This window comes from Tachyglossus aculeatus, chromosome X4 (genome assembly GCF_015852505.1).
Source record: "Tachyglossus aculeatus isolate mTacAcu1 chromosome X4, mTacAcu1.pri, whole genome shotgun sequence".
NCBI lineage: Eukaryota > Metazoa > Chordata > Mammalia > Monotremata > Tachyglossidae > Tachyglossus > Tachyglossus aculeatus.
The window spans coordinates 48,901,759-48,973,552 of record NC_052098.1 but is presented as its reverse complement, the minus strand read 5'-3'; the positions used below and the strand labels follow the sequence as shown (position 1 = coordinate 48,973,552).

At 52.0% G+C, this 71,794-nt stretch overlaps 1 long non-coding RNA gene across 1 annotated transcript; it reads left to right on the top strand.

The window, feature by feature from the left end:
• Positions 1-41,223: 41,223 nt before the first annotated feature.
• LOC119948217 lies at positions 41,224-46,194 on the top strand. The gene is made up of 3 exons (XR_005456631.1): positions 41,224-41,309; positions 41,810-41,881; positions 45,828-46,194. It is a non-coding gene; the product is annotated as an uncharacterized LOC119948217 (long non-coding RNA).
• Positions 46,195-71,794: the final 25,600 nt, after the last annotated feature.

Sequence of the window (71,794 nt, the reverse complement as noted above, 5' to 3'; positions counted from 1 at the left end):
CCTGGTCTCCCGCCTGCCTCTTGGCCTTTGTTCGCCTCTGCCTTTTGGCCCTGGTATCCCTGTCTCCCAGCCTAGGTACCCATCTGCTTCCTGGCACTGGTCCCCCTCTGCCTCTAGGCCCTGGTCCCCTTCTCCCTCCCGGACCTGGTCTCTTATTGTGTCCAGGCCCTGGTCTCCTTCTACCTCCATGCCCTGGTCCATCTGTGCATCCTGGACTTGGGTTCCCTCTACCTCCCGGCACTGGTCCCCCTGTCTTCCAGCCCAAGTACCACTTTGCCTCCCGGTGCCGGTCCCCCTCTGCCACCCTGCCCTGGACCTCCTCTACCTCCCGGCCCTCGGCCCTCTGTGCCTCCCGGCCCTGTTCTCCTTCTACCCCCAGGTTCTTGGGTCTCTCTCCGTCCCAGCCCTGGGTCCCCTCTACATTCCGGCCCTGGTCCCCCTGTCTCCCAGCCCAGGAACCCCTCTGCCTCCCCGCCTTGGTCCCCCTCTGACTCCCTGCCCTAGTCCTCCTATGTCTCCCTGCCCCGGTCCCCACTGCGTCTCAGTCCTGACCCATCAATCAATCAATCAATCGTATTTATTGAGCGCTTACTGTGTGCAGAACACTGAACTAAGCGCTTGGGAAGCACAAGTTGGCAACATATTGAGACAGTCCCTACCCAACAGTGGGCTCACAGTCTTAAAGATCCCCCTCTGCCTCCCAGCCCTGGTCCTCCTATGCCTCCCTGTCCCGGTCCCCACTGCGTCTCGGTCCTGATCCCCCTCTGCCTCCCAGCCCTGGTCCTCCTATGCCTCCCTGCCCCTGTCCCCACGGCCTCTCGGCCCTGGTCCCCCTCTGTCTCCCGGCCCAGGTGCCCCTATTCCTCCTGGCCCTGGACCCCTCTGCCTCCTGGTCCAGGTCCCCATCTCCCAGCCCAGGTGCTCCTCTGCTTTCCTGCCCTGGTCCCCCTCTCTCCCGGCCCAGATACCCCACTGCCTTCTGGCCCTGTTGCCCCTCTGTCATTTGGCCCTGGGACCCCTCTGCCTCCCTGCCCTGGTCCCCCTGTATCCCGGCCCAGGTACCCCTCTGCCTCCTGGCCCTGGTCCCCCTCTGCCTACCTGCCTTGGTCCTGCCCTCTGCCTCCAGGCCCTGGTCCCCCTCTGCCTCCCTGCCCTGATCCCCCACCGCCTCTCGGCATTGGTCCCCACTCTGCCTCCCGGCCCAGATACCCCTCTGCCTCCCGGCCCTGGTCGCCCATCCCCCGGCCCAGGTACCCCTCTTCTTCCCTACCCTGGTCCGCCTGTCTCCCGGACCAGGTAGCCCTCTGCCTCCGGCCCTGGTACCTCTCCGCCTCCCGCCTTTGTCCCCCTTTGCCTCCTGGCCCTGTTCCCCCCCCCCACCCCGAATCTCGGCCCTGGTCCCCCGTCTCCCGACCCAGTAACCCCTCTGCCTCCCAGCCCTGGTCCCCCTCTGCCTCCCATCTTTGGTCACATGTGCCTCCCTGCCCTGGTCTCCCCCTCTTCTCGGCCCTGGTCATTCATTCATTCATTCAATTGTATTTATTGAACGCTTACTGTGTGCAGAGCAGTAGCGCTCAGTACAGTGCTCTGCACACAGTAAGCGCTCAATCAATATGACTGAATGAATGAATGATTTTGTTAATTATATCTGTAATCGTATTTTTTGAATTGATGCCTTTTTACTTATATTAGTATCTGTCTCCTCCTCTAGACTGGAAGCTAGTTGTGGGCAGGGATCGTCTCTCTTTTTTGTTGTACTGTACTTTCCCAGGCTCTTAGTACAGTTCTCTGCTCACAGTAAGCGCTCTATGGCTTAGTGGAAAGAGCACAGGCTTGGATGTCAGAGGACGTGAGTTCTAATCCTGGCTCTGCCACTTGTAAGCTGTGTGACCTTAACTTTTTTAAAGCCACTTAACTTCTCTGTGCTCGGTTACCTCATCTGAAAAATGGGGATTGAGACTGTGAGCCCCTGGTGGGAGTACCTGATGACCATGTATCTACCCATTGTTTAGAACAGTGCTTGGCACATAGTAAGCACTTAACAAATAACATTATTATTACTATTGTTATATGTACGATTGAATGGATGAATGAAGTGTAGGTTGAACCAAAATTTGCTAGCCTCTCATACACACACCCATAAATACACACACGAGCGCGCGCGCGCGCGCACACACACACACACACACACACACAAACCTTTGGAGGACTGTGCCACCCAAGACTCCATCTTGACAGCAGGGCATGCCTGGGCGTTGACCTCTGTCCACATTAGAAAGATGCGCCTCAAGGCTGGAGAGACGCATTGAGCCGTTTTTCTTAAAATCAGTAGTAGCTAGATTCTCCCCTCGGCCATCCTGCCCTGAGCTGTGTGCTTCCAGGCGATTTTGGCTGGAGGGCTTTGAGCAGCCCGGACATGCTATTGCGGGAAGGTGGACCTCGGGACTCACTCAGTCCTCCGCTGGGCATGGGCAGAGGAACCTCGGTCTCATCGGAGTGAAGTGGCACTGGAGCGTTTCCTCTGGTCCCAGCCCGTGGACACGTCGAGTTCTGAACCCTGGTCTCGAGACACCTAAACCGGTGATCCTAAGCGTCTGGCCGGGACCACATCTGTTGAAAGGAAAACCAGTGCTCAAAGTTGGGTGTGGAAAGGGGAGGTGGGGAGGCAGGAAAAGGTGGCGGGGGGAAGCACAGACAACCTAGTTTTGCCAACACTTTTGACCACTCTCCCTGCCCTCTCCCGGCCCAACATGGTTAAGTGGATCTGCAGCTACGCTGACTGCCACACTCTGCACTACAAACACTTACCCATCCCTTCCTCACATCCTTAGAAGGGGCTTGTTCTCCATACACTGGAGGGACAGAACTACACACTATATAGAATTCCATTTCTAGAAAAGAAAACCTGCTTTGTCCTCCCACCTGCACCCCCAGTTCTGTTACTCTAGGAACTCCAGTCCCCCCCGATAATGTAAGCGCTTAGAACAGTGCCAGGGCCTAGAACAGTGCTTGGCACATAGTAGGCACTTAACAAATACCAACATTATCATTAATATTAATCTTATTGTGGGGAGGGAATGTGTCTGTCATACTGTACTCTCCCAAGGGCTTAGTTCAGTGCTCTGCACACAGCAAGAGCTCCATCAACCCAACTGATCGATAAAAGGTGCAGAAGCGCACAGTAAATAGAGTGCAATTTCTAGTACAATACCTGCCTTTTGTCCTCCCCGCCCACACCCCTGCTTCCTTGACCTCAGGTAGGAGTCCGCACACTTTGCTTCTCAGAGAAAAACAGGATAGAGACCCTGATAGACACTCTGTCCTCCTCCTGACACTGGATCCCTCAAGTTTCTGTGTTATGCCCAGAAATGTCCTTTCTCCGGGGACTGAGACTTTGCAGTGACCCCGAAGAAGGACTAGAGACACAGCAAACTTGCCCCGTCTATAGAATTAAGGGCCCTGGCTCTTCTCGGTCCCAATCGAGTCAGACAGAACTAGTTTCCTGCACAGAGCCCCAGACCCTGTTCTCCCATGAGTGGCAGCTGCTTCATTACTCACCTTCCCCCCGATTACTCTCACACACACACACACACACACACACACACACACACACACACACACAAACACACACGCACACGCACGCGCACACACACACGCAAGCACGCACACTCCCTGTGGGGTAGCAATACAGGTCAATTAGTAATGGGGCAAATCTGGGGGTGGAATGTGCCCACGGTGTAATAGGCAGAGGAAAAGCACTGAGCAGCTGCTCTGGAGAGATGCCCCTGGAACCACAACCATTCTCTGGTCGAAGCGCAGCAGCCTGCCCCCTGGTGGCACCATTCGTTATTCTGGGAGGCTGCAACTCTCTATCTCCCCATGGTGGCAGCAGTGGGCTTGTTCAGGGGCGCTGCGCTTGGTGGCAGTACAATACACTATAACGATAAAAGTAATAATAATAATTGTACTTAATAATAATAATAATAATGGCACTTGTTAAGCGCTTACTATGCGCAAAGCACTGTTCTAAGCACTGGGGTATAAAAGGTGATCAGGGTATTCCACGTGGGGTTCACAGTCTGAATCCCCATTTTACAGATGAGGTAACTGAGGCACAGAGAAATTAAGTGACTTGCCCAAACTCACACAGCTGACAATTGGCGGAGCCGGGATTTGAACCCGTGACTTATGACTCCAAAGCCCAGGATCTTTCCACTGAGCCATGCTGCTTCTCCATTGTTAAGAAATTACTATGTGCCAAGCACTGTTTTTTATGGCATTTATTAAGGACTTACTATGTGCAAAGCACTGCTCTAAGCACTAGGGAAGTTACAAGGTGATCCGGTTTTCTCACGGGGGGCTCACAGTCTTAATCCCCATTATACAGATGAGGTACCTGAGGCACAGAGAAGTTAAGGGACTTGCCCAAAGTCACACAGCTGACAATTGGCAGAGCCAGGATTTGAACCCATGACCTCTGACTCCAAAGTCTGTGCTCTTTCCACTGAGCCACACTGCTTCTCTGTTCTAAGCACGCTGCACTGTTCTGAGCCCTGGGGTAGATACAAGGTAATCGGGTTGCCCCACATGGGGCTCACGGTCTTAATCCCCATTTTACATTCATTCATTCATTCAATCGTTTTTATTGAGCGCTTACTGTGTGTAGAGCACTGTACTAAGCGCCTGGGAAGAACAAGTTGGCAACATACACAGACGGTCCCTACCCAACAACGGGCTCACGGTCTAGGTAACTAAGGCACACAGAAGTTAAGTGACTTGCCCAAGGTCACACAGCAGACAAGTGACAGAGCTAGAATTAGAACTCATGAAGTCTGACTCCCAAGCCCGTGCTCTTTCCACTAAGCCAGCGTGGCTTTGTGGCTTAGTGGATAGGATGGGCCTGGGGGTCAGAAGGTCCTGTGTACTAATCCCGGTTCTGCCACATGCTTGCTGTGTGACCTCGGGAAGTTACCTCAGTTACCTCACCTGTAAAATGGGGATTAAGACTAATATGGGCCTCATAGGCCCATAAGGGACAGGGACTGTGTCCAACCTGATTAACCTGGATCTTCCCTAGCTCTTACAACAGTGCTTGGCACAAAGTAAGCACATAAAATGTACCATTATTATTATTATTATACAGCAGTAAGCTTGTTCTGGGATGTTGCTCTTCTCTACCGCCCCGTAGTGCTACTAGGCAGTATTCTGTGAAGCTGCACCTCTCAATCACCCCCTCACAGCATCAGGTGTCGTTCTGGGAGGCACGGGCCTGGAAATCCGAGGACCTGGGCTCCAATACCAGCTCCTCCACATGTCTTCTCTGTGACCATGGGTATGTCACTTCACTTCTCTGAGGCTCAGTTAAATCATCCATAAAATGGGGATGAAGACTGTGAGTCCCATGTGAGACATGGACTGCGTCCGATCTGATTACCCTGTATCTACCCCAGGACTTAGAACAGTGTTAGGCACGCAGTAAGTGCTTAACAAATACCATCATAATAACTATGATGATGATTATTATGATTTTACTATTATTATTCTAAGTTTAGATAACTGAGGCATAGAAGACTGAAATGACTTGTCCAAGGTCACTCAGCAGACACATAGCAGGGCCTGGATTAGATGTCAGGTCTGACCCCCCAGGCTCTACCCACTAGGCGGCGATGCTTCTCTCCCACACCGCACCTCTCTATCGCCACCTGGTGGTACTTTGCTCTTCCAGCGCCGGCTTACTCCATGGGCCTCCATCTCTTCTATCTGGCCTGCGCCTCCTTTTCCAAGTCCCTTCTCTGGTCTGGAACTCCCTCTCCCTCCCTTCACGTGTGCCGGACCATCATTATCCCCCTCTCCAAAGCATTAAGGTCACAACTCCGCCAAGAGACCTTCTCTGATTAAACCCTCCTTCCTCTGGCTCCTTCTCCCTTCTGTATTGTCTACACCCTGGAATCTGTGAAATTTGAACAATTGCTTTTGGCCCTGCATCATTTGTACGCACATCCGAGCAATCGAACAGAAAGAGTCGAGGCCTTAGAAACACTGAAAAAATGACTGAAATTAAGAAATGAAAAAAAGTCAGGTGGCAAGAGAAACGAGAAGAGCACTTACGCTGATCAATCCGCCAAAGACTGACCAAATCCAACTTCCCAGATAATAATAACAACAACTGTGGTCTTTGTTAAGCACTTAGTATCTGCCCCTCTCGTCCCCCACAACCTACCGGCCCTGGCCCCTTTGTTTCCCGGTCCAGGTACTCCTCTGCCTCCTGGCCCTGGTTACCCTCTGCCTCCTGACCTAGGTCCCCCTCTGCTTCCCATTCCTGGTCCCCCTCTGCGTCCCTGCCCTGGTCTCTCCCGCCTCTCAGCCCTAGTCCCCCTCTGCCTCTCGGCCATGTTCCCCCTCTGTCACTCGGCCCTGGTCCCTCTGTCTACGGGCCCAGGTACCCCTCTACATCCCGGCCCTCGTCACCCTGTCGCCCGGCCTTGGTCCGCCTGACTGCTGGCCCAGGTACACTTCTGCTTCCTGGCCCTGGTCCCCCTCTGCCTCACTGCCCCGGTGCCCATCAACCTCCTGGGCCTGGTCTCGCTCCTTCACTGCCCTGGTGCCCCTCTACCAACCGGCTGTGGTCCCCATGACCTCCGGCCCAGGTACCCCACTACCTCCCGGCCCTGGTCCCTTTGTTTCCCGGTCCAGGTACCCGTCTGCCTCCTGGCCCTGGTCACCCTCTGCCACCTGACCTAGGTCCCCCTCTGCTTCCCATTCCTGGTCCCCCTCTGCGTCCCTGCCCTGGTCCCTCCCGCCTCTCAGCTCTGGTCCTCCTCTGCGTCCCGGCCCATATACCCCACTGAATCCTGGCCCTGCTCCCCCTCTGCCTCCCAGCCCTGAACCATGTCTCGCAGCCCAGGTGCCCCTCTGCCTCCCAGACCTGGTCCCCCCGCCCCCACCGTGTCCTCTCCGCCCTGGGACCCCTGCGCCTCTAATTCACTCACTCATTCATTCATTCATTCATTCATTCATTCATTCATTCATAAATTCATTCATTCGTATTTGTTGAGCATTTATTGTGTTCAGAGCACTGTACTAAGCGCTTGGGAAGTACAAGTTGGCAGCATATAGAGACAGTCCCTACCAAATCACGGGTTCACAGCCTAGAAGAACTCCTGGCCCTGGTCTCGCTCTACCTCCAGGCCCTTGGGTCTCTCCCCGTCCCAGCACTGGGTCCCCTCTACCTCTCGACCCAAGTCCCCCTCTCACAGCCCGGGTACCTCTCTACTTCCCGTCCCTGGTACCAATGTCTCTCGGCCCAGGTACCGCTCTGCCTCCCAGCTCTGATGCCCCTCTGCCTTTCAGCCCTGGTCCCACTTTACTTTCTGGCCCTGGTCTCCCCCAACCTTCCGGCCCTTGTCCCCTTCTCCCTCCAGCCCTAGTTTACCCGCTACCACCCTGCCTTGTTCCCCATCTTTCGCCCGGACCCGGTTCCTGTCTTCCTACTGGCCCAGGCCACCCTGTGTCTGCCAGCCCTCGTCTCCCTCTACCTCCTGGCCCTGGCCTTTCCCTCCGTCCAGGCCCTGGGTCCTCTCTACATTCAGGCCCTGGCCCCCTGTCTCCGGACCCAGGTACCCCTCTACCCCTTGGCCCGGGTAACCCTCTGCCTCCCCGCCCTTGTCACCCTCTGCCTCCCGGCCCTGGTCCCTCCCTGTGTCTCGGACCTGGTCTCCCTCTACCTCCAGGCCCTGGTCCCTCTCTCGTTCCCGGTCCTGGGTCTCCTATACCTTCCGGTCATGGTCTCCCTGTCTCCCGGCCCGGGTACAACTCTACCTCCTGGCCTTGGTCCCCCTGTTTCCCGGTGCAGGTATACCTCTGCCTCCTGGCCCTGGTCCACCCCCTGCCTCTCTGCCATGGTCCCCATCTGACTCTTGGCCCTGGCCTCCTTGTCCCCTGGCCCAGGTACCCCTCTGCCTCCCTGCCCTGGCACAACTGTCTCCCAGCCCAGGTACCCCTCTGCCTCCTGGCCCTGGTTCTCCTCTGCCTCCAGGCCCTGGTCCCCATCTGCCTCCCAGCACTGGACCCTCTGTGCCTCCTGGTCCTGTTCTCCGTCTACCTGCAGGCCCTTGGGTCTCTCTCCATCCTGGCCCTGGGTACCCTCTACCTCACGGCCCTGGTCCCCCTGTCTCCCCGCCCAGGTACTCCTCTGCCTCCCGGCCCTAGTCTTCTTCTACCTCCAGGCACTTGGGTCTCTCTCCGTTCGGCCCTGGCTCCCCTCTACCTCCCGGTCCTGGTCCCCTTGTCTCCAGACCCACGTACCCTTCTGCCTCCTGGCCCTTTTCACCCTCTACCTCCAGGCCCTGGTCCCTCTCTCTGTCCCAGCCCTGGTCCCCCTGTCTCCTAGCCCAGGCACCCTTCTATCTCCCGGCACTGGTGACACTGGTCCCCCTCTGCCTCTAGACCCCGGTCCCCTTCTGCCTCCCGGACCTGGCCCCTTTATGTGTCCAGGCACTGGTCTCCTTTTACGTCAGGGGTTCGAATCCCGCTCCACTGCTTGTCACCTGTGTAACCTTGGGCAAGTTACTTCACTTCTCTTGCCGTCAGTTACTTCCTCTGTAAAATGGGTATTAAGACCGTGAGCCCCACGGGGGACAACGTGATCACCTTGTAAATTCCCCAGCGCTTAGTACAGTGCTTTGCACATAGTAAGCGCTTAATATATGCCATCATTATTATTATTACGAGTTGGCAACATACTAAGCTTCGTATATGGTGACGCGAGCGCGGTCCGACTGCGCATGCGCCACGCTCACCCGGGCCTGCCCCCTTTTTCCCCTCCCACCCGGGCTCCGTCCGCGCATGTGCCGTGATCTCCAGGACGGGCCTCCCTCCTCCCCCCAACCCCGTGGTGCACTCCAACTACGCATGCTCCGCCCTCTCCGGAGCGGGGGGCCCCCTCGTCCATTTGCCGAGGCTCCGAATGCGCTTGCGACCCGCTTCTCCCCCTAACTAGCTCCACACGCGCATGCGCAGAGCTCCCTCCCTGCTCCCCAAAACCCGGACTTCGACTGCGCATGCGCCTCGATCTATAGGGCTGAGGATATAGCGTTGGGGACTGTATCGTTCATTCATTCAATCATATTTATTTATTGAGCGCTTGCAGTGTGTAGAGTACTGTACTAAGCGCTTGGGAATAGGATAGTATATAGTATATTACAGTATAGTACCGTTCAGTATAGAGAAGCAGTGTGGTTCAGTGGCAAGAGCCCGGGCTTTGGAGTCAGAGGTCAGGGTTTCAAATCCCGCCTCCACCGCTTGTCAGCTGTGTGACCTTGGGCAAGTCACTTCACGCCTCTGGGCCTCATTCCATCTATAAAATTGGGATGAAGACTGTGAGCCCCGAAGAGGGCAACCTGATCACCTTGTAATCCCCCCCAGCGCTTAGAACAGTGCTTTGCACATAGTAAGCGCTTAATAAATGCCATCTTTATTATTATTATTACCTCCAGGCCCTGGTCCATCTCTGCGTCCTGGACTAGGGTTCCCTCAACCTCCCGGCACTGGTCCCCCTGTCTTCCGGGCCAGGTACCACTTTGCCTCCCGGTCCGGGTACCCCCTATTCCCCTGGCCCTAGTCCCCCTCTTTCTCCCGGTCCTGGCCTCTCTCTGCCTCCCTGACCTTGTCACACCGCTTCTCGGCCCTGGTCCCCCTTTTCCTCCCGGCGCTGGTTCCCCTCTGCTTCCCGGCCCTGGTCCCCCGTCTACCGGCCCGGGTACTCCTCTGCCTCCTGGCCCTGGTCCCCCGCTGACTCCAAGCCCTCGACCCCCTCTGCCTCCCTGCCCTGGTCCCCAAGGCCTCTCAGCTCTGGTTCCCCTCTGCCTCAGGCCAAGGTACCACACCGCCACCTGGACGAAATCCCCTTCAGCTTCCTAGCCCTGGCCCCCATCTACCAGCCCAGGTACCCCTTGGCCTCCCGGCTCTGGTCCCCCTGTATCCCTTCGCAGGAACCCCTCTGTCTCCTGGCCCTGGTCCCCCTCGGCCTCCTGACCCTGGTCCGCCTCTGCATCCTGCCCTGGTCCTGTACCTCCAGGCCCTGGTCTCCTTCTACCTCCAGCCCTTGGGTCTCTCTCCGTGCCAGCCCTGGGTCCCCTCTACCTCCCGGCCTTGATCACTTTGTCTCCCGGACCAAGTACCATTCTGCCTCCTGGTCCTGGCCCCCCTCTCTCCCGGCCCAGGTACCCCTCAGGCTCCCGACCCTGGTCACCCTCTCTCCCGGCCCAAGTACCCGTCTGCCTCCTGGCCCTGGTCCCCGCCTGCCACGGTCCACCTCTGCCTCCCAGCCCTTGTCGCCTTCTACCTCCAAGCCTTGGGTCTCTCTCCGTCCCGGCCCTGGGTCCTCTCTGCCTCCCAGCCCAGGTCCCCCTGTATCCTGGCCCAGGTAACCCTCTACTTCTTGGCCGGGATCACCCCTGCCTTGCCACCCTGGTCCCCTTCTGCCTCCCTACCCTGGTCCCCAGCCTCCCTCTTGGCCTTTGTCCTCCCCTGCCCTTTGGCCCTGGTATCCCTGTCACCCAGCCTAGGTACCCATCTGCTTCCTGGCACTGGTCCCCCTCTGCCTCTAGGCCCCGGTCCCCTTCTGCCTCCCGGACCTGGCCACTTTATGTGTCCAGGCCCGGGTCTCCTTTTACGTCAGGGGTTCGAATCCCGCTCCACCGCTTGTCACCTGTGTGACCTTGGGCAAGTCACTTCATTTCTCTGGGCCTCAGTTACCTCCACTGCAAAATGGGGATTAAGACCGTGAGCCCCACGTGGGACAACCTGATCACCTTGTACATTCCCCAGCGCTTTGTACGGTGCTTTGCAGATAGTAAGCGCTTAATAAATGCCATTATTATTATTATTATTATTATTACAACTTGGCAATATAGTAAGCTTCGTACATAGTGAGCGCGGGCGCGGTCCGACTGCGCATGCTCCGGGGTCTCCCGGGCGTGCCCTCTTTTTCCCCTCCAGCCCGGGCTCTGACTGCGCAAGCGCTATGCTCTCCAGGGCGGGGGCTCCCTCCTCCCGACCCGCCGTGGCGCATTGCGACTGCGCATGCTCCGAAGTCTCCGGGGCGGGGTCCCTCCTCCCCTCGCCTAGGCTCCGGCTGCGCATGCGCCCGGCTCCTCCCTTCCCTCCGGGCTCCGAACGCGCATGTGCCGTGCTCCCTCCCTTATCCGCCCCTTTCCGGGGCTTCGACTGCGCATGCGCTGCGCCTTCTATGGCTGAAGATATAGCTTTGGGGACTATATCGTTCATTCATTCATTCAATCGTATTTCTTTATTGAGCGCTTACAGTGTGTAGAGCACTGTACTAAGCCCTTAGGATTAGGAAAGTATGTCGTATATTACAGTATAGTAATATAGTACAGTATGGAGAAGCAGTGTGGTTCAGTGGCAAGAGCCCGGGCTTTGGAGTCAGAGGTCAGGCGTTCAAATCCCGAATCCACCGCTTGTCAGCTGTGTGACCTTGTGCAAGTCACTTCATTTCTCCGGGCCTCAGGTCCATCTGTAAAATGGGGATGAAGACTGTGATCCCCGCGGGGGGCAACCTGATCACCTTGTAACACCCCAGCGCTTAGAACAGTGCTCTGCACATAGTAAGCGCTTAATAAATGCTATTATTATTATTATTATTATTATTATTATTATTATTATTACCTCCAGGCCCTGGTCCATCTCTGCGTCCTGGACTTGGGTTCCCTCAACCTCCCGGCACTGGTCCCCCTGTCTTCCAGCCCAGGTACCACTTTGCCTCTCCATCCGTGTCCCTCTGTTCCCCTGGCCCTGGTCCCACTCTGCCTCCCGGCCCTGGTCCCCATCTCCCGGTCCGGGTCCCCCTGTTCCCCTGGCCCTGGTCTCGCTCTGCCTCCCGGCCCTGGTCCCCATCTCCCGGCCCAGGCACTCCTCTGCTTCCCTGCCCTGATCCCCCTGTCACCCAGCCCAGGTACCCCTTTGCCATTCAGCCCGGAGATCCCTCTGCCTGCCTGCGCGGGTCCCCCTGTCTCCTTGCCCAGGTACCCCTGTCTCCTGGACCTGGTCCCCCTCTGCTTCCCTGCCTTGGTACTGCCGTCTGCATCCACGCCCTGGTCCCCCTCTGCCTCCTTGTCCTGATCCCCCACCGCCTCTCGGCCTTAGTCCTCCTCTGCCTCCCGGCCCAGGTACCCAACTGTCTCCCGGCCCAGAGTGCCCCATCTGCAGGCCGGGCCCGCGAGCTGCAGATAAATCCCTTGCGCCAACCTCTTCGTGCCCCACGAAATGGGATGTGGGCAGGGAGGTAATGCGAGGGCGCCCTCAGTTGTCCGAACCGAGGAGATGCAGGATGGTCCCTGGCTCCAGCAGATCCCTATGCTCCACTCAGTTGAAGAGAGGGGGGAAATGGTAAGAGCTGCCAGGGCGTCCTCTGCTGGCCGAGGTCGTGAGCTGCAGGGGAATCCTCGACCCCAACCAATTCCCAAGCACCAGTTGATTGGGGGGAACGGGATGAGCTGCTAGGGCGCCCTCTGCTGGCCCACACAGAGCACTGCATGTCGGGCCACGGCCCCAGCCAATCCCCGCACTCCACTGACTATCATGTTGGCCGTGAGGAGCTGCGAGGGCGCCCTCTACTGGCCGAGCCCAAGAGCTGCAAGAATGTCCCCGGCTCCAACCGATCCCCACTCTCCACTCATTTAAGGAGAGGGGGGAAACGGGAAGAGCTGCGAGGGAGTCCTCTGTTGGCCGAGCTCACGAGCTGCCGGAGAATCACTGACCCCAGCCAATCCACAAGCCCCAGTTTACTGGAGTGAAAGGGTGGAGCTACGAGGGCGTCCCCTGCTGGCCGGCCTCGCGAGCTGCAGGTGTATCCCCAACCCCAGGGAATCCCCAAGCTCCAGATGCTTGGGGGAAACGGGAGGAGATGTTAATGCGCCCCCAGCTGGCCGACATCTCGAAGTTCAGGAGAGTTCACACCCTCACCCGTCCCCAAGCACAGTTTGATTTGAAGGGGCAGCGAGAAGGTGAGAAAGCACCCTCTGATGACCGAGTCTTAGAGCTGAAGGGGAATTCCCGGTCCCCTCGCTACACTAATTTGGGGGCGATGGATTCACTGTGAGGGCGACATTCTCTGTCCGGGCTCGCGAGCTGCCGAGAAATCCCTTGCCCCAACCAATCCGCGCCCCACTGAATGAGGGGTGGGCCGGGAGGGGATGCGCGGGCACCCTACGTTGGCCGAGCCCAGGAGCTGCAGGACGGTCTCCGGTTCCAGCAGATCCCTAGGCTCCACTCAGTTGAGTAGAAGGGGGAAACCGTAAGACCTGCGAGGGCGTCCCCTGCTGGCCGACCTCGCGAGCTGCAGGAGTATCCCCGACCAACGACAATCCCCAAACACCAGTTGCTTAGGTGGAACGGGAGGAGGTTTTAGTGCACCTCGCTGCTGGCCTAACTCACTAACGTCATTGGAAACCCCAACCTCAGCTGCTCCCCAAGCACCGGTTGATTTGGAGGGTTCAGGAGATCCAGAGAGGGCGCCCTCTGCTGACCGAGTCTAAGACCCGTAGGGGCATACCCAGTCCTAGCCAATCCCTGCACTACACTAATTTGGGGGCGACGGGATTAACTGCGAGGGCGCCATCTGCTGGCCGGGCCCGAGAGCTGCAGTTAAATCCCTTCCCCAACCACTCCGTGCCCCACGAAATGGGGTGTGTGCCGGGAGGTGATGCGAGGGCGCCCTCTGTTGTCCGAACCGAGTAGCTGCAGTACGGTCCCTGGCTCCAGCAGTTCCCAACACTCCATGCAATTGAGGAGAGGGGGGGAAATGGTAAGAGCTGCGAGGGCGTCCTCTGCTGGCCGAGTTCGTGAGCTTCAGGGGAATCCTCGACCCCAGCCAGTTCCCAAGCACCAGTTGATTGGGGGGAACGGGAGGAGCTGCGAGGGCGCCCTCTGCTGGTCCACGCAGAGCACTGCATGTGGGGCCACGGCCCCAGCCAATCCCCGCACTCCACTGAATTTCGTGTTGGCCGTGAGGAGATGCGAGGGCACCCTCTGCTGGCTGAGCCCAAGAGCTGCAAGAATGTCCCCGGCTACAGCCGATCCCCACTCTCCACTCACTTAAGGAGGGGGGGGGAAACGGAAAGAGCTGCGAGGGCATCCTCTGCTGCCCGAGTTCGCGAGCTGCAGGGGAATTCTCGACCCCAGCCAATTCCCAAGCACCAGTTGATTGGGGGGAACGGGAGGAGCTGCGAGGGCGCCCTCTGCTGGCCCACACAGAGCACAGCATGTCGGTCCACGGCCCCAGCCAATCCCCGCACTCCACTCCATATCGTGTTGGCCGTGAGGAGCTGCGAGTGCGCCCTCTGCTGGCCGAGCCCAAGAGCTGCAAAAATGTCCCCAGCTCCAGCCGATCCCCACTCTCCACTCTTTTAAGGAGCGGTGGGGAAACGGGAAGAGCTTCAAGGCAGTCCTCTGCTGAGCGATCTCGCGAGCTGCCGGAGAATCCCTGACCCCAACCAATCCACAAGCCCCAGTTTAATGGAGTGAAAGGGTGGGGCTGCGAGGGCACCCTCTTCTGGCTGACCTCGCCAGCTGCAGGTTTATCCCCGACCCCAGGCAGTCCCCAACACCAGTTGCTTTGGGGAAACGGGAGGAGATTTTAGTGCGCCCCCAGCTGGCCGACATCTCGAACTTCAGGAGAATCCACACCCTCACCCGTCCCCAAGCACCGTTTGATTTGAAGGGGGAGCAAGACGATGAGAAGGCGCCCTCTGCTGACCGAGTCTAAGAGCTGAAGGGAATACCCTGTCCCCTCAATGCACTAATTTAGGGGCGACTGATTCACTGTGAGGGCGACATTCTCTGTCCGGGCGCGCGAGCTGCCGAGAAATCCCTTGCCCCAACCAATCCGCGACCCACTGAATGAGGGGTGGGCCGGGAGGGGATGTGCGGGCACCCTACGTTGGCCGAGCCCAGGGGCTGCAGGACGGTCTCCGGCTCCAGCAGATCCCTAGGCTCCACTAAGTTGAGGAGAGGGGGAGACCGTAAGACTTGCGAGGGCGCCCCCTGCTGGCCGACCTCACGACCTGCAGGAGTATCCCCGACCAACGACAATCCCCAAGCACCAGTTGCTTAGGTGGAACGGGAGGAAGCTTTAGTGCGCCCCTGCTGGCCGACTTTGCGAACTTCAGGGGAATCCCCAAACGCAGCCAATTCTCAAGCACCGTATGATTTGCAGTGGTCTTGAAAACCTGAGAGGGCGAACTCTGCTGATCGAGTCTAAGAGCTGCAGGGAAATACCCGGTTCGCTCCAATCCCCGGACTTCACTAATTTGGGGCGACGGGATTACCGGCGAGGGTGCCATCAGATGGCCGAGCGTGCGATCAGCAGAGAAATCCCTTGCCCCAACTAATCCGCGCCCCAGTGAATTGGGCGTTGGCCGGGAGATGATGCGAGGAGATGTTGGCCGATCCCAGGAGCTGCAGGACGGTCCCCGGCTCCAGCAGATCCCTCCGCTCCACTCAATTGAGGAGAGGGGGGGAAATGGTAAGAGCTGCGCGGGCGTCCTCTGCTGGCCGAGCTCGCGAGATGCAGGAGAATCCCCGACCCCAGCCAGTCCACAAGTACTAGTTGATTGGGGGAAAGGGAGGAGCGGCGAGGGCGCCCTCTGCTGGCCCAAACAGAGCACTGCAGGTCGGGCCAGGGACCCAGCCAATCCCCGCACTCCACTGAATGGCGTGTGGGCCGTGAGGACCTGCGAGGGCGCCCTCTGTTGGCCGATCCCAGGAGCTGCAGGAATGTCCCCGCCTCCAGCCGATCCCCACGACCCACTCATTTAAGGAGAGGGGGAGAAACGGGAAGAGCTGCGAGGGCTTCCTCTGCTGGCCGAGCTCGCGAGCGGCAGGAAAATCCCCGACCCCAGCAAATCCCCAAGCCTTAGTTTCTTGGAGGGAACAGCAGGGCTTCGAGGGCGCCTCCTCCTGGCCGACCTCGAGAGCTTCAGGAGAAAACCCCACCTCAGCAGATCCCCAAGCACCGGTTGGTTTGAAGGGGTCGGGAGAAGCTGAGAGGGCGCCCTCTGCTGACCGAGTCTACGGGCTGCAGGTGAATTCCCGGTCGCAGCCAATCCCGGCACTACACTAATTTGAGGGCCTCCTTGGGCACTCTCAGATGACGGGGATCCTCGAGAGAGTCGGCCTCAGGGGAGGGTGAGGCCCATGGGAGAATGACAAGGGGAGGGTCAAATGTGGGGAGAGACAGTTGGGGGAGGGTTAGACAAGGGGAGTGTCCGACAAGGAAGAGTTAGACAGGGGAGAATGCAAGGGGGAGAGTAACGGTGGCGAGAGTCAACTGGGGAGAGCTCTAGAAGTGAGAGTCACATCGAGGAGATTCAGGCTAAGAGAGAGTAAGAGTTGGGTAAGTCAGTCAAGGGGAAGGTCAGATGAGGGGTGAGTCAGATGGGGGAGCGTGACAAGGGAGAGTCAGATGGGTGAGTCATTGGGAGGTCAGCCGTAGGGGAGGTCAAAACGAGTGGAGAGTGAGATGGGGAATTCAGAAGCGGGAGGGACAGACATGGGAAGAGGCAGATGTGAGAGTCCTGGGGGCGAGTCAGACACCAGGTGCCCAGGCCATAATGCCCAGCTGAAATCCCGTGCTCCTGCCCTTGCCCAACCGCCTCAGGGAGCCCGGCCCTACCCTCTCTCCGGGGATCCGGCCTCCCCTAATGTAACCTCCACCAATCACGTTTGCAACGCTGCTCTCCTGTAAAATCAGCGGGCCACATCCACATCACTCCAGTCCCTGAATACCTGCCAGCCACATCCAGATCGCTCCAGTCCATTGATGTCAGCTGGCCACATCCACATCGCCCCCATCCTTCAAGGTGAGCCCCAAAATTCCACATTTCCCCTGCCATCAACACTAGTAGGCATTGTCCCCATCGCTCCCATTGTTTAACACCTGCCAGCCTTGTCCACCTCGATCCTGGCTTTTCACATCAGCCAGAAATGTCCACATGACCCCGGTCCTTTAATATCTGCCGGCCAAGTCCTCATTGTCCGCATGTTTTATTGTCTTCTGGCCTTGTCCGGATGGCCCGTCCCCACGCCGTTTTTCAGCTTCTGCTGGCCACGTCTGCATCTGTCCCTGTTTTAACGTCAGCTGGCCATGTCCTCATCGGCCCTGCCATTTAGCATTGGCCGACCACATTCGGATCGCCCCCTACATTTAATGTCTGCTGGGCACGTCCTCATTGCTCCTTATATTGAATTTCCGACAACAACGTCCTCATTGCCCCCATCTTCATTGTCCGCCAGCCAAATCTGCATCGCCCCGTTCCTTGACCCTCTGTTGGCAAGGTCTGCATTATCCTCGTCCTTGAAGTTCTGCTGGCCACGGCCTCATCACTTCCTTGAATGTCTGCTGGTCACGTATGGACTGCCCCCATACTTTAAAGTCTGCCGGTTGCGTTTGTATCTCCCCGTTCCTTTAGCGTTTTCCGGCCAGGTATGCTTTGTTCCCATCCTCTAAGGTCTGTTGGCCACAACCTCATCACTCCGTTGAACATCTGCGGGCCGCGTCTGGATTGCCCCCAGCCCTAAATGTCCTCTGGCCACATCCACATCACCCCACACTTTGACGGTTTGCCAACCACGTCTTCATTGCCTCGTCTTTTAACATCTACCGGCCACATTCGCATTGTCCCCGTTCTTCAATGTTTGTCAGCCATGTCCGTATCCCTCCTGCCCTCACTGAGGGACCCTGATGGCCCTCCGAATGATGGCCCCAGTCTGACTTCATCACCAGTCTCAACACACCCTGAGCCTGCCGTTCTCATCACCCAGGCTCCTATTAACCTCTGATGAGGACCCCTCCTGTGCCTCTCCCCCATCGCAGTCTCTCAGGGGGCTTGCCCCCTTGCCTGCCCCATACCCCTAAATGCTCCTTGCAGCCACGAACCTTAAATGCTCCCCAAAGGGACAAATCCTAAAGGTTCCATGAGCCATGAGCTCTAAATGGGTTGGACACAGTCTCTGTCCTGCCTAGGGCTCATAGTCCTCATTCCCATTTTACAGATGAGGTAACTAAGGCCCAGAGAAGTGAAGTGGTTTGCCCAAGGCTACATAGCAGACAAGTGCCAGAGCCAGGATTATTGGCTTGTGACCAGGTCCAACTAGCCTACACATGCTGCACAACTCTAAATCCTGCTACCCCGTTCCCAAATTAGGATGAGGGAACGCCCCATGACGATGAGGCTGATGTTAATCTCGAAGTAAGACCACACTCAGATTTACAGCACCAGCCTGTAAGAGAAGCAGCGTGGCTCAATGGAAAGACGCCGGGCTTTGGAGTCAGGGGTCATTGGTTCAAATCCCGCCTCTGCGACTTGTCAGCTGTGTGACTTTGGGCAAATCACTTCACTTCTCTGGGCTTCAGTTCCCTCATTTGTAAAATGGGGGTGAAGACTGTGAGCCCCCTGTGGAACAACCTGATCACCTTGTAACTTCCCCAGCGCTTAGAACAGTGCTTTGCAGATAGTAAGCGCCTAATAAATTCCATTATTCATTAAATAATTAATCGAAACCCAGACCTCTTGTTGTTTTCAGATGGCTCTTGCCTTCGGGGAGACAGAGGGCAGCTCACATAAGGCTATGTGGTTGTCTCTGAATCTACTATTCAGAAATTCCTGTTCTTGCCTTTCCATCACTTAGCAAAATAGGATGAGTTAGTTGCTCTTACTCGTGCCTGCATTCTGGCCTCCAGACAGAGCACAGCAATCTGCACTGACTCCCGGAACGCCTTGGGGTTGTGCATGATTTTGGTTCCCTCTGGTGACAACGAGGTTTCTCACAGCTGCGGGAACCTGTGTCTGAAATAGGCCCCTTGTTGCATCTTTGGCAGAGATCTCAGGTTGAGTGGCTCAGCTCAAGGTGTTTGGAGTGGTAGCCCGGCAGAGGTGTCTGAGCAGCTTGTGTGGTGACCCGTGGAGGTGTGGAGATGGGTGGCGGTGTTGGTCCCGTGGTCGTGTCTGGGCAAGTGACAGTGATGTCGGATCGTATCGGAGGAGTTGGGTCGGCAAATGCAGTAGCCCAGAAGAGCTGTTGGGGTGGGTTACAGAGGATATCCAGTGGAGGTGTCAGGGAAGCTGGACTGGTGGCCCGATGGAAGTGCTGGAGCGAGCAATGTGGTGCCCCAGCAGAGGTATAAGGACGGTTGTTGTGTTGGCTCAGCAGAGGTATTGGGGCAGGTAATGTTGATGGCCCAGCGGAGATGGGTTGGCTGGTGTGGTGGGCCAGCTGAGGTGTCTGTCAGGGTGGCTGGGGTGGTGGGCCAGCTGAGGTGTCAGGTTGGCTGGTGTGGTGGCCATGCAGAGGGGTCAGTGTATGTGGTGGTAGTTGCCCACCTGAGGTGTGGGGGAATCTGATCAGGTGGCCCAGCGTATGTGTTGGTGTGGGTGGTACCGATGGGCCAGCAGAAGTTTCAGGGAGGGTGGTGGCCCAGCAGAGGTGGTGGAGTGATTGGTCTGGTGGCCCGGCGCAGATGTTGAGACAGGTGGCTGTGGTGGCCCAGGAGAGGTGTCAGGGTGGGTGGCGGTGGTGGCTCAGCTGAGGTGTAGGGTTGGGTGGTGTGGTAGCCAGGCGGAGGTGTCAGTGTGGGTTGTGTGCTGGCCCAGCAGAGGTGTCGCGCACAGTCAGTGGGGTGACCCGGCAGAAGTGCCCAAATGTTTGGTGGCCTTGGCTTAGTGGACGTGTCGGGAAATCTGGTTTGGTAACCCTTGGAGAATCCCAGAAGAGGTGTCTTGGAGAGTGGCACAGAGACTGTGCCAGCGGCCGGCCAGGAGGAGGTGTCGGGGTGGATGTCACGGTGACCGTCCCAGGGGCCAGGAGGAGGTTTCTGGGAGGTTGGCACGGTGACTGTCCCGGAGGCCTGGTGAGGGTGTCAGGGGGTGGTGGAAAGAAGACTGTGCCAGCAGTCAGGAGGAGGTGTTGGGAGGGTAGTATAGTTACTGTTCTGGCAAGCAGAAGGAGATGCCAGGGAGGGTAGCATTGCGACGGTGCCAGTGGAACGGTGGTGATGTCGGGACAACCGGCACGGTGTCTCCCCAACAGTCCTCTGAGATCAGTGGGAAGCCTAGTTGCCAGACCCAGGGGAAGGCTCTCCTACCTGCGACAGTTAGCCCATCAATTCGGATCAGAGGAGGATCGGCCAGATCTCTGCGGGGCAGCGGGGCTCTTGGTGCTGGTCACGTGGGAGCCCCTGCTACCGTGGGACACCACTTCCACTGCCCTGACCTGATGGGGAGAAGGACCCTCAATTTCGCTGCTTCTAACCATTTTACATGGTGGTCCGTCCTTCTCCCCCTTCTCAGGAGCCACCAGGGAGTGGAGCCTCTGCCTGATTTGGGGAGGAACGGGTGGCACGAGCACTGGCACCGGCACTGGGATTGGTACTGTCACGGCCTGGGGCGACAGACCACCTGTGAGGCTCTGTAGCATTGGTAGGCCCTGATGAGCCAGGCAACAAAAGAGGCCCTGCGTCCTTGCGCGGTCATTCTCACCGGGTCTAGCCGCAGCTAAAGGAATCTCTTGAGCTTTCTGCATGGCAGCCCATTCTCCTCTCCCTCCTTTAAATTCACCAAGCCATGGGGTCGCTTCCTGGGTCGGGAAGGGGTGGGAGGCACTGGCACTGATGCTTGTACTGGTACTGGTATTTGCCCTGCCACTGGCACTGACAGTGCTATGGATTGGGGGTGTTGGGCAACCTGATAGGCTCTATAACATCGGTATCCCCTGATGAGCTGGGTAACAAAAGAGGCCCTGCGCCCATATGTGGTCATCTTTGCCGGCTCGATCTGCCGCTTAAGAAACCTCTTGATCTTTTTTGCATGGCGGCCCATTCTCCTCTCCCTTCTTTAAATTCACCATGCCATGGGGCCGCTTCCTGGGTCTGGGAGGGGTGGGTGGCACTGGCACCGGTACTGGCAGTGGCACTGGCACTGACACTGCTATGCACTGGGGGTGCTGGACTACCTGTGAGGCTCTGTAGCAGCGGTAGTCCCTGATGAGTCGGGTAACAAAAGAGGCCCTGCATCCACCTGCGGCCATCTTTGCTGGCTCAAAGCTGCTTTGGGGTGATCTTCAACTTTTTTTGAGTGGACCCATCCTCCTCTCCCTTCTCCACCTTCACCCTGACCATGGGACCCCTTTCTGCTTTGGGGAGGGAAGGGACTGAAAAATGGGAAGGCTGGGCCTGCGGAGCATCTCCGTAGCAGCGATATGCACCAAGGAGGGTGTAAGTCTCCCCTTGCCACTGGAGTCCCTGCTCCCCTCCTCGGTGGAACAAGATCGGGAATTGCCCGCTGTGAGGAGCTTGAGGTCCTACAGAGAAAACAGAAGCAGTCACCCTCGGCTACCCCCTAGTCAGCTTGGCACGTAGACAACTGAATGCCCCCGATCTACACCGAGCCCTAGCTAGAACTAGACTGGCTGCATATGAGCGAAGGGGTTGTGTGTGTGTGTGTGTGTGTGTGTGTGTGTGTGTGTGTGTGTGTGTGTGTGTGTGTGTGTGTGTGTGTGTGTGCGTGTGTGTGTGTGTGTGTGTTCGTAGCCAGAAAGTATCCCCGATGGAGTTGAACTGTGCAGTGAGTGAGGGCCCAGGGGTGTTTAGCAATGAGTGGCCGACCCCCTCCACTACACCAACTCTTGAACTCCTCAGCGATGGGGACATTTCCTGCTTTACCAGGTGGTAAGGGACCTACGGGAGGTTCTCTTTTTGACAGGAAAATATATCCATCCATGTGGGGACCATCTAGCTAGAGACACAAACCCCAATAGCTAGTAGAGAGACCCTACCTGCCAGATGGCTGTGTTTAGTACCAGAAGGATCCTTCAGCGTGGACCCGAACAGAGATCTGTTCATGTTGATTGCTTTCTCTGATTTCTCTCAGAGAAATGAGCGGTAGCTCTGGGCTTTGTCCGTTGGAGGGTTTGTGAGGTGGTCAGGGTTCCGTGAAGTCACGGGCTGGACTTGAGGTCATGAGTGCTGTAGACATCACTATTGTTGACAGCACTACCATACTTCCCGTCTCACACTCCCGCAACCTTGGTGTCATACTCGACTCCGCTCTCTCGTTCACCCCTTACATCCAAGCCGTCACCAAAACCTGCCGGTCTCAGGTCCGCAACATTGCCAAGATCTGCCCTTTCCTCTCCATCCAAACCGCTGCCCTGCTCGTTCAAGCTCTCATCCTAATCCGTCTGGACTACTATATCAGCCTCCTCTCCGATCTCCCATCCTCTTGTCTCTCCCCACTTCAATCCATACTTCACGCTGCTGCCCGGATTGTCTTTGTCCAGAAACACTCTGCGCATGTTACTCCCATTCTCAAAAATCTCCAATGGCTACCAATCCACCTACGCATCAGGCAGAAACTCCTCACCCTCGGCTTCAAGGCTCTCCATCACCTCGCCCCCTCCAACCTCACCTCCCTTCTCTACTTTTACAGCTCAGCCCGCACCCTCCGCTCCTCTGCCGCTAATCCCCTCACCGTGCCTCGTTCTCGCCTGTCCCGCCGTCGGCCCCCGGCCCACGTCATCCTCCTGGCCTGGAATGCCCTCCCTCCCCACATCCGCCAAGACAGCTCTCTTCCTTCCTTCAAGGCCCTACTGAGAGCTCACCTCCTCCAGGAGGCCTTCCCAGACTGAGCTCCCTCCTTCTTCTCCCCCTCCTCCCCATCTCCATACCCCCAACCTTACCTCCTTTCCTACCCCACAGCAGCTGTATATATGTAAATATGTTTGTACGTATTTATTACTTTATTTATTTATTTATTTTACTTGTACATATCTATTGTATTTATTGTATTTTGTTAATATGTTTTGTTTTGTTCTCTGTATCCCCCTTCTAGACTGTGAGCGCACAGTTGGGTAGGGACCGTCTCTATATGTTGCCAACTTGCACTTCCCAAGCGCTTAGTACAGTGCTCTGCACACAGTAAGCGCTCAATAAATACGATTGATTGATTGGTTGATTGAGAGGGGTGGGGTGGGGCAGGGCCCTGAGCTCAAAGGGCAGGCCCAGGACCTTCCCATAGGTAGTGGAGCACCGGGAGGTTTCAAGTGACAATGGGGGAGGAGCCCAGCAAACAGTGACTGACCTTCAAAACTACTACTTCTACTACTACTACTACTACTACTACTACTACTACTACTACTACTACTACTAGTACTACTACTACCACTACTTGTACTAATAACTCAATCAATCAGTCGTATTTATGGAATACATTCTGTGTGTAGAGCACCATATTAAACGTTTGGGAGAGTACAAGATAACAGAGTTAGTAGACACGTTCCATGATAATGATGGATCACGATAGAGTTCTTTATTGGGGGGCGGCTAGTTCAGTCACTGGGGCGATCTTTAGATATCCTGTTAGTTTGGATGCAAATGTGATCTCAGATGTCAAACCTCAGATCGTTAATACGACAATAAGTGCTCAGTAAATACGATTGACTGAAAGAATAAACAACCCTGAACATTATATCAATATGAAACATTTATTGTTTGGTATTTGTTAAGTGCTTACTTTGTGCAGGGCACTATTTTAAATGCTGGGATAGGTACAAGGTAATCAGTCCTTCACTCAGTCAGTTGCATTTATTGAGCATTTACTGCATGCAGAGCACTGTACTAAATGCTTGGGAGGGTGCAATGTAACAACAAACTCTTTCCCTGCCCACAGCTAGTTTATAGCCTAGATGGGGAGACGGATATGCAAATGACATATAAGTATATAAGTGCTATGGGGCTGGAAGGGAGGATGAGTAAAGGGAGGAAGTCACAGAAAAACAGAAGGGCATGGAAGAAGAGGAAAGGAGGACTTAGGGAAGGCCTCTTAGAGGAAATGTGCCTTCAATAAATCTTTGAAGCAGAGGGGTGGGCAGGGTAATTGTCTATGGGGTATGAGGCAGGAGGGCATTCCAGGCCAGAGGTAGGACATGGGCAAGAGGTCGGAAGAGAGATGGATGAGATCGAGGCACAATGAGAAGGTTGGCATTAGCAGAGCGATGGGTGTGAGCAAGATTATAGGAGGAGAGTAACGAGGTGAGATAAGAGTGGGCAAAGTGATTGAGTTTTTTAAAGCCAATGGTGAGTAGTTGCTGTTTGATGCGGAGGTAGATGGGCAACTCCTGGAGTTTCTTGAGGAGTGGAAAGATATGGCCTGAAGACTTTTGTAGAAAAATGATCCGGGCAGCAGAGGGAAGTGTGAACTGAAGTGGGGTGAGGCAGGAGGCTGGGTGGTCATCAAGGAAAGTGATACAGTAATCCAGTCGGGAGAGGATAAGTGATTGGATTAACGTGGTAGCAGTTTGGATAGAGAGGAAAGGCCAAATTTTAGCGTTCCTATAAAGGTCGAAGCACCAGGATTTAGCAGTGGGTTGAATGAGAGAGAGGAGTCGAGGATAACGCCAACGTTATGGGCTTGTGAGACAGGAAGGATGATGGGGTCGCTTCTATTGATGGGAAAGGGAGTGGCTCGATAAATACGCTCAATAAATACGATCAATAAAAGCGCTCAATAAATACTATTGAATGAATGAATGAATGAAAACAAAGCAAAGGAAACAGATATCAATAGCATCAATATAAATACATGGAATTATAAGTATATAAACATCATTAATAAAATTAATAGGAGCGAGGAGGTGGGTAGAACAGAGGGAGGGAATCTGGGCGGTGGGGAGGGGAAGAGGAGCTAAGGAAAAGGGGGCTGGGATGCCGAGGTGATGGAGAGAGGTTGGATGGTAGTGCCAACAGGGACGGATGGAGCTGGGGCTGGAGCTGGGGCTGGGGCTCCTTTGGTCCTCTCCTCTGGGTTACCCGCCACGCCCGCAGATCTCCGGGGCTCTCTGTCCCCCCACATAAACGCCGCACCACGTGGCCTCCCCAGCTGGTGGTTACAGCTGACCACGCTCGCCCGAAACTGCTTTCCCGTCCCCTCATCCCTCTCAGGGAGGAGTAAAGACTTCGCCACATGTCTGCTGTGAGTTCTTGGATATGCCACTTCACTTTTCCGTGCCTCAGTTGCCAAACCTGTAAAATAGGGATAAGAATTTGAGCGCTATATGGAACCAGGACTGTTTACAACCTGATTAACTTTTATCTACCCCAGGCCTTAGAATAATGCTCGGCACAAAATTACAGCTTAACAAGTACTTTTATTATGCTCCTTATTATTATAAACAGTGAAATAATAATGATAATGATAATATAATAATAATAAGCATAATGATAAAAGCTGCTGCACCGCGGCCCCTCCCCCGTCCGAGGCTCCAACGCTTTCCTCTGCACGCGGCTAGCGGCACGCGGCGAGTCCCGTGGTGCGCAGGCGTGAGGAGCCAGACGGGTGCGCGCCTCGAGGCGTCGAGGACGAGGAACCGAGCGAGCGCGCACAAGTCAAGGAAAGAGCGAAGAGAGGGCACATGCGCGCCTCAGGTGGGGCGATGACAAGACCGAGGAGCGGAGCCTGCGCGCATGGCAGAGAGCGAAGGGAGTGTGCCCTTATGGCGTGTCGGGTCGTGTCGGGTCGGGGGCATGGCTCACTGCATCCCCTGGCTGCGGAGGTTGGAGCTGCAGCCAGAGCAGCGTCCACAGAGGCCGCCGCAGAGCCTTCTTCTCCTGCTATGCCTGTTGCTGCTATTGTTGCTGCTGCCGCCGTGTCCTCCAGCGCCCCAGGGGGTTTGGGTCCAAGTCCGGCCGGCCCGAGCCCCGGACCCCCCGGCTTCTGCCACCCTCGGGCCCGAGCCCCCTGCGTAGTTTGGGGGTCCGGGGGCGGGCTCCCGCGGGGGCTGGGCTGGGGTGCGCGCTCCGGGCGGAGGAGGAGGTGACGGGGGGCGGAGCAGGGGGGTGGAGCGCCCGCTGCGGGAGGAAGGGGAGGGCGTGGCCCGACGGAGAAGCTGCTCCTGCTCGGGGAGGACGGACGGGGACCCGGGGGGCGGGGGAGGCGGGGGAGGAATTCCCCTCCCCCTTCCCCAAGACCTCCGGGCCGCACGGCTGGAATTTCCAGAGCGAAAACCCGGAATCGCCGGAGACAAACGGTTCTTCCCATCGACTCCGCTGGGATTCAAGGGCAGCAGGGCGGGGCCGGGCAGTTTGTGAACGGGAGAAGCCCCGCCCCTTCCGATCCCACCTCCCGGGCACCCGAACTCAATCATTCCCGACCCCATCCCCCATCTCTATCAAACTATCGTATTGATTGAGCGTTCACTATATGCAGAGCACTGTACTAAGCAATTGGGAGAGTACCGTACAGCACAATTAGCAGACATGTTGCTTTCCCCTAATGAGCTTACAGGCCTTCCCCTTTCGCATTACCCTGTCCTCCACTCTGCCCCCTCTCTCCCTCCCCTTTGAAGCCCTCCGCCCATTCTACTACACTCAGTGGTTATATGTTTCAAATAAATGTGAGTTAGTGGACTGGGATGACACCACTGTTGCTATCGAGACTCACCCTGACTGCGTCAGAACTAACAGCTTGGAAGAGCCACACGGTATCGATCTTTCCCTGTCAATCTGAGACAACAAAGCACTAGCCCGCCTGTAATACAATCAGTAGTTTTATTGAACCCTGCTTCCTTCACCTTTTTGTCAGTAATTAAATGACAGACGAGCGGGGGAATATCTGTTTGGTGTCACGACAGCTTTCCCTACCAGCTCAAATAAGTGCACTTAAAGTATGTGCCTGCCATTTTGGGTGGAGCAAAATCAAGAAATCATGTGTTGAATTCTCTTTAGACTACTACAAGAGATGGAAAGAACTATTCAGTTAAGACGTCATCCTTTCTTTCCTGGATAGTCAAAAAAAGGAAGCAGTGTTGCCTACTAGAAATATCAGAAGACTAGGAGTAAGAAGACTTGGGCAGCAACGCACATAGTAAGTACTTAATGAGTACTATTATAATTACTGTTATTAATCATAATAATCCCCATTTAACAGTTAAGGAAACTGAGGCACAAAGAAATTAAGTGACTTGTCCGAGGTCTTACAGCAATCAATCGATAGGCCTAGGGTTGGAACACAGATCCTCTGATTTCCATGCCCATGATCTTTTTACTTGGCCATGCTGCTTCTCACATGCATGTGAGTATAGCTCTCCTTTGTTTTTGAAGATAATGTCATTGAGGGTGAAATTCCATCTGCAAGAGAAGACTATCAATCAATCAATCAATCAATCGTATTTATTGAGCGCTTACTATGTGCAGAGCACTGTACTAAGCGCTTGGGAAGTACAAATTGGCAACATATAGAGACAGTCCCTACCCAACAGTGGGCTCACAGTCTAAAAGGTGGGCTCACAGTCTAAAAGACTATCATAGTACACTATCATAGTATACTATGGAAGGAATAATTTCAACAAACTTGTTCTTGAATAAGCAGTGAATGTTAGGACCCACGTAGACGTTTGTCATATGCCTCTGTATTAATAGCAACATTCCAGGAATAAATTGAGGCCATTCAGAGCTATAAAACAAGCATTTAGATGACAGAGAATGAATTTTTATCAAATTTGGGGCTTTCGTAATAAAGCAAAATTCACAGTGAACAATCTACAAATGAAATACATGAAATTGAATGTCCTTAGGCCATGTATTGGGAAGCTGTGTGGCTTAGTGGAAAGAGCACGGGCTTGGGAGCCAGAAGACTTGGGTTCTAATCCCTGCGTCACCACATGCCTGCTGTGTGATCTTGGGCAAGCCCCTTAACTTCTCTGGTCCTCAGTTACTTACTTCATCTGTAAAATGGGCCATAAGACTGTGAGCCCCCAGGTGAGACAATTTGATTACCTTGTATCTATCCCAGTGTTTAAAACTGTACTTGGCACATAGTAAGCGCTAAACATATATCATTATTTCTGTCTTTCTGATTAGATGTTTATAAACCCATTTGCTTGTCAGTATATTAAGTGAACGTTTTTCAATCGTTATGAAACTCCAGAAGGCTATAAACTCCAAGTTAAACTTAAACGCAAGGCAATTAAGGTTAGATTAGCATTCTGAGACGTACCCTCTGAACCCAAACTGCATAGCCCTACTTTCTAAAAGGGTGGCTGCTATGCTAAGTGGTCTTATCAAATTGAAAGCTTTATTCGTGAAGCTTATCGACAATGTTAGGTAAACCATATCCATTCGATGTAACATTAATTATTGATGGTATCTAATCAATTCCAGTGGGAAAGGGTTACTAAAGCAGAACAGAAAGAATCTTTTCTTTTCCCAATACATTACTTTGTGATATTCTGACTCTTTCTAGTAGCTCTTCGTGACCTTGAAGATGATTTGATATATATCCCAATGATACTGTTGAAGGAAAAAGAAGATTTGGATGAATTCTTACCCTAGGACTCCATTGTCCTGGAAGGTTTAGTATTTCTTAAGTAGAAAATATTTTACTTAATATAGTAATAATAATAATGACGATGATGGTGATGATGGTGTTTGTTAAGCGCCTATTATGTGTCTAGCACTGTTCTAAGCCCCGGGGTAGATACAAGTGAAGTGAAGGGCTCACAGTCTTAATCTTCATTTTACAGATGAAGTGCCTGAGGCCCAGAGAAATGAAGTGACTTGCCCAGGTTCACACAGCAAACAAGTGGAGGAACCAGGATTAGAACCCAGGTGATTCTGACTCCCAGGTCCGGGCTCAAACTGCCATGCCACGCTACTCTCAATCCACTAAACCACGCTACTTCTCAGTATGTGAACTTATTCACTCATTCATTCAATCGCATTTATTGAGCGCTTACTGTGTGCAGAGCACTGTACTAAGTGCTTGGGCAGTACAATTTGGCAACAGATAGAGAAAGTCCCTACTCACTAACGGACTCACAGACTAGGAGGAGGAGACAGGCAAGAAAACAAAAGAAGTAGACAGGTGTCAATACAATCAAAGTAGATACATAGAATTATAGCTCTATACTATCATTACTAAAATAGAGTAATAAATATGTACAATTATACCCAAGTGCTGTGGGCAAGGAAGGGGAAAGGGCCGAGGGAGGGAGTGGGGGAGGTGGGGAGAAGAGGAGGAGCAGAGGAAAAAGGGGGGCTCAGTCTGGTAAGGCCTCCTGGAGAAGATGAGCTCTCAGTAGGGCTTTGAACGGAGGAAGAGAACTAGTTTGGCAAATGTGTGGAGGGAGGGAGGGCCTTCGAGGCCAGGGGTAGGTGTGGGCAAAGCACTTGGGAGAATACAATGCAGCAGAGTGGGTAGGCACACCCCCTACCCACAAGGACTTTACAGTCTGGAGAGGGAGACAGACATTAAAATAAATTACGGATCGGTACCTACGTCCTGGTACATGCTTATGCACATCTACATAATTATGTTTAGAATATTTGTAGGTGCATAAGTCTTTTGGTGGCTGAAAATAGCCAAGTGTTTTAGAATTATTTGTGACTACCTCTTCCAGGAAATTTCTCAGTTGAGGAAAACACAAAAACAAAGGTAGGATTATTTTATCTAGGCTGAATGGGATGAACAGAGAAGCCACAGTGTTTAAAAGACACATCTTGTCAAATTTAAACAATTAGTGATATTTATTGAGCACGTAGTGAAAGCAGAGTACTCTACGAGGTGCTGGAGAGAATATAATGCAGTAGAGTTGGTAGACACGATCCCTGCCTTCACAGAGCTTGCAGTCAAGCATGCACATAGGTAAATGCTTAACAAATAATTTAATTCTTGAGGGCACTGGACTTTCTCTCTGGAGTGCATTGCTGCTTTCTGGCTGCTCTGTGTGATAGCCTCAGATAAAATGTTATTATTAATTCTATTCATAATAATAACAACAGCAATAACAATGCCATTTATGTACCAAGCCCAGTGCTATGCCAAGATAGATTAAAGATATTTAATACAGCCTTTCACTACAAGGGCTTTCCTGACTAATTTCTAATCTCCCTACCTAACATCCCTCGGAACGCCACTTCAGCTCTTGTTTGTCACCTAAGCCCTCGTGTCCTCACATAGAAGAGGGTCTTTTTCATAGTAACTGTTAAGTACTTTCTATGTGCCAAGCACTGTTTAGAGCACTGTGGTGGATACAAATTAATCAGGCCAGATGCTATCCTGGTCTCACATCTCTAATTAGGAAGGAGAACAGATACTGAATCCCAGTTTTGCATTTGAGGTACCTGAGGCATGGATAAATTAGGTGACTGGCCCAAGGTCACACAGCAGGAATTGGTGGGGCAAGGATTAGAATCCAGGTTCTGTGACTCTCAGGTTCTCTTTCCTCTAGGCACCACTGATTCTTGATCTTCCTGTTACAGAGCTCCATCTTCCACCCAGCCTCCAGGAATTGTGAGGGTCCCCAAACACCCCACACCCGGGCCTTCAACCTTCTGCCCCTTGGGCCAAATGTGAAGTTGGCTTTGGAATTCAAGAAGTGCCGAGACCAGGCTGGGTACGTAAGTGGGAGAGATGGGGGCTTCAGTGCAGCTATATTTTTTGAGCACTCTCTTGTGTGCACAGTCCTCTATTATGTGCTTGGGAGAGTACAATACAACAAGAAACGTCATTACGGGCAGGAAATATGCTTACTAACTCTTTTGTATTCTACTCTCCCAAGCATTTACTACAGTGCTGTGCACAAAGTGCTCCATAAATACCATTGATGATGATTTCCTCTTTTTGAATAACCAATCACTGACTACCAAAACCGTCTTTTTTAAATTTTGCAATTTCTAGGTTCACATAAGGTCAGTTTCCAGAAACGTTCGCTGAACGAGGTAAAAACGCAGCCCAATTTACAAGGCTTGTCTCAGGCTTTTTTTTTTTTACAAATTCATGACCTATGTCATGAAGTAATGGGAAAAATCTAATTTTGTTTGCAGTTTTCCCCATCCCTTTGAAAGCCTAAAATATAGCTTCATCAATTTACTGACTGCTTTCTCTGTGTGTCTGTGTGTGTGTGTGTGTGTGTGTGTGTGTGTGCGTGTGTGTGTGTGTGTAACACTGTGCTAGCCACTTGGGAAAGTGCAATACAGCCAAGTAGGTGGACGCAATCCCTGCCCACAGGGAGCTTACTGTCTATAGGGGAAGACAGACATCAAAATAGATTTCCCCATCGGGGAAATAGTAGAGTATAAGCATACTTACCTAAGGGCTGTGGAACCAGAGTGAGTATCAAAGAGCTTAAGGACTACACAGACAAGTATGAAATTGATGCAGAGGGAGTGACAGAGAGGGGCTTAGGATACAAACGTAGATTTGGTAATCAACTGTGTGAGATGGTAGTTGAAGGAGTGGGAGTGAATGTCCTTAAGGCGTTTGCTGTGTTGCAGGAGGACTGCACATTAGAGAAGGATCTAATTGAAATTGGAAACCAAATTGTAAGCTCTTTGAGGGCAAGAATCACATCTATTAACTCTATTGTACTTTCTCTAGGGCTTAGTTCAGGGCCCTGAGTTACTGAATGGTTGGAAAAGCAGTCTTCTCATCCAAATATTTCCTCTAACGAATTGTGGTGTAGCAGGAAGAGACCGTTGTGCATCCGTCAACAAGACTGATTGAAATATAGGCAGAGCCAGGTCTAGTCTGCCGAGAGACACGAAGAAAAGAATGCCACGATCCCGGGCCTCCTCCACTTCTAAGCTGTCTTTATAACTGTAATAACTGTATTAACATAATATAATTGTATTAATTTATTAGAAAAGTGCTCTGCACCTAGTAAGAGCTTCATTAATACCATTGACTTATTGATTGATTGATTGGCCCCTGCCCTTACAATCTAGTCAGGTTGCCGCCTTTCTTCCAAATCCTCTCCTCTATCTACCTTTTCTGTCACAGAAAAGCAGCGTGGCTTAGTGGAAAGAGCGTGGGCTGGCAGTCAGAGGACCTGGGATATAATCCCAGCTCTACCTTTTACGTGCTGTGTGACCATGGGCAAGTCACTTTTGTAACAGCTTTCCCCACCCTCCTGCTGGACCTAGCATGGAGTGCTAGTGCCCAGGAACAGCTCCGGCGTTGATTACCCCCGTCCACCATGCTGGTCTCTCAGAAGGGGAAATCTTCTGGGAGTGCACATTGCTCGTTTCCATGCAACCTTGCCCTGCAGGGGGGTGACTGGATACATGCATTAGAGCAAGGGAACTCTAAAACCTGCCTCCCCCGAATCCTCTAGGGAAGCCTCTCCCTTAGTCACTCAGTAACTCAATCAATCAGTCAATCAATCAACAGTATGTTTTGAACACTTTGTGCAGAGCACTTACTGATCTCTTGGTAGAGTATCTTAGAGTTAGTACACTTAAAAGACACAAGCCCTGTCATACAATGTATTGGGAGTGACAGACACTAGTATAATGAGCAGGTTGGGAGAAGCAACAGAGTTTAAATGTGTGTATGTGTATAGATATATTTGCATACACACAAACACACATAGGTACACCCGCTGGAGGAGCAGCATGGCCCAATGGAAAGGGCACAGGCCTGGGAGACAGATGACCTGGGTTCTAATCCCGGCTCTGCCACTTGTCTGCTGCATTAAGGCAAGAGTCCCGCAGGTAAGAAAAATGTTTCAAACTTTCTCTCGCATCTCAGATAATTTTCCAAAAAAACTACTCATTTTACAATGAATTCATACAGTGAATTCCCATCTGGATTTAGAAGTCTCCCCCTGACCCTATGCAGAAAACACCCTCCCCTTTCGACAGTGAAATTTGAAGGGCAGAAATCCTGTTGGGGAGACAGATTTGAAGCAGCCATGCAGCCATGGCCTTGACCGCTTTGGGTATAGTTAAGTGTTTCTGCGTGGAAACGGGTTGCCCTCTGGCGGTCGTCATTGGTAAAGCACTTTGCCTCGCAGCCTCAATCTCCTCACGTATTCACTCAATCGTAATTAATGAGAGCTTACTGTGTGCAGAGCACTGTAATAAGCACTTGGAAAGTAAAATTCGGCCATAGATAGAGACAATCCCTTCCCAACAAAGGGCTCACATTCTAGAAGGGAGAGACAGACAACAGAAAGAAACAAGTAGACAGGCAACAAGAGCATCAAAATGGATAAATAGAGATTATAGTTATATACACATCATGAAAAAAATAAATATGTACAAATATGCACAGGTGCTGGGGGGTGCGGAAGAGGTTAGAGCAGACGGAGGGAGGAGGGGCGATGGGGAAGGGGGTAGGAGCAGAAGAAAGGGGGGCTCATTCTGGGAATTCCTCCTGGAGGTACGCTGTCAGTTGGGCTTTGAAACAGGTGAAGAGAGCTGGTTTCGCGGATGTGGGGAGGGAGGCCATTCCAGGACAGAGGTAGGATGTGGGCCATTAGTCGACGGCAGGACAGGTGAGAACGAGGCCCAGTGAGGAGGTTAGCAGCAGAGGAGCAGAGTTTGCGTGCTGGGTTGTTGAAAGAGAGAAGGGAGGTGAGGTAGGAGGGGGCAAGGTGAGGGAGACCTTTGATGCCAAAAGTGAGGAGTTTCTGCTTCATGAGAAGGCTGATAGGCAACCACTGGAGATTTTTAAGGGGGGGGGGGGGTTAATATGCCCAAAGCTTTTCTGTAGAAAAATAATCCGGGCAGTGCAGTGAAGTATAGACTGATAACAATAATGATCAGTTATTAATAATAACTCTCTTACTCTATCGTAATCCTCCTCGATCTCCAGCTGCCTTTGACACTGTTGACCACCCCCTTCTCCTCAACACGCTATCCAACCTTGGCTTCACAGACTCCGTCCTCTCCTGGTTCTCCACTTATCTCTCCGGCCATTTATTCTCAGTCTCCTTTGCGGGCTCCTCCTCCCCCTCCCATCCCCTTACTATAGGGGTTCCTCAAGGGTCAGATCTTGGTTCCCGTCTCTTCTCTATCTACAATCACTCCCTTGGTGAACTCATTCGCTCCCACGTCTTCAACTATCATCTCTACGCTGATGACACCGAAATCTACATCTCTACGCCTGCTCTCTCTCCCTCCTTTCAGGCTCTGGTCTCCTCCTGCCTTCAAGACATCTCCAGCTGGATGTCTGCCCGCCATCTAGAGCTCAATAGGTCCAAGACTCAACTCCTTATCTTCCCTCCAAAACCCTGCCCTCTCCCTGACTTTCCTGTCACTGTAGACGGCACTACTATCCTTCCCGTCTCACAAGCCCGGAACCGCGGTGTCATTCTCGACTCCGCTCTCGCGTTCACCCCGCACATCCAGTCCGTCACCAAAACCTGCCGGTCTCACCTCTGCAACATCGCCAAGATCCACCCTTGCCTCTCCATCCAAACTGCTACCTTGCTGGTTCCATCTCTCATCCTATCCCGACTGGATTACTGCATCAGCCTCCTCTCTGATCTCCCATTCTCCTGTCTCTCCCAACTTCAGTCTATACTTCACGTTGCTGCTCGGATCATCTTTGTGCAGCAACGCTCTGGGCATGTTACTCCCCTCCTCAAAAATCTCCAGTGGCTACCAGTCAATCTACGCATCAAGCAAAAACTCCTCACTCTCAGCTTCAAGGCTTTCCATCACCTCGACCCCTCCTACCTCACCTCCCTTCTCTCCTTCTACAGCCCAGCCCGCACCCTCCGCTCCTCTGCCGCTAACCTCCTCACTGTACCTCGTTCTCGCCTGTCCCGCCGTCGACCTCCGGCCCACGTCCTCCCCCTGGCTTGGAATGTCCTCCCTCCTCAAATCAGCCAAGCTAGCTCTGTTTTTCCCTTCAAAGCCCTACTGAGAGCTCACCTCCTCCAGGAGACCTTCCCAGACTGAGCCCCCTTTTTCCTCTCCTCCACCCCATTCCCCCGCCCTACCTCCTCCCCCCCACTGCACCTGTGCATATGTTATTACTCAATGTATTTTACTAGTACATATTTACTATTCTATTTATTTTGTTAATGATGTGCATCTGGCTTTATTTCTATTTCTTCTGGTGACTTGACACCTGTCCACGTGTTGTGTTTTGTTGTCTCTCTCCCCCTTCTAGACTGTGAGCCCGTTGATGGGTAGGGACAGTCTCTATATGCTGCCAGCTTGTACTTCCCGAGCACGTAGTACAGTGCTCCGCACACTGTAAGCGCTCAATAAATGCGATTGAGTAAATGAATTAATGAATAAATGTTATTGTTCTCCTTGCCTGTTTTATGGTATTTGTTTTGTATTTGCTATGTGTCAGACACCGTAGATAAGTACTGGGGCAGAGTACAAGTTTATCAGTTTGGCAACAGTCCATGTCCAGCATGGGGCTCACAGTCATAATCCCGATTTTACAGATGAGGCATCTGAGGTGCACATAAATTATGCAACTTGCCTAAGATCATGCAGCCGGCAAGAGGCAGAACATGGATTACAACCCAGGTCCTATGACTCCCAGGCCTTTGATCTTTCCACTAGGCAAGACTGCTTCTCAGTTGGGATCCTTCTCAGTTGAGCCCGGGCTTAGGAGTCAGAGGTCATGGGTTCAAATCCCGGCTCCGCCAATTGTCAGCTGTGTGACTTTGGGCAAGTCACTTCACTTCTCTGTGCCTCAGTTACCTCATCTGTAAAATGGGGACTGAGACTGTGAGCCCCGTGAGGGACAACCTGAAAATCTTGTAGCCTCCCCAGCGCTTAGAACAATGCTTTGCACATAGTAAGCGCTTAATAAATGCCATTATTATTATTATTATTATTATTATTATTATTATTATCCTCATGTTGGACAGGGACTGTGGCTTTTTAATCATCCTAAATCTTCCCTAGAGTTTGGCACTTAGTAGGCACGTAATAAACATCATTATGACCTTATCGATAACTCTTGAAAATGGCATTTAATGCAATCCTATTGTCTGAAGACAACTAACATGGGGATATGAGTGTTGAAGGTTCTGGGGCTGTATATCAGATTGAAGTTGTTCAAAGCAATAGACTGCCAACATGGCCTTATTTAAGGGCTGAGAACATTTAGTGGAGTTTAATTTACCTGTTTCTTTTTCTGCCTCCTCACGAGATCTTTTTTCATAATCTTTTTCCTAGCTAGTTGTGTATGTGTAAATGTATCACATCAACTGGTGCTCGTTAGTACAACTAACTCTACCCAAAACATGACACATTCCGTTAGGTTGAGCACTTAATATTTGTAGAGCACTGTACTAGGCACTTGGAAGAGTAGAATACAATAGAAATAGGGGACTCGTTCCCTTCTTATAATGACGTTACAGTACAGAAAGGGAGACAGAAATCAACATGAATAGCCATTAGTAATTGGATATGTCACATAATAGTAATAATGATCGTAATAGTGTTATTTGTTAAGTTCCAAGTGCTATACTAAGCACTGGGGTAGATAACAGAAACTCAGGTCTGGCTCAAGTTCCTGTCCGACATGGGACTTACATTCTGAGGGAGAACAGATATTTGATCCCCATATTACAGCTGAAGAAACAGAGGCATATCAATTTGAGACAATTATGTAAGTATATGTAGATGTAAATCCCCTCCTCAAACCTGTGCATTTAAAAGATGATGACGTATTTTATTCCATGCCTAATCAAAAATAGATTTGATTAAAAACATTAAAAAACATTTTAAAAAACCCAGAATGAGAAATCAGACATGGTAGTCTCAGTGGAAAGAACACATGACCTTCTGCCTCCCAGGTCTTCGTTCTATCTACTAGACCAAGCTGTTTCCCATAGATAGAATGGATGTAGTAATAGCTGCATTACTAGGGAGAGTGAAAGACGATTTCTTGGAGTCAAATTTAAGGTCTAATATGCAAGCTGAGATTCAATAGCCTGCAAAGGAGAAGCGACAACCAGGACCACACTGACTCCAGGGCCACCTGGAGACCAAATACAGGAAAACGCTCTCCTTTCAGAGAGGCTTGTGGTGCCGGATTACAAGGAGATCAGCCTGGGCATTTCCCATCCCAAACAGGTTTATCCTGCTGGCTCACTGCAGAGGGAGAGGGCTCACACCCCGGGAGGAGTTTTATGCTGGAGAGAAGCAAATATCCGGAAAGCAGGGGAGCGTGCAGATTTAAAGTTCCCGGAGGCTCTGCACAATGTGAGCGCTCAATAAACACAATTGAGTGAATGAATGAATGAATGGAGGCACACACTAACACTCGTGACACGTGTCTACCTCTGGGCTGGGTAGAGGGCCCAGAGCGGGGGTAGCCTGCTGGCCTGGCCAGGAGGAGAGAGGCCGGAGTCCCAGAGGCCGGGGCGGGCATCCTCTTCTTCCTCCGGGCAGAGCCTCCCGAGTCACAGGGAGATGCCCCTGCCCCCGGCCATGTCTTGGGCATCCCTCTGTTCCTCCCTTCAAAGCCCTACTGAGAGCTCACCTCCTCAAGGAGGCCTTCCCAGACTGAGCCCCCCTCCTTCCTCTCCCCTCCTTCCCCTCCCCACAGCACCTGTATATGCGTATATATGTTAGTACATATTTATTACTCTATTTTACTTGTACATATTTACTATTCTATTTATTTTATTTTGTTAATATGTTTTCTTTTGTTGTCTGTCTCCCCCTTCAAGACTGTGAACCCGCTGTTGGGTAGGCACCGTCTCTATACGTTTCCAATTTGTACTTCCCAAGAGCTTAGTACAGTGCTCTGCACACAGTAAGCGCTCAATAAATACGATTGAATGAATGAAAGGGCAGAAAATCTCTGCTCAGCCCTGTAGGATTCAGGTGCCACTGTGACCCCTGGCCCGAAGGATGACCTGTGTCTCACATATGAGAGGTGTGAGCTCCCTCCATCAGTGAATGTTCAGCGCTCCTTTACTCCTTGGCCACTACCACGGTGTTTTTGCTCTAGGACAAGAAGCCTCCCTGCATTTGCACCCGCGGTTCTCAGACCCAAGTCCATCATCCCTAGTTGGTTTGGCAGGATAAAAATATAATGATAGTGATTCTAAAATAAAGATGATAACATTTAGTAAGTGCTTTCTAGGTCCTCAGACTTAAGTGGGACAGGGAGTCTGTCCTACCTGTGGGCAGGGACTCTGTCCTACCTGATTAGCTTGGAACTAGCCCAGTGCTTAGAAAGGTGTCAATAAGGAAGGAGTGGGTTTTAATCCACCTTTGACAGATGAGGTATCAGAGGCGTCGAGAAGTTAGGTGATTTGCTGAAGGTCATAAGGACTGGTGGCAGTCCTTGGTGATTCATTCATTCGTTCAATCATATTTATTGAGTGCTTACTGTGTTCAGAGCCCTGGATTTAGCGCTTAGAAAGTATAATTCAGCAACAAATAGAGACGCTTCCTCCCCAAGAACGGGCTCAGAGCCTATGGCTACAGTATGCACACATGGCTACCCACTTTCACATTCCAAATCCTGGAACCTGGACCGAGATTAAGCTCCCATTGCACTCATTTGTCTATTCCAGCCTTTATTTCGATAAAGAGATTAACAGCCACATAGACACACAGGCCAAGAAAATACTCAGAAACTTGAAATCTTTCATTAGAAAACACAAAACCAGGAGAGATAGAAGTCAAGAATAATTGAGTCACCATATCTGCATGAAGCGGTGCATTTGTTAATGGTTATTGTCTCTATGTTTCCACTTGTTAGGGAACCAATATGATCGAAACCCCAGAGGGAGGGCGAAGGAAATGCTCACGTGCTGGGTAAAGATAACCCTTGACGAAGTAACGGCCAACAGAACTCCCCAAAGAGGCATGCTCAAAATCACTTCAGAGTTATCATCTCTGCTTATCTTTGATAGGAAATCCATCCATCCATCAATCAATCAATCTTATTTATTGAGCGCTTACTGTGTGCAGAGCACTGTATAAGCGCTTGGGAAGTACAAGTTGGCAAATCCATGGAGAAGCACCACTCCTGAATGGAGATAGCCTGGGCCTGGGAATCAGAGGATCCAGGTTCTAATTTCGGCTCTGCCAGTTCCCTGCTCTGTGACCTTGGAAAACTCACTTCTCTTCCTCTGTTTCCCAGTTTCCTAGATTGTAAAAGGAGGATAGGTGTTCTCCCTTCTTCTCAGACTGTGAGCCGCAGGCAAGACAGGGACTGTGTCCGACCTAATCAGGTTTGACCGATGGCAGCGCTTAGAACCTAGTTTGCCACATAGTAAGCGCTTAGTAAATGTGCGCTTAGTAATAGCGCTTACTGTGCACCTACAGTGTGGGCAGCCCTGTGCCAGAACGAATGCCATTTCCTTATGGAGCATGTAGAATTTCCAGGATGTTTCATTTCCAAATTCCATGTTTCCCAGAGTTTCAAAAAACAACAACCCCGATTCCTGGATCTCCATAAAGCCAGGATTAGAGACATGACCTTCTGCCTCCCAGGTCCTTGTTCTATCGTCTAGACCATGCTGTTTCCCATAGATAGAATGGATGTAGTAATAGCTGCATTTCTAGGGACAGTGAAAGACGATTTCCTGGAGTCAAATTTAAGGTCTACTCTGCAAGCTCAGATTCAACAGCCTGCAAAGGAAAAGCGAAAACCAGGACCACACTCACTCCAGGGGCACCTGGAGACCAAGTACAGGAAAACGCCCTCCTTTTAGAGAGCCCTGTGGTGCTGGATTACAAGGAGATCAGCCTGGGCATTTCCGATCTCAAACAGGTTTATCCTGCTGGCTCAGTGCAGAGGGAGAGGGCTCACAATGCGGGAGGTGTTTTAGGCCCGAGAGAAACAAATATCCGGAAAGCAGGGGAGCGAGTGTATTTAAAGATCCCGGAGGTACACACCAACAACACTCGTGACACATGTTCAACACTTACTACTTACCCTGTTGTACTTTCCCATTCACGTGGTCCCGTGCTTAGCACACAGTTGGCTCTGGGCGCCATTAGTGCAGGGTTCCTATCATCTACCACTATCGGACTCTGAAATGATCCCTGAACATGGCTTGCCACAAAGGAAGTGATCCATCGACTAGCGTGTGCCAAGTACCAGGAGAGCACAGCGTCCATGAAACCAAGGATGAATTAGGATTCCTGGGGAAGGAGGTGGTCCACAGTGTGAAACGTAGCTGAGTGGTTGAGGAGGATTTGGATGGAGTCGAGGCCTGCGGAATTGGCAAGAAGGAGTTCCTTGGTGACCAGGTGTGAACTCCCTAAAATCTGCCCTGCTCCTTCCTGGTTCCTTGCTTCTCTTGCCCCTTCGTCAACTCTCCCATATTTCCCAGCGGTATCTCAAAAAGTTATCTCCCTTCTCCTCTCGAAAGCCAACCCCTCCACCTGCAACTTATCCCATCCCTCAGAAGCTTGTCGAAACCCTTGCCCCTCCCTCCTTCCCTCCCTGACCACTATCTCCAGCTGTATGCTTTCCAGTGGCTTCTTCTCTACTGCTTTCAAATATGCTGATGTCTCCCCTAACCTAAAAAAACCCCTCGCTTGACTCCAGGGCTCCCTCCACTTATCGTCCCATCTCCATTCTACCATTCCTTTCCAACCTCCTTGAGCAAGTTGTCTACACCCACTCTCTCAAATTCCTATCCACCAATTCTTTCCTTGGCCCCATCTAATCTGGCTCCTTCCCCCTTCACAGAAACGACCTTCTCAAAGGCCTCCAATGATCCCTGACTTGCCAGATCCAGCAGCCTCTACTCCCGCCTAATCCACCTCGATTCTCAGCTGCCTTAAGCACTGTGGACCACCTCCTACTCCTAGAAACATTACCCAACCTCGACTTAGCTGAAATTGTCTTTACCTGATTCCCCTCTCATCTCTCCGGCAGCTTATTCCCATTCATTCATGGAAGCTGCCACCCCCGCCGCCTTCACTTCCTCTCCTCCAATTCCCTCCTTGACCCCCTCCAATCCGGCTTCCATCCTCTTCATTCCACAGAAACTGCCCCCTCCCAAGTCACCAACGATCTCCTTCTTGCCAAATGCAATAGCTTCTGATCCTGATCCTGCGCCAACAGTCAGACGACTTCGACACAGTGGACAACCCCCTTTTCTTGGAAACAACATGAAATTAATCATCTCCACAAAGACTCTGAGCAGGAGATGCTCGCCGCACCGCCTCTGGACACACTAGCTCGTAGCCCCTGAGCCCAATTGACTCTGGCCACATGTCTGAGCCTAAGGTCAGGTGATCCCCCGCCTACTCGGAACAAGCCCCGCCCCCTTCAGAATATCTCCTCCACGTGCCGCCTCTTCCACGTCAAGACCTTCCCTTAATAATGGTGGCCATGGCGACGGCCCCCCCCTCCCCCGCCAACTGCCGGGCCCTGCTTAACTGACAGAGCTGAACAGGGAAGATTTGCACCTACTAGGCTCTAGTCGGGACCCATTTGATTCGGGGAAACCTACATGAACTGACTTCTCGGAATCTTGCACAGAGTCTGTGATCTAACCCGACACTGGTGAGAAGAGTCAATGAGTTTGGGGCCGGTGGGTTCCCCTCGGCGGCGGGGGGGGGGGGAGCTTTTTAATGGGGACCACAAGTCCAGGGCGGGATCCAGGGGCTGGCTGTTTGGGGAAGGATCTCGCTCCAGGCCTTTCTGGGGCCCGTTACCCAAAGGCCAGTGCTCCCTATGCAGGAGCGGCCGGGCGCGGGAGGGTATCGATGGAGCGCTTCCTGTGGGCATAGCGCTGTACTGAGCACTGGCAGAGCACTCCCCGTTGGGATTCAGGCCCAGTCCTCGCCCCTTGGTTAGGTCTTCTGATCTAACAGTGTCACCGGGGGGGTGGGGTCGGGGCCTGGGGCAGACCCATCGCGAGCGACGAAACGATAAAGCAGGACACAGTGTCGGGCCCGGCGGGGACCGATACTTCATGGAGAGAGAGAAAAGTGGCGGAGAGCGGGGTGCTACTGCCCGTCCCTTCTGACGGCAACTTTTCCCACCGGTCTCTTTCTTTCCAGAGCCACCATGGCGTAGCGGGCCTGGCAAGTCCGGAGGCAGAAGGGATTCTGCACGACCTGGTTGAGAAGGTGGTGAGTTGGAGGGGGAAGAAAATGTTCCCGGTTGGACAGGGATTGTGTCCATTGTGTTTACAGTGATCTAACTCCGTGCTCTGTACGGTGGTTGGCACTTGGGCATCTTGTCTGCTGAGTGACCTTGTACATGTCACTTTGCTTCTCAGGGCTTCCGTTACCTCTTCTGTAAAATGGGGATCAACTCTCTGAGCTCCGTGTGGGATATGGACTGTGTCTAACCTAATTGATTTGAATCTGCTCCAGGGCATAGTACCGGGGCGGGCATAAAGTAAGAGCTTAATAAATAACATATGAAAAAAAAAGGAGGAAGGAAGGGAGAATCCACGTGAGGGAGGCGGCCCAGCTTGCCGATTCTGGCCTTTAACCGATCCAGCCCGCTCTTTCTTGAGTGTTTACTGAGAGAAGATTGTACCGAGAGTTTTCCGTCCCCTTCGGCACACTCATATGACAAGGATACTGGAGGAAGTCAGCCTGAGGGGAGAGTCAGGCCCAGACGAGAGGATGACGAGGGGAGAGGCAGACAGGGGGTGAGTCAGGTCGGGGAGGCCCAGATACGGGTCGGTGAGAGGGGGACAGACAGACAGGGAAGAGTCAGACTAGGGGAGAATCAGAAGGGGGAGGTTCCGACTGGGGAGAGTCGGATGGGAGAGGGTCAGGTAGCCCCCTCTCCTCCTAACGGCATTCACTGAGCAGAGCGGGTAGGAGGCCTCTATTTGACCGTTGAAGATGGCGTCAGTCCCAGCTGCGCCGCTTCTTCAAGGAGCCGCCGGTTCTTTCCAGGGCAGGATGTGGGGGTGGGCTGCCACCTCCCCCACCGTCAGTCCTCGGGAGGGGGCGGGGCCAGCTCACACACACCCGTCAATCAGCGGGCGAGAGAGAAACTGCCTGGCCCAGGCGGGAAGGGGCGGAGCGAGCTAGCAATGGCGGGCCATCAGCGAGCGAGAGAGGAGCGGCCGGGCCCAAGGTGGGCGGGGACAGAGTGAGCACACAAAGAGCAGCCAGTCAGCGAGGGAGCGGGGTAGGAGGAAGGGGGACGCGAAAAGCAGCCAATTGTGGTGGCTCCCCGACGCCCCTCCCCCGTGTCCCCCCGGCCCCGCCCTCCCTGGAGCAGAACTAATCGAGCTCGTCTTGGGCGGGGCAGGCCGGGGCTGAGGGGCCGAGAGCAGCAACGCCATTTCTCTTTGAGGGCGCCGCCTGATAGGCCTCCCTGCCTGGATGAGGTGGCTGGGTTGAAAGGCGTGGGGCTGCCCCACAGTGGGGAGTCTCTATGACTGGGTTGGGGAGGGAAGGGAAGACGGGGGCCGTATGCAACTGCCACTCTCTTCCTGGCCAGCCTGCCCAGCCTCCCCTTCCCCCTCTTTGTCTAGCGCTGTCTCGTCTGGGACGTCACCCAGGGTCACGTGACGGGGGCAAATCCCATGCCCCCCGCGGAACGGTACAGTTCGTTTAGGACCCACGATGTCTTCTCGGGCGCCTTGCCCATCGGACATGGGCCGGGGACCTGGAGGGCATCAGGGCCGGAAGACCGTTCTCCTGGGGGCCACAGGCTTTCTCCCTCCTGTTCCCCGCAGAGGGTGATAATCGCAATAATAATAAAATAATAATAATAATGATAGTAATGATTATAATAGTGCTAATAAGAAGGACGGTAATAATAGTGATAATTAAGGTGAGCAAGAGTGAATCCATCTTGTGACGTAGAAACAGTCAGATGGGTACCTGTATATGTATATGAACATACACACATATGTGTGTGTTTGTGTTTGTACACGTGAAGGTATATGCATGTATTTACTCCTCTTGAATGGATTAAGCATGGAATAAAACCTTTCCGCTGTATACAGTGCTGGTTTACAAGTTCACTTTGAACTTGTCAGCGAGTGACCGACGCAGTGGGTGCTCCCAGTTAATAAGGGCTGCCCGGGGTGGGGGAGGTGAATCCACAGATCTCGCCCCAGGTGATCAGGAATCTGAGGGACGTGAATCCACGGATCTCGTCCAAGGGCAGCAGCAATTTTTGGGTGAGGTGAATTCTTTAGTAGGCTGGGGAGTACAGGCAGGGCAAACATCTCCGTCGGTGTTCCTGACAATACTAATAATATTCATAATAGTAGTGGTAATAATATTAATAATAATGATAATAATGACAATGGTATTTGTAATTTACTGATTATGTGACAACCCTCTACTAAGCGCTGGGGTAGATACAGGGTAATCAGGCTGGACACAGTCCCTGTCCCACGTGGCTACCCGAGGGGACTTATGCCCTCAGAAGAAGACACTTAACACTGTGCCTCAGTTACCTCAACTGTAAAAGTGGGGATTAAGATAGTGAGCACCATCTGCGACAGGGTCTGTGTCCAACCTCACTCGCTTGTACCTACCCAGCGATTACTACAGTGCTTGGCACGTTGTAAATGCTTAGAAAATGCCACAATTATTGTTATGATATATACATATTAGAAAAAAACCACCCGTATGCCTGGCTCAAAGGAAGAAGTTAACAAATAACAAGCAAATCCAAGTCTACCTAGGTCCTATTTTCAGAACAAAAGGTAATGTCCGAGGGATCGGAAAGGTTTCAAAGCTTGTATTTGCAATAACTCATACGACAACCCAGAAGAAAACAGAAACGTGTCATGCATAGGTTGGAAGAAACACTTTTATAATAATGATCAATCAATCAATCAATCGTATTTATGGAGCGCTTACTGTGTGCAGAGCAGTGTACTAAGCGGTTGGGAAGTACAATGATAATGTACAATGATAACCAGAAGCGTTTGTTAAGCGCTTACCATGCGCCAAGCCCTGTTCTAATTGTATCAGTTTTGTGGTTTATCCAGTCTATGCTGCTTTTTCATTTCATTTTGGAAAGGCACAGAACAGATATGTACACCTCCGGGCTCAGTGGAAAGAGCACGGGCTTGGGACTCAGAGGTCATGGGTTCTAATCCAAGCTCCACAACTTGTCAGCTGCACGACTTTGGGCAAGTCACTTAACTTCTCTGTGCCCCAGTTCCCTCGTCTGTAAAATGGGGATTAAGACGGTGAGAACCACGTGAGACAACCTTGATTACCTTGTATCCCCCCATCGCTTAGAACAGTGCTTGGCACGTAGTAAGCGCTTAAAAATGCCAACATTATTATTATTATTATTATTATTGCTATTGTTATCATTATTATTATTATTATTTAATGTTACTCAGTTTGCGCTAAAGAGAAACCTCTGTCAGTTTTCAGAAATACGGAAGAACATCAACCCTATTACTACTACGAACCAATCAATCAATCATTTCCACTTATTACATGTTATTGTGTTCCAGGAACTGTAAAGCGCTTGGGAAGGTGCAGCTTAACAGAATTAATTGGGAGATGTGATCCATGGCCATAAGGAGGTTATGGTCTACTGCGTGCAGAGCACTGCACTGAGTACTTGGGAGAGGAAAATAGAGGCAGTAGATAAGATCCTGCCCTCAGGGAGCGTAGAGTCTATTGTGTGAGGACGACACGTGTCATTGTCACGAGACTTGACTGAGATATTAGTCCTCCCTGGCCTCCCCTAGGCTGCGAAAGATCTATCTCTCCTGATTCCTGTTCCCCTTGGATGAGATCCTTGGATGCCATTCACCCAGATTTCTGATCCACTGGGGCAAGATCCCTAGATTCGCCTCCCCTGCTGGGCAGCCCGCATTAACCGGGAACTTCTACTGTGTCAGCCACCCGTTGACAAGTTCAAAGTGAAACCAAACCACCAACGTATACAGAGGAAAGCGCTATTCCATAGTTAGTCAAATTGAAAAGAAGGGGTGAAAGGGTATACACAGCGCTATTCCATTGTTAGTCAAATTAAAAAGGGGTGAAAGTCTACACACACACACACACACACACACTCACATACACAAATTATGACAAATGTAGATATCCATCTCATTGTTTTCCCCAGGTTCCTGCAGATGGATCCACGTAGGAGTTCGAGGAATCCGGCTGCCCGCAGCACATTGTCGTGGCTCAAGTCTTAGGCGCTTTAGCTGCGGCCTAAGGGACCAGTTCTTTTCCCACTTTGTTGGTTGTTTGGCGCGGAGGGTGTGGGGGGGCTGCAGTCGGGGGTCCTGATTCGCTGCTCTGATTGCCTGCTGTTCTTAAACCCATTACCGGGTAAAACCAGGGGAAGCCGTTAACCCGCCCCGCCCCGCCTCCCCTGCGGGCTCATCTAGCATTCTTTCTACCGCCTGACAGCAGGGCAATTCACCACCTCCTCAGACTCCTTTGGAAAACAATTCTGTTTCTCCTCAAATTCTTCCTCATTAAAATTCTCAGACAAATTAATTTCTTCTCTAATGCCTTCTTTGGTATTATTGCTTATCGGGTAAAATAAACCCAACAACTACAGTGTTTTAGGAAATGGCTTCTGTGTTACAAGACGGATTCGTTCTTCCTCACCAGACATGTGTCCCTTATCCTAAAAAAACTCTCCCTTGACCCCAAGGCTCCCTCCAGTAATCACACCATCTCACTCCCACCAGTTCTCTCCACACTCCTTCAGCGAGTTGGCTACACCCGCTGTCTCCACTTTGTCCCCTCCAATTCTCTCGCTGACCACCTCCAATCTGGCTGCAGCCATATTCATTCTACTGACACCATCCTCTCTAAGGTCACAAATCGTTTCGTTCTTACCACATCCAACAACCTCTACCCCAACCTAATCCTCCTTGACCTGTCAGCTGTCGTCGACACTGTCGACTGCTCTCTTCTCCTGGAAACATTTTCCAACCTTTACTTCCCTGACTCTCCTGGTTCTCCTCCTATTTCTCTGGCTCCTCTTTCTCAGTCTCATTCTCAGGCTCCTCCTCTGTCTCCTACCCATAACAGTGGGTGTCTCTCGAGGCTCAGTTCTGAATCCTCTTCCATTCCCCATCTATACCCTCTCCCTTGGAGAACTCATTTACTCCTATGGGTTCAAATCCCAGCTCTCTATGGACGATTCCCAAAACTCTCTCTCCAGCCCTGATCACTTTCCCTCTCTGCAGTCTCGAATTTCCTCCTGTCTTCAAGGCTTCTCTCCTTGGATGTCCTGCCATCCTTCAAAGAGCTCAGTAAGTGAGAAGAAGCATGGTTCAGTGGATAGAGCACAGGTCTGGGAGTCAGAAGATTGTGGGTTCTAATCCCTGCTCCACCACTTGTCTGCTGTGTGATCTTAGGTAAGTCACTTCACTTCTCTGTGCCTCAGATCTCTCCTCCATAAAATGGGGATTGAGAGGATTGAGACTGTGAGCCCCATGTGGGACAGGGCCTGTGCCTAACGTGATATGCTGATTTCCAGCCCAGTGCCTGTCACACAGTAAGTGCTTAACAAATACCACTATAATCATTACTATTATTTATAAATAGGACTGATGTATTGATTGATTGATCGAGTTGAGTCTCACTCATATTTCTATCTGAAAGGCATCCACTGGTTTGAGGGTCTACACATCCCACTTGATCTTGGGTTCGCCCATAAATCCCTCTGAGAGTGAGAGAACCTTCGTCCCTACTGGGACGAAAGAGGAATCATCAATGGCAAGAAGAAATCATCCACAGTGCCCACTTTACTGTATTTCTGAGTCAACATGGTGAACTGTGACTCCTCTAATCCTGACTCGGCCACTTCTCTGCTGTATCATCTTGGGCATGAAACCTTACTTCTCTGGGCCTCAGTTCCCTCATCGGAAAAACGGGGATTCAATCCCTGTTCTCCCTCCTACTTGGAATGTGAGTCTCTTGTGGGCCCTGGGCATGTAATATGTGCTTGACCACTACTACAGTAATCATCATCATTATTATGAATAGAAAGGTATTTTCGTTCGCACTATTTTTTTCTGAAATTTAAAACCTTTGTCTTCTTAGAATGTGTACGTTACAATGTTGGTTGTTTTTTCACAGCCTTGACTCATTCGTTCGCTCTTGATGGGTGTTTTCAGGGAACCAGGGCTCTATAAGAAATTCTTCATTTCCAGAGCTGGGCTTTTATCTTTCTCACCAATGAGAAGTTTAGAGCAGGGCCTAGTGGAAATAGAGCCTGGGCCTGGGAGTCAGTAGCTGGTGGATCCAGGCTCCCCTGGGGAAGGCAGCCTAGTGGGCTAGGAGTGCCTGGGTTCTGTGAGGAGAGGTGGTGTCCAGGGTTTGAAGAGCTGGCCAGGAGCCCGGGACTTGAACCGATTCTCTCTAGGTCGGGTGTGCGGGCAGCACGCTGCCCCACACAGCAGCATTTGGGGGCACAGGGCCTCATGGCTGCAGGGAACATTCAGGGATCGTGGCTGTAGGGAGCATTTAGGGTTCGTGGCTCATTCATTCATTCATTCAATAGCATTTATTCAGCGCTTACTGTGTGCAGAGCACTGTACTAAGAGCTTGGGAAGTACAGGTTAGCAACAAATAGAGACGGTCCCTACCCAACAGTGGGCTAACAGTTTAGAAGGGGGAGACAGAGAACAAAACAAAACATATTAACAAAATAAAATAAATAGAATAAATATGTACAAATAAAATAAATAGAGTCATAAATATGTACAAACATATATACATATATACAGGTGCTGTGGGGGGAAGGAGGTAAGGCAGTGGGGATGGAGGAGGGGGAGGAGGGGGAGAGGGAGGAGGGCGCTCGGTCTGGTAAGGCCTCCTGGAGGAGGTGAGCTCTCAGTAGGGCCTTACTCCAGGAGCATTTAGGGTTCACGGCTGCAGGGAGCGTTTATGGTTCTCAGCTGTAGAGCATTTAGAGGTTCAGGGTTGTGAGACACGCAGCTGGTCAGGCTCCCTGAGGACGGGGTGGGGGATTTACGAGGGATACCCAACAGGGTGCAATTGAAGCCAGGTTTATGAGAACAGCAGTCTCAGGGTTGGGGTGGGGGCGGGGAGGCTGGTAATATGACCCCGGGGTTGGGTCATCCTGGAGTCATTGTTTGTGTGCCATCAGGGTTACTCACATCAGTGAGAACAGGAGCGATGAAGAGGTGACTGGCAAATGTTGAAGGACTGGAAAGATGCAGACTTGGCCATCAGACTTTAAAGGAGTGGGGCGATGCAGATGTGGCTGGTGGATGTTGTAGGACGGTGGCGATGGGGACGTAGTATGCCGATGGTAAATATCGGGAACGATGTGGAAGTGGCCGGCAGAGCTTGATGGACAGTGGCAACCTGGACGTGGCCAACTGACGTTACAGGACCGTAGCGGTCCATTCGTTGACGATCAAAGTAATGGGGTGCTGCAGTCATGGCCCACAGACATCAAAGGGAGGGTCCATGTGGGCGTGGCTGGTAGGCCATATTAGAATGGCCACGCTGTAGACATGGCTGGCAGACATTAAAGGTGATCTGATTTCAAAACCGGGGGTGATGCGGACATTTCCAGCTGGTGTCAATGGCCGGGGGCCCTTGCAGACATTGCTGGCTTTGCGTTTTAGGATGAGAACTATGTGGATGTGGCCAGAGGATGTTCGAGGACAGGGGTAATGTGGTCATGGCCCACTGACATTAAGGGACGGGGGCGGATGCAGGCGTGGCCAGCTGTCATTAAAGAACTAGAGAGAGCAGGATGTGGCCAGCTGATATAAAAGGAGTGTATCTATCTAGACGTGGCCACCTGATGTTGAAGGACTGCAGCAAGGCAGACGTGACATGTGGGGAGCGTTCCAGCTAGGGCTAGGAGAGGCCAGATCCCCTGGGCGAGGGCAGGGCCCAGCCTTCCTGTGGCAGTCGGGAATAGGGGAGGGCGGGGGCGTGAAGATCCGGCTGGTCATCACCGGGCCATCGGGAGAGGCCGGCATCGTGTTCACTCCCCGCCCTGGGGGTGCACCCGGGTCTTTCCTGGAAGGCATTCTTCACCCCACCTCTGGGCACGGGCCACCCAGCCCAGCACCCTTCTCTTCTGCTTTTTCTTTGCCATCTTCTTCCACCTCAAGCCAAACTTTTCTGAGTCTTGGGAACAGGGCACCCAGCCCGCAGAATCTCACTACCTGTGGAGGGGCTTTGGGGACAGAACCTGCTGGGTCTCTCGTGTTTCTCCTCCTCCTCCTCCGCCTTCTCCTCGAGGCCATAGTCCTCCTCCTCCTCGAGTTCCTCCCCCCTCCTTTTCCTCTATTCGGACTATAATTTGGAGTTCCCAGAGTATGGTGATGTTGGTCAGATGTTCGAAGTTGTGGCGAAAGGAAGGACAAAGCACTGGGGTCTGGGAACTCCTGCGCCTCCACTCTCTCCCGGCCTGATCCGGGCGGGGGTCTCTGTTCTCACCTCCTGCCCCTTGGCCGACCCAAAGACCGCTCAGACCCACCCCCCCTCCTCCCCCCCAGCCCCCAAGCAGGCCCGCCTCATCCTGCCCCTTCCTCTTTCCCGCTGCCAACCTCCAACCCCACTCTCAAACACCCCCTATTCACCCCCACGGGGGTCCGGATCCCTGTCTCTGGGGATGCAGGATGCCCTAGTGGAAAAGAGCACAGCCCAGGGAGTCCAAAAGCCCTTGATTATGGTCTGGCTCCACCCTTCTGTGCACTGTGTGAACTTGGGCAAGTCACCGCCCTTTTCTGTGCCTCTGCTATTACCTATTCTGTAAAACTGGGATTAAGGCTGTGAATCCATTGGGACAGAGATTGTGCCCAACCCAATTCCTTTGTATCTATCCCAGTGCTTAGAACAGTACTTGACACAGAGTAAATGCTTAACCAAGCCCATCGTCACCTACCCCAGGGCTTTGTACAATGTCTTGCACATACTCAGTGCATAGGACATACCATCATTATCGTTATTATTATTATTTGATCACCCGCGGTGGGGAAGGAGAGGAGGGGACACTGTTGCCCCGTGGGGGAAGGGTTTGCCAGCTCTGCTGCCCGTGGGTTCCCGGCCTCCTTCCAAAGGGCAAGGCGCCCGAGGAGCCCCCGGGGGTCCCTGGGCGGAGCGCTCAGGGGTGGGGTATGGGGGGGTGGGGCGGGATGTATCGTCACGTGACCCCTCGTTGACGTTACCATGGGGCCGGCGGCCGTCCACTGGGGAGAGGGCGGAAACGCTGGGCAGGCTGTCAATGGGGAAGCAAGGGTCAGGAGCTGGGAGTCCCTGCTGTCCATCCCCCCCCCCGCACCCAGTCAGAGAGGTTTCCGCCGTGAGGCAGCAGTCCCTCTCTCCATGGCAAGGAGGTTTATCAGGCGGCGCCTTCAGACATGGCGCTGCTTCCCCTCGAGCCCTGGCCTCGATTCCTTCTTCTCCGGGGTTGGGCAGGGGTGGCGGGGACGGGAGGTGCGTCGGGGAGCCACTCTGATCGGTTGTCCGTCGCGTGCTGACCCCTTCCCCCATGGGCCGGGTAGCTCCTCGCTCCCTCACTGATGTCTGCTCTTTGGGAGCTCACTCTGTCCCCTCCCACCTTGGGACCGGACGCACCTCTCTCGCTCGCTGATTGCCTGCCCTTTGTTAGCTCGCTCCGCCCCCTCCAGCCTGGGCCAGGCAGCTCCTCTCTCACCCGCTGATTGGCGGGTTTGTGTGAGCTGGCCCCGCACCCTCCTGCGGGCTGACTGAGGCCGAGGCGGTGAGCCCACCAGCACATCTTTTCGTGGTAAAGTGCCACGACCTCTTTAAGACCAGCCACGCTTTTAACTGGTGCCACCTTCAAATGTCCAATTGAGGGCTCTGTCCCCCGCCCTGCTGACTGATGTCCATCAAGAGGGGCAGGGCGAAGCCAATGGGGGCGGGGCACAGAGAAGGCAGGGCATAAGACCTTAAGGGACTGGGGCCTAGATGGGCGGGGCACAGAGGGGGCAGCTACAGGAGACATTGAGGGGATCGGGAGGGGGCCAGGCTCACTCTTCCTCTCCCATCTAACGCAACGTGACCTGCCGTAGGTCACCCAACAGACAAGTGGCAGAGCCGGGTTGAGAAACCAGGTTCTTCTGACTCCCAACCCTACCCTATATCGGGTAGGCCACATCGCTTCCCTTAACTTACTCTATGCCAACTGCTGTACCAAGCACCGAGTTAGATACCCTATCGGCACTTTGGGCACAATCCCACTTTGGGCCTTTTCTTTCCTCTCAGACTCGCCACTTTCCCTGCTGGCTGAATAGTGCAGTTTTCACCTTGACTAAACAATGTGTTAAACTTACTGCCCTTTGGCATATTGCGTCCTGTAATCACAGCCAGCCAGCCAGCCAGATAGGGTCTAAGCAATGACCAAAAGATAGTACATATTGTTTCTTCCTCGCATTTCTTAGGGCTCTTGATTCACCCAACACTCTGTTGCTTGCCTCTGTAGAAGGAATGTCAAGCTTGTAGCCCCCACGGGACTGCACATAGTCCGGACACTGGACTTGCGCCAGGGCCACGCGCTTGCTGAGGTCGAGGTCTAGTGTTGAAGGACAATAAGCTAAGTTAAAGACCCTGGCATTAACTCGGCCTCTTTTTTTTAAGACCACTAACTCTTTCTTACATGGACTCGAACCCTAATCTGCTTCCTAAACTAACTTGCCTAACAAGCATGACCCTCAGCCCTCTGCTTGGCACATCCTGTGGAGAGGCCCCCAGTTTAATGCTCTGCAGAAGCAAGAAAAAAGAAGGAAAACCGAAGAAGAAACAAAAACCGCACTGTCATCACAAATGCCAGAAACCGAACAAAGCATCTGGTAGTGATAGATTTGGGCATACCCGGAAGAAGCTCGAAGTTACGGTCAACAAGCATAGCGTAAGAGGAGGGGGAAATTACACTCATGTTGCTGCTCACCGTCTTCCAAAAAGAAGGCGGGGATTGCCCAGGCCAGAGGGACCTCTTAGGCCAGAAACACCCCGTGCCAATCCGCCTTGTTAAGGATCTGACCTCCGGATGGGTCTGATCATCGAACGGTAGGAAAATTCTATGCCTGGGTTGGTGGGGCATAGGTGTGTTCTTGCTATAGCCGAATCTTTCACTGTTGTATCTGGTTTCTACATTGTGGTGATCATTCCTTCGGCGTCTCCAAGAAAAGAACCCTCTAATAGAATCTCGGAGAACCAGTTGGCCATTCGGGACTCGACATCATTGGTGTCAGAAGTCTTGGGTCTTGGCACCCTGATTGGAATGCACCGTACGTCCTGTCTGACAGGTTGTAATCTTGGTGTTATCCTTGACTCCTCTCTCTCATTCAAGCCGCACAATCAATCTGTCACCAAATCCTGTCGGTCCCACCTTCACAACATTGATAAAATATGCCCTTTCCTCTCCATCCAAACTGACACCACGTTAACCCAATCATTCATCCTATCCTACGTAGAATACTGCATCTGCCTCCTTGCTGACCTCCCAAACTCCTGTCTCTCCCCACTCCAGTCCATATTTCACGCCGCTGCCCTGCTCATTTTTCTACAAAAACGTTCAGAACAAGTCATCCCCCTTCCTCAAAAAATCTCCAGTGGTTACCTATCCACCTCCATATCCCACAAAACGTCCCTCACCATAGATTTCACAGTATTCCAACAACTTGCCCCCTTCAACCTCACTTCACTTCTCTCCTTCTACAACCCAGCCTACACATTTCGCTCCTCTGGTGCTAACCTTCTCACACTGCCTCGTTCTCACCTATCTCACTGCCAACACCTGGCTCACTTCCTGCTTCTGCCCTCCTCCTTCAAATCCGACAGACGATTACTCTCACCCACTCCAAAGCCTTATTGAAGGCACGGGATTCCAGCCCAGACTAAGCCCCGTTTTCCGTCATTTCTCACTCCCTTCTGCTTTGCCTTGACTTTCTCCCTTTGCTCTTACACCCGGCCCATCCCTAAAGTACTTATGTATATAACTGTAATTTTATTTATTTGGAATGATTTCTGTCTCCCAACGCCCCAGAATTTTGAGCTCATTTTGGACAGGATTGTCACTAATTTATTGCTGTATTGTACTTTCCCAATTGCTTAGTACAGAGATCTGCGTACATTACGTGGTCAGTGCTTGGCACATAGTAAGCGCTTAACAAATACCATTACTGTTGTCATTATTATTATTATTATTATTATTATTATTATTATTATCAATAAATATGATTGAGTGAATGAATGAATGAATAGACCTCCCGGACAAGGGGAGAGAAGTTAGCACTGAGTGAAACATGCAAGGATCTTGTGAGCCGGACCCCAGGGACAAGGGGAGAAATAGACGCCCTTAGGCATGCAAGGTTTTTAGGAAGGGAATGGTTGGACCATTGTAAGATGGGACAGTGAGTGATTAAATGGAGCCTAGGGAAACCAGGAAACCCTAAACAGAGAAGGCTTAGACAGACGCTTAATTATGCGCTCAATAAATACGATAGAAGGTTAAGCCTGGAAAGGAACTGAGGTCACCATCAGCCTCCTTTTTGTTAGCCTTAACCATGGGTAGGAGAAAAATTTGAAAGTTTGCAAAGCCAGCCTCGACAGGGCAGAGGAAAGAATGGGAGCCGCTGAACGAGACGCAGCTGCCCTAGCGAGCGAACTCTCAGGTTTTACAGGGGTGCATGACCAAATTGCAAGAGACTCTAGAGACCTTAGTGAAGTAATAATTAGAAGAAAACAGACAGAAGCCGGCCGCCCCGGTGGCTGTAGCTGGAGCAGTGTATGGAGTTGGACCAGATTTCGCCCACTGGACCCCTGTGACCCCTCAGAGGACTCCCTGTCCCTGAACATCCGGGGGGCTTCCCTTTCTTAGCCAGAGAAACCCCATTGAGCGTCCCCTTCCCAAGGCCTCACTTTACCGCGTGATTAAGGAGTAGGAATCTGAGGGCGAGGCAGGAGTTTCCTCACTGGCTAGGCGACAAGAGAATGTTCAGGGCAGAACAATAGCTCGATTTACCGGACAACAACTCAGATAGCTACAAGACCAATATTATAAAGATTCCAAGGAGCCACTTAGGCTCCACTTAGTATTAGGGACCACTTAGTCTCTGCTGAAGAAGGGAAGTCCCTGATGATCACCTGAAAACATCTCAGTTCTAAGTACTGGAAAGACTGCATGAACAAGTTGGGACTAAGGTCCCCCTCGTGTTTAGGTGCCAGAATTGTCATGTAGGACGTTTTGGGAATGCCACGGTGTTGGACTTTGAGGTGATGCCAAAAGACACATTATGTATATAGATGTGGGTGGAGCCGGAATGAGGAAAGGTTGTAAATATGGACGAGAGTGAGAGGCTTGAAGAAAAGCCCCAAAGATTTGTCTCTAAAGAGATAATGAGGGAGTGAGTATAGAGGAACAGGAATCTGAATGTCTCAGGAAGGAATGATAATGTTAAATAAGGATTTAGACCTTGTTTTGGGGGAATGGAAATAAGCAGCTCAGCTGATAGGAGGGATTGGCTGCATTGGCTAGTCTGTGTGAAATTATGTGTAAAATGAGTTCTGTTGAATGGAGCGGCCAGTGTTGTGACCGAATTTGGGTAGCTCCAAAGGTTGAGAGTCTTCTTGCTTGTTTAGCTTTTTTAAGCTTTTCCCCTTCTCTTAGTTAACTTCAGAGAATCCACAATTGAGGCATGGCAGCAGATAAGGAAACCCTAAGGGGCTGGAGCTATCGGTTTAGAAGATCAAAGGGAAAATTGAAGGGAAGGCGTCTCCCTCAACCCCAATGGGTAACTCTCAAACGAATTGATTGACTGGCTTTGTTGTGAAGTGGGGATCTCGTGGTTGGGAAAGTTAGTTCTCAACTAGTGAAATGAAAGGAGGAATGGGGAAAGGAGAATTTTTCCATTGCTCTTTCAAGGCCAGGGATGCCTGTAGAAGTGGTGATTTGGTTACTGTAACTATGATTCCACTGGCATCCTGCTGTGCTTGTTAATTTGGTAAAGAGGTGTATAGGCAGGTTGAAGATAAACTTTCATCTTTCTATCCGGCTGGTAGAAACGTGATAGTTGGAGCAAAACATTTTACCGCGATGCCATCCCTATGGAATTAACAATGTATAGTGAAGAGGAAAAGAGAGAATGTAAAGACAATATAATATAAAATATACAATATATGTATAAATTTATATGTTCTACATATGTAATGTTCCTTACATAATTTTGGATGAACGAGAGCATGAAAATGTGCTGCCAAGAAATGTCGTTCTGAAAGAAAAGGTAATATTCTGATTGAAGGGGAATATTTGTAAAAATTAAATCTGGATTTTTGGTGAATGGGAACTAGAGGAAATCCTGAGGAATTTGTTAAAGATATGGTTGGCCTACTGGGTTGCACAAATTCCTTGGGGAATGGACCTAGCATGGGACACCTCCTTATTTACCAAGGGACTTTCAGATCCACCTCAAGCACCAGCTTTCCAAATGGCTCCTAAGGATGAACTAAAGCAGAATTAAGTGGAGAAACTTTTTATCTGCCATGAATCTTAAGACTTCTGATAAGGAGACAGCGACACACAAAGGAAGGATTTAATTAACTGAATGTTAGCAATTTCAGTGTATTGAAAATGGGATTTATTTGTTCATCTTTGCTTGTGGCATTGCTCTTTGGCCTCAAATAGTGTTTAATATCAAATTTCCATTATGTTGAGGGTTAAGGCAATACAGGCTCTGTAATCTGTTTCTACTATAACCTGGCAAATGGTTCGGTCACTTGTCTGCTGTTTGACCTTGGGCAAGTCACTTCACTTCCGTGGGTCTCAGTTACCTCATAGATAAGATGGAGATTGAGACTGTGAACCCCGTTTGGGACAGTGACTGGGTCCAACCAGATTTGCCCGTATCCATACCCGCGGTTAGAACAGTGCCTGGATCATAGTAAGTGCATAACAAATATCGTGATCATTATAAGTATTATCATTATGAATGTTTGTCACTCTGTGTGATACACGATCATATGGGAAGAACAAGGTTTGGATGTGTGTTGATCTTTGTCTTCACAACTGTGTTTCCTTTAAGGGACTAGGATGATTCAGGCATTCCATCCCAAGGACTTGGAAAGTGACAAAGTGACAACGTCATCGGAGATTATTGTTAACATTGAACACTTTTAAGGATGAATCTTAAGTACTATGGGAAAGAACTGTTATTTCAAACTTTATCAATTGTATTTAACTATATGATGGTGGTGGCTACTTATCTGCCTAACGATTCTATGGTTAGTATACTATCTTCCGGGATTTTACTCCCGTAGGGCACATTGGTTGCCACAAAGGTCCAGCAAAGGGATCGTTGCTCAACAGCTTATTAGAGAGCCTGTCTTCAGTGTGAGGCATGATATCAAAGGGACAGGGACATGGTCCCACCAGACCACCTGATCCAGAGATTGTGGGCACCAGTATCATCTGGGTGAAGATGGGAACTCCAAGACCAGAAGAACATTTTGCCTTTGCTTGACAGCTTGTTTATAACATTGTTGGCATAATCTTAATGGATAATTGTAACAGAGAAGAACAGAACACCTAGTGAATAATAGAAGCCATATGTTGATCCGGTAGAATCCCTCTTGTTGTCTTATTGGTGAGGGGTCCTCAAAGCTTTCCTCAGCAGCACGGTAAATCTCCCCGACCGTTCTTTCCTTGGCCCTCCTGTTGGTTCTCAGCTAAAAGGAGAGCCAAGGACAACTGGTAGCAAAGGAGAAAATTAAAGTGAAGCCCTGCATCCCACTGTCATCCTATTGCTGCTGCAGGTGACCGCCTTACTCTACCTTGTTGCTCGTTGGACACACCACAAGGTATGGATGCTAATGCATGGGTGTACCTGTTTTGCAAATACAACCCCTTGTCAATCAGTTTTAGGTGAGGTGGCATTGTGACCAACTCCCAGCATGTTTGCATAAATCTGGTATCACCCCATCTCCCGTGAAAGGTCTCATCTAGATCAGCAAGAGGGTACCATGTGCTGAGCATTGGCAGACCACTGGTCACAGTAACCCAGGTGACTGGGATCCACGGGGTGGCCACAAATGGAGAAGTAGAAAGTGACAGAACCGAGGCCCGGACTTCAGTTTGTTTGGCCAAGATGCCATTAGCTCGAAGAGAGTATGGAACATACAACACTATCCCTTGTTTATCACATGTGTTGCCGACCTTGACTGCAGCTGCGGACACCTGTTGGGATAAGGAAGTGGTAGTCACCGGTGCCCTAAAGAGGAGGACAAGACGGAGCCGAGCAACTACCCCAGATGGCAATTAACTGTGTCTGGCCAGATATACCCTATGCAAACTGACACCGAGGAACAGCTTTGTGACCCCACTTTGACCTGGGTGTCCATGCCGCCTGCTGCTGCTGGATGAGGATTGATGTAACCCCTGCGTGGGTAAGACCCAATATACACATGCATGTTCCCCTCGGCCCGAACCCCAGACAATGGAGAACCAGATTTCACAAAACTCAGATCAAGGCCAATACCTGGAAAGTTCTTCTCACAACCCAAGGTAGAGTTCATACCTTCTGCAAACGGGGTGGAGGGGAAAGAAAGCGTAGACCCAGGATGCCGACACCCAAAAACACGGGAGTTCAGTTCGCCCTTTGGTATTTCAGCTGCTGACAGTGCACCCCCAGAGCTGAAGCCCCACAGCAGAAGTGTGACACCAGAGAAATCATTGGTGCTAACTTCCCTTTGTAGAGATCCACCGTCTCTGAATGGTTCCTGAGATCTGCAACAGAAAGAACCGTCTGGCCATCTTCCGACAGGGGACAGATCAACAGGTGATCGACAGCGAGTCTTCTGTGACTCAACCTCGGCCCCTCTACGGAGGAAACATGGCTGTCTTGGATCTGCCCAAATGCCTCCATGAAGAGTCGACCGGCTCTGTCTGCATGGAATACTTCATTGAACCCCGTGACCATTAGCTGTGGACACAGCTCCTGACGACTCTGTCTTCTCAGCTGCTCGGGGTGATGTACAGGTTTCCTTCTCCTGCCCACAGTACAATGGCTCCTGCCAACTGAAGCGCCTGGAGATCAATAAACGTTTGGGGGAGACTGGCAGTGCTCGGAAGGGAACTCGGACCTCAGCTACTGTGGAGCGCCTCTGAAGAGGAGGGGCTGTGTGAGAGACACCAGCAAGCTCCGAATCTGTTCTGTCGGGAGGAAGACACCGCAGTCTGTATGTCCTGCTACGGTTCCAAGAAGCACGGGGAACACAGCGTGAGTCTGGTAGAAGAGGCTGTGCAGGATTCCCATGGAATATTGTCCATTCCGTGGCCTTCCCAAGGCAATGTGTTGAGCGTCGAATTAGGAATTATTTGACTGGTGCAACGCCAATATCTCCCTAGCCTACTCCCGAGGTCCGGGAATTAGGTGAGAGAGGCCCAAGGCAGCACATACGTATTCCACGCATGCCGGACACCTAGTTCAAGGTCCTCGACGGCCGTTGTGCCTTTCAGGAGAGATTCCAGGAGCTTCTTCATCCCCTGTGGACCGTAACTGAGGAGGTGCAGACTGCGGAGAACAAGAATAGGTGAGGTTCTGGCCCCATCCGGTGGGGTCCCTTCTTTTCCATTAGCGGGGCTAGGGGAGGTTCAATGTGTGCAATTGCCTACTGACTCTCCTTTCCACCGCTATCTCTTTTCCAGCCAGGAGGAGGTGCAGAAATTTAGGCGGAATCTCGTGTCCCAATTTGAGAAGATGTACCGATTCCTGGATGAGGAGTTTGAACTGCTGCTTCGGAGCATGGAGAAGGACGAGAGCGAGAATCTTTAGAAACTGAGTCCGAGAAAAGTGCATCTTTTCCAGCAGAGCCGCACTCTTCGGGCACTGATCACAAAGCAGGAGGGGAAGTGTCATAGGGGGAGCATCGAGCTGCCTGCAGGTGAGAGTCTAGGAGAAGGCCATAAGGCGAGATTGTAATGGAGCCCAGAGAGACTCTTCTGGGTTTTCAGCAGAACCGTGCCCGGACCCACAACATCCTTCTCGGCGAGGGTTCTAGAGAATCAGGTCCTGCATGGTGGAACCCCGGTTGCATCCCTCCATCGAGGGTTATGGGCAAGGTTTCAACTGCCCAGCGGCCCAACAACACTGAGTTACCCGAAGCGAATGTATGTACATAATCTCAGGGTCCCAGCACTTAGCTGTTGGAACGAAGCCAGTACAGAGGAGATTGATGCAGTACCCCCAAGGAGACCCACCTTTACAGGAAGGTGCCCGACTGGAAACAGATCGTGAGGTCAAATAGTAATCCTGTGTCTCCTTTCTATTTAGGACGCTTGAGGAACATTGCTCAAGTACGTACCATGTTCTGTGCTCCTTGTGGGCGATCCGACGAATGAAGAGTCAAGGTACAACATGGGGTACGCGGGACTCTTTCGGAAGGACACATCAGTATTGTTCCACGCGACGTTCTGGGTCCTGAGCTGCACGATAGATTCTTTATGAACGGCTTTCTTTGCTCTCTCCAGAAGTGTGTCGGTATTGCAGCAGTGGTCAAAGAACACCACGCACTGGAGCGGACGGCTTACTGGGTCCCTGGGATAAGAGAAATGCTCGGCAGATATGCAGGTGAGTGGAGGCCCATGATGGGCTCTTCCTGAGTCAGTCCTCTGTCAAATTCCACCCCGGATTCCAGTCTCCCCGACGGCGGAAAGTTCCTGAATGGAACTCTCAGGTTGTCGTCTATCACAGCTGCCATTATGCTAAAGGATAGACGGAGAGTAGCGCCCTGTGGGGAGCAACAGTGTGTTCGCTTGTGGGACCCCCATACCGATGGTCTGATATTTCAGGGGCCACAAGTGATCCAACTCTGGGAGGGTTCAGGATGTGAAATCCCAAGGCAATCTGGGTTGGGTTCCCATATGTCCTTTTCCCTCTCCCAACCGCCCTGGCAGAGGATACTATGGGAAGAGGTCTTCTCTTCTGGATTCCAGCAGGCTAGGAATCCATCTAGATGGAGCCTGCGTCTCTGCTCTCACACCCTGCAGTGGAGACAAAGATGGCCGAATGCCCAACTCTACAGCTTTCCAAGCATTGACTGTGAGTGCCCGCATTGCAATGTCCCCCCCCTCTCTACCGCCCAAACTCTCCAAACACCTGTGGACGACAGGGGATAGCATGTGGTGTCATGAACCGTGAACCTCTTCTCTCTCTCCGAAGTGGACATGACCTTGGACTGAAGACACAGCCCAGTCCCCATCTCGTCCATGTCATAGGATTAGAAAGTGTGGCATTCGTGCGGGCCCCGCAGGATATGTCCGACCACGAGGACTGATTCGACAAATGTGGCAGGGTCCTGGGTTCCCCCGGTGTTCACCTCAGGGCTGCAACACTGGGAGGTGGAGGTGGGAGACAAGCCGGAGTTGGAGGTGGTGGTTGTGTGTTACGAGTCGAATGTGCAGGAGGAACAACGTGCCAGTTGCACCAGGGAACACCTTGTCACTGATGATCTTCCAGTCTGTAAGTGTGTGTGTGGGGGGGGGGGGGGGGCGGGTGATTCTGCATTGCCTTCTCATTCAGCAAGCACACAAAGGCCCTTCCTATCCACCGACTGGGGGATTTTCCTCGATTATGAGTCCAGAATCATCGCCTTAGAAAGCCTGTGAGAGAAATACCTCATCCACAGCTTCCCTTCTGTCCACTTCGCCGGTCTGTTCGGATCCGTCTTCTCCCCTTGTCGTACCTATGGGGGACAAAACGCAGGGCCACTGACCAACGGCCGGGTGTGAGAGCACCACCTCCTCAGCCGAGATTGAGATTGACCTCCGCCCACCACACTTGCCACTGCTTGAGTAGCCCTGACTCGCTGTCCTGCCTGGGAAAGGCTAATGATTCCATTCCCACACGCCCCCTCCATGGCCTCGAGCAATCCTTAGCCCCTTGGAGAGGGGATCGCCTCCGTAACGTCAAGCCTCAGCGCCAGAGGCTCCCATTTCGTTGTTAGCTCCTTCTGTCCACCCAGCGGGAACTCCCCTTCTCACTTCGGCCCGAACCCCAGATAACGCAGCACCAGAGTTAACACAATGCAGATAAGGTCAAACACCTGGATTCTCTCAGGCGGCGTTAATCGACGAAGAATTGAAAATACAAAGGAGGACTAGTCCTTTCTTCCTTTCACCCCTCTTAAGCAGGACCATGGTCTAGAGGGAGCATGGGCCCTGCCATCCATTTCCCCTTCTCTTCTGCTGGCTGTCATGCATCTCCCATTCATCTCCCTTCTCCTACGTGACTCCAGAAGACGTTTTGCAATCCGGTCCTGGGTAGGGGGCCCAGTTCTGGGAAGGATCCGGTGGCTATGCCACCAACAATCAGAAAACAGTAGCCCTTGAGTGGTTGACAGTTCGCAGGGCATGGAACTAAAAGGTGGGAGTCTAGAATGCCGAGGGTTGACAAGAGCCAGCCTGGCTTCCAACTAGAAGTCAAAACAATAGTAGAGAGATATCGTAAATGCTCTGGGGGCGGGGACCAAATGAGAAGTTTATGAATATACTGCGGGGGTACAAATGCCTGGGCATTGACGACGTCCATTTGAGGTATGACACTCCTGTCAATATTCGGGTGAAAGCTATGAGTTCGCAGTGTTCTGCACTGCTTTGGATCTGCTAGCATCTTTGGCATGACCTGCTCTCTGCATCGGCTAGGAAAATCGACAGTGGAATAGTCAAGAGAAAATATCCTCCCAAGGAGGGGATAGCATCCCAAACCCCTAACTGTTGTTTGGGCCCCATGTCAGCAGTGCAATCCTCTACCTTGATAACAAACTGCAAATACTCAGGATGCTACTTTTAATCCTCCTGCACACTCTGAAGAACTCTGAGTTTTAGAAATCTTTTCCCCTCAAGATCCCCATATGAACATGAGTCCTCCAGATTAAGGACTACGTGCGAGTGGATTGGGCCGTGCTTGGCCATTCGAAAATTCCATCACCATCATCATCACTTATGATTATTGTATTGTTAATAAAAATTTATTGTTATCATTACTTTTTAGCCTCATCGGTTTTATTACCCCAGCCTGTTATTTCCTGGCGGGGGGCGGGGGGGAGGTACTGGGGGATGACTAGTGCTTTATTGAAAAGTGTCAATGAAGAGGTCAGGAAAGCTTCCAACTCCACCTTACTGAGGGAGCCAGAAGTGTATGAAAAAGAGCAGTCCTTCCATCCAAATCTGTACCCACCATTCAGATCATATAACCAGAGGAACGGGATTAGCCTTCGTGCCTACATCCTACTCTATCCTAATCCTCCTCGACCTCTCAGCTGCCTCCACACCGTGGAACACCCCCTTCTCCTCAACATGCTATCCAACCTTGGCTTCACAGACTCCGTCCTCTCCTGGTTCTCCTGTTATTTCTCTGGCCGTTCATTCTCAGTCTCCTTTGCGGGCTCCTCCTCCCCCTCCCATCCCCTTACTGTAGGGGTTCCTCAGGGGTCAGTTCTTGGTCCCCTTCTGTTCTCTATCTACACTCACCCCCTTGGTGAACTCATTCACTCCCATGGCTTCAACTATCATCTCTACGCTGATGACACCCAAATCTACATCTCTGCCCCTACACTCTTTCCCTCCCTTCAGGCTCGGGTTTCCTCCTGCCATCAGGACATCTCCACCAGGATATTTTCCCGCCATCTAAAACTCAATATGGCCAAGACTGAACTCCTTTTCTTTCCCTCCCAAACCCGCTCTCTTCCTGACTTTCCCATCACTGTAAACGGCATTACCATCCTTTCCATCTTACAAGCCCGCAACCTTTATGTCATCCTCGACTATGCACTCTCGTTCACCCCTCACATCCAATCCGTCACCAAAACCTGCCGGTCTCGCCTCTGCAACATCGCCAAGATCCTCCCTTTCCTCTCCATGCAAACTGCTACCCTGCTGGTTCGATCTCTCATTTTATCCCGATTGGATTACTGCATCAGCCTCCTCTCTGATCTCCCATCCACCTGTCTCTCCCCACTTCAGTCTATACTTCACGCTACTGCCCGGATCATCTTTGTGCAGAAACGCTCTGGGCATGTTACTCACCTCCTCAAAAATCTCCAGTGGCTACGAGTCAACCTACGCATCAGGCAAAATCTCCTCACTCTGAACTTCTAGGCTCTCCATCACCTCGCCCCTTTCTACCTCACTTCTCTTCTTTCCTTCTACATCCCAGCCACACCCTCCGCTCCTTTGCCACCAAACTCCTCACTGCGCCTCGTTCTCGCCTGCCTCGCCGTCGAACCCCGGCCCATGTCCTCCCCCTGGCCTGGAATGCCCTTCCTCCGCACATCCGCCAAGCTAGCTCCCTTCCTCCCTTCAAAGCCCTTCTGAGAGCTCAACTCTTCCGGGAGGCCCCCTCCTTCCTCTCCCCCTCCCCACCCCCCACTCTACCTCCTTCCCCTCCCCACAGCACCTGTATATATGTTTGTACAGCTTTATTACTCCATTTATTTCACTTGTACATGTTTACTATTCTATTTATTTTGTTAATGATGTGCATCTAGCTTTACTTCTATTTATTCTGATGACTTGACACCTGTCCACTTGTTTTGTTTTGTTGTCTGTCTCCACCTTCTAGACTGCGAGTTGGGTAGGGACCGTCTCTGTATGTTGCCAACTTGTACTTCCCAAGCGCTTAGTACAGTGCTCAGCACACAGTAAGTGCTCAATAAATGCGATTGAAGGAATGAATGAATGAATGAGTTGGAAAGGGCTGGGATGCTGCAGATCTGAGTCCAAGTCCCGGTTGCGACACTTTTGTGGTGTGTGACCTTGGCCAAGAAACTTTGGAATCTGTGTGTCTCAGCTGCCACACCTGTAACCCTGAGGATGAAGTACGTGTTAACCCTCTTCCACAGGCTAGGAGCCCCGATGTGGGACGCAGGCTGCCTCTACACTGTTCGTACGGTCTCCACACCCACGATTGGCCAAGAGTAATCGCTGAGCTAAAAGCCCTGCGAGAAAGCAGAGGCGACAGAGGCCAGCCCCCCGACCCCAGCCAATCTATCCGTGTCACGGTGGGAGGGATTGTGGCATGGCGGATCGGGGCACAAAGAATTCTGGAAGTCGTTGTCTGAGGCTCGCTCCTGACTGGCTTTCACCTCCGCCTCCCCGACTGCCAGGCCTACTGTGCCCCAAGAGCAAAAGGCGCGCGGCACTTGGTAAGAACTTTTTCCAATTGAGATTGATAGTAATTACCGTACTTTTTATGTGTTGCTACCACTCCCTGTGAGGTGTAGCGCAAATAACACAGAGACCCAACGCTCGGCCCAAATCGGATCGGGCTCCTTTCATCCCACTCGCTCCCGGAAGAGTTTGCCTTATAACTAACCTTCAAGACACTGAGCGGCCCATGTACTGAAGGCCGGCCCCTTGTATCGGGAAGGGTTTTTCCAAATCTTTTCATTGGCATTAGCCCGCTCCCAGCTGGTCCAGGCAGCTGTCTTTGGCAGTCCCCAAAATTCTCTCAAAGGAGAGAACCCTCATTTTTTTCCCGAGTAAAAGTGGAGTGGCGTGTAGCGCTGGGCACAAGGTCTTCTGGAAGGTTCAGTGTGATTCTCCTTCTAGACAGCGTTCACCTGCGCCTAGCGAACATACTCTGCCGTCATGGCCAGTGGAGGGGCCAGTGGCCATGTCTGGCCCTGTCGCGAGGAGTGGGAGAGTGGCGTGGCGGCTTGGGGCACAAAGATTTCTGGGAGTTGTAATGTAATCCTCGTTCTAGACAGCATCCGGTGATGAGGGAGAGTGGCATGGTGGCTGGGGGCACAAAGACTTCTGGAAATTGTAGTGCGATGCTTGCTCTAGAGGGCGTTCACCCTCGCCTACCGAACTGCCACTCCCTTCGTGCCCCGTGGACATGCCTGGCCCTGTCGCGAGGAGACTGAAAGTGGCATGAGAGCATCTCGGACTACACAGACCTCTGGGAGTTGTAGTGCAATGCAGGTATTAGACAGCGTTCATCTCCGCCTACCGAACTACAACTCCCATTATTACCCGGCGGCGGGACACGTTGCCATGTCAGGCCATGTTAGAAGGAGATGAAGAGTGGCACGGCGGCTCAGGGCACAAAGGGTTCTGGGAGTTGTAGTATGATGCTAGGTCTATACAGCATTCATCTCCGTCTACTGAATCTAGCATGCCCCACATTCCCCGTGGCGGAGGGTCAATCTTGGCATGGCCTTTCCCTAGGCGAGATAGAGTGGCCTCCAATCTGGCTTCTGTCCCCTACATTACACGGAAACCGCCCTCTCATAGGTCTCCAATGACATCCTGCTTGCCAAATCCAACGGCACATAGTCTACCCTAATCCTCCTCGACCTCTCACCTGCCTGCAACACTGTGGACCACCCCATTCTCCTCAACACGCTATCCAACCTTGGCTTCACAGACTCCGTCCTCTCCTGGTTCTCCTCTTATCTCTCCGGTCGTTCATTCTCAGTCACTTTTGCAGGCTCCTCCTCCCCCTCCCATCCCCTTACTGTGGGGGTTCCTCAAGGTTCAGTTCTTGGTCCCCTTCTGTTCTCGATCTACACTCACTCCCTTGGTGACCTCATTCGCTCCCACGGCTTCAACTATCATCTCTACACTGATGACACCCAAATCTACATCTCTGCCCCTGCTCTCTCCCCCTCTCTCCAGGCTCGCATCACCTCCTGCCTTCAGGACATCTCCATCTGGATGTCTGCCCGCCTCCTAAAACTCAACATGTCCAAGACTGAACTCCTTGTCTTCCCTCCCAAACCCTGCCCTCTCCCTGACTTTCCCATCTCTGTTGACGGCACTACCATCCTTCTCGTCTCACAGGCCCGCAACCTTGGTGTCATCCTCGACTTCGCTCTCTCGTTCACCCCTCACATCCAAGCCGTCACCAAAAGCTGCCGGTCTCATCTCCGCAACATTGCCAAGATCCGCCCTTTCCTCTCCATCCAAACCGCTACCCTGCTTGTTCAAGCGCTCATCCTAACCCGTCTGGACTACTGTATCAGCTTCCTTTCCGATCTCCCATGCTCGCGTCTCTCCCCACTTCAATTCATACTTCACGCCGCTGCCCGGATTGTCCTTGTCCAGAAACGCTCTGGGCACGTTACTACCCTCCTCAAAAATCTCCAGTGGCTACCAATGAATCTGTGCATCAGGCAGAAACTCCTCACCCTCGGCTTCAAGGCTCTCCATCACCTCGCCCCCTCCTACCTCACCTCCCTTCTCTCCTTCTACAGCCCAGCCCTCACCCTCTGCTCCTCCACCGCTAATCTCCTCACCGTACCTCGCTCTCGCCTGTCCCGCCATCGACCCCCCGGCCCACGTCATCCCCCGGGCCTGGAATGCCCTTCCTCTGCCCATCCGCCAAGCTAGCTCTCTTCCTCCCTTCAAGGCCCTACTGAGAGCTCACCTCTTCCAGGAGGCCTTCCCAGACTGAGCCCCCTCCTTTCTCTCCCTCTCGTTCCCCTCTCCATCCCCCCGTCTTACCTCCTTCCCTTCCCCACTGCACCTGTATACATGTACATATGTTTGTACATATTAATTGCTCTATTTATTTATTTATTTTACTTGTACATATCTATTCTATTTATTTTATTTTGTTAACATGTTTGGTTTTGTTCTCTGTCTTCCCCTTCTAGACTGTGAGCCCACTGTTGGGTAGGGACCGTCTCTATATGTTGCCAACTTGTACTTCCCAAGCGCTTAGTACAGTGCTTTGCACACAGTAAGCTCTCAATAAATACAGTTGATTGATTGATTAGTGGCGCGGGACACAAAGTCTTTTGGGAGTTTTAGTGTGATGCTCGTTCTAGAGAGTGTTCACCTCCGGCTACCGAACTATATAGAACTCCTGTCATGCTCGTGGCAGAACCCGTGGCCATGTCTGGCCCTTTCGTGAGTAACGGGAGAGTGGCATGTCGGCTTGGGGCACAAAACATCAGGGATCTGTAGTGTGATGCTCGTTCTAGACACCCTTCATCTCCATCTACTGAACTACCACTCCCGTCATGACCAATTGCAGAGCCTCACCATGCCAGGGCCTTTCGGAGGAGAAGAACAGTGGCATGGCAGCTCGGGGTACAGAGAATTCTGAGAGTTGTATTGTGATCCTCCCTCAAGATAGCGTTTACCTCCACCTCGCGAACTAACACTCCCTTCATGCCCCGCGGCGGGGCCATTGGCCCTGTCTGGAGGAGAGGCAGAGTGGCGTGGTGGCTTGAGGAACAAAAACCTCTGGGAGTTGTAATGTGCTGCTCCTTCTAGACAGCTTTCACCCCCATCTGCTGAACTACCATTCCCATCTTCCCCGAGGGAGAGCGATGGCCATTTTAGACCCTGTCGTGAGGAGTGGGAGCCTGGTTTGGAGGTTCGGGGCACAACGATTTCTGGTAGTTGTAGTGTGACCCTGGTTCTACACAGAGTTCACCCCGCCTACCGAACTACCCCTTTTGTCATGCCCAGTGTGGTGCCTGACCCCATATCTGGCCCTGTCGTGAGGAGAGGTAAAGTGACATGGCGGCTAGGGGCACAAAGACCTCTGGGAGTTGTAATGTGATGCTCGTTATAATCAGTGTTCACCTCCATCTACAGAACCACCACTCCCGTCATGCCCCGCGGGGGACTCTCGGCCATTTCAGGCCCTCTTGCGTGTAGAGGGAGAGTAGTATGGGGGCTTGGGGCACAAAGATATCTGGACGTTGTTGTGGTGTATGAAGGCACGGACTCCGGCTAGGATAAGTACCAAATCGTTTATTGGGTTAAGGAGCAAGATAGTTTATATCTTTCAGTCACATTCTGCATTTTTCCATGTTCCCGTATTTATAACTAACACAGCAATTCTGTAACCTTCAAGACCCAACAAGTAACACCCGTCTATGCAAGGTCGTAGGGCCGATAACAAGTAACTCTTTCCTGTACAAGGCTGTGATAACAGAGACCAGCCTTTTGGCCACAGCTCTCCTCTCGGTTCCTTGTTTACTTGGCCCTGCTGTTCCCCACATCTCCCCCTCCATTGTTTATAACTATACCATTAATGAGCAACGCAAGGGAATATAAAGGTAAGATTGTTGTGTAGTGCATCTAAAGAAGAGAAACAATTCCCATACCATACATTGGTCAGATTAATACTGTAAGTGTGGTTGCAGTGTCTTATGGTAGCCGCTTGTGCCATCGCAAAGACGTAGGGATGTGAAGTGCAAATCATAACTGTGTAGCGTTAGCAGTATGATTAGACAAGGTTAGATTCCATAAGGTACGATTAATTAACGCGAAGCCTAAACGCCAAATTCCCGTATGCAATGGGAGGCGGTGTTGTTGGCGGGCATATAAAGCTGTAAAAGAGGGCCCAGCCAACCCACCGCCATGCCAGGATGCACTGTGGTTATGGATGTCGAACCCATCAGAGTGGTTGCTCGCCGGGTCCCACAGAACCCCATGATGGCCCCAGTCCAAAATAGTTCCCGTAGTTCCGTTGACGCTAACAGGATCAGGATCGAGCCCACGACATGGCTGCCAGTTTATCCATGTGTTGTTTGTGAGTGGGTCCTCCGTACAACGGGGCAAGTCAGTGGCATATATGCCCACTTCCATCAGGTTGTGGAGAGACGATGTTTCCAGACGCACCCGGGATGCTTATTAAAGTGTAATTCTTTGTTCCACGTTTGTCCCTCACTATCAGGTGTTGCTGAGGTGACACCGAAATGCAGCCGATGTGGCTGTCATTACTAGTTGTCAGACAAAAGGGTGGAAGGTCAGTTACAAACTCAGTATTGTTGAGAGCAAAAAAACTAGTAATCTTAGACCCTCCCGTCTATCGCCGGGGGCATCCATACCCCACCTATCTATTCAGTGTCATTATTCCAGATAGGTGGTGTAGGATCCCACCAGGTTATAGGTTTGAAGACGGGTGGATCAAGAATATGTGCCCAGTAAAGACCATTCCCCGTGACAGGCAGGTAGGCTCCAGATCATAAGCATTCTGACCGTATCGAGCTCCGTATCATGGGGCGTCGCCCGCGCCTTCGCCATCCTGGTGGTCCTCCGCAGATTGTGGTCTCTCTGTCTTGAAGGGCTTAACACAACGCGCCGGCAGCCAGTAGGGGCCGGAGGGCAGAGAAACACAGGCACACCCACGGCCCCAGGTGATTAGAGGTACAGGTACTTGCCACTGCTCCGACCCAAGAGGTCTATAGTACACACGGGGCCGTTCGGGCCACGTAGTGTCTCATCCAAAGTGGCGCTGTGCTGGCGTAAGGGACAAGTCAGACAAGGTTAAAAAATTTAAAACGCATGTAGCCTTGTATAACCGTTCCTGGGGAGTCATTCCCGTGGGATTCCCCCTCTCTTGTTTAAACAACAAAGCTTTAAGCGTGTGGTGCATCCGTTCCACAGTGGCTTGCCCGGTAGGGGAATAAGGGATACCAGTGATATGGCGCACCCCCTAATCTTGGAGAAAGATTTGTACCCTATGAGAGACATAGGCGGGACCATTATCAGTTTTAACAGTACCCGGGACCCCCATGACGGCGAAAGAGTGCAACCAATGTAGAACCACATCACGAGCCTTTTCACCTGCATGGGTGGTGGCCACAACAAAGATGCGAGAAGGAATCAACAGTAACATGAACATAAACGCATTTCTACCAAATTCGGCCCACATGAGTGACATCGGATTGCCAAATGTCATTGGATCGAAGGCCGCGGGGATTTACCCCCACAGGAATAGGTACTGAGGACAGCTGCTGACAATCAGGACGAAGCGCGATCAATATCCCGCGCTTGTTGAATAGTCAGCGAAATTGTTTGCGCAGAGACTGCGCATTCTGGTGGAAGAACTCGTGTGAAAGCCGCGCCAGAGTCAACAGATTTTGGCCGTACTACCATGCATTGTTAAAGCATCCGCTACAGCATTGCCCTCGGTCAGCGCGGCCAGGCAGTGCCGATGGGATCTGATATGGACGACCAAAATACGGGTGAGACCTTTGTGTTAACAGGCGCGATAATCGCAGAAGCAATTGTAATAAGAGGCGATTCTCCACTTCCTTAATAAAGGCCCCTTCAGGGCGTTGGACTATACCCGAGAGGTACGCAGAGTCTACTATCAGATTCAGAGCTTCTGATGCCAATAATTCAAAGGTGCGCACAGCGGCGGCCAATTCCACAATCTGGGTTGATCCCTGTACATGGAAAACGTCCGATTCCCAAGCGTCCGAGGCACCTTTCCAGACGACTACCGCCTTTCATGGTTAAGGAGGCAGCCTGCGTAAAGGCCACCCGGTTTAATTGAACCTGTGCTTGGGGCGTGGCAAACTGCCCTTGCCCTACTAACTCATCCACCCCAAGATTAATATTGTTAGCAAGATTATCCATAAGTTGCAGGGTAACAGCTTCCCGATACTCCGAGTCCCACACAGAGTACTGTGCCAGGCTAAGTAACAAACGCAGCAAAGTGTGCCAGTCATGGGGTGTCATAATATACGTTTCACAGACAGCCACTATTAGATTCATTGTATAGGACGACTGTAAGCCATAATCGCGAACACTTTTCCGCAACTCCTTAATCAACTCATAAGGGAGAGAGACATACTGAGCCGGCCGCCGGGAAAATACATCACCGGCATCGCTTGCAGTAGCTGTACATCCCCTCGGCGCAATGCCTCCTGCCGGCAGCCCGAAAGGGCCCCGGTATAGGCAGGCTGTGCCGTAGCAGGCACAGCATATACATACGGCGGCGCAGCAGACAAAGGGGGAGCAGGGCGGGGAGGGTGAACGATAGACGAACGGGATACTGCCTGCAGGCGCTGGGTCTGCAAAAGGTCCTTTGCTGTGGGTGCGGCAGCAGCCGTCGTTGTAAGAGGGGCCAAAGGCGGCTATAGATCAGATCCCTCCTTCGGGTCTGCAGTCCCAGAGTCACTATGATCCTGGTCCCGATACAGGTCCTCGGGATCCGGAACAGCAGCGTACATCGGCTCCAATTCTTCTGTTGGAGGCAAAACTTCAAAGGACAGGGGGTCCTCCTGATCACTCCCTGCCCCCAAGCTGCGCGCCGCCGGCGCCTCCTGCAATGCCCGTTCAGCGGGATGCAGCGCCGGCAGCACCGTAAA